This window comes from Notolepis coatsorum, assembly GCF_963971535.1.
Source record: "Notolepis coatsorum genome assembly, chromosome: 6".
NCBI lineage: Eukaryota > Metazoa > Chordata > Actinopteri > Aulopiformes > Paralepididae > Notolepis > Notolepis coatsorum.
The window spans coordinates 180697454-180761604 of NC_140170.1; the positions used below are offsets into that span (position 1 = coordinate 180697454).

The following is a 64151-nucleotide window of genomic DNA, read 5'->3' on the forward strand; positions in this document are numbered from 1 at the left end:
TGGTAGGGCACAAGAAGCCTACACTGCTCTGTCCCTTGAACAAAGCGCTGATTATGAGCTGGTTAAAGCTTCCATATTGAGGGCTTATGAGTTGGTCCCTGAGGCCTATCGTCAGCGTTTTAGAGGTTATCGCAGGCAGGAGGGGCAGTCTTATGTTGAGTTTGGTAGGGAGAAGGAGAACCTGTTTGACAGGTGGTGCACTTCTCAGAAGGCAGAGTCAAGAGAGCAGCTTAGGCAGTTGATTCTCCTAGAGGAATTTAAAAGATGTGTTCCTGATACCGTTTCCACACATCTAAATGAGCGTGGGGTATCGAAGATAGGCGACGCCGCTGTCTTCGCCGATGAGTTTGTGTTGACACACAAGTCCGTGTTTTTGGAGGACTACCGTGTTGAGTCCGGGGATAGGCGTCCTGTTCAGGGGGGCCGTTTCCCAAAGCCTGTGTCTGCTGGTCAGTTAACTTCACCTCCTAGGCGGGGTGGTTCGGCTGGTGCATTCCCAGAAGGGATTATCTGTTTTTACTGTAAAGAACCTGGTCATATCGTTGCTGGATGCCCGGTGCTTGAGCAGAAAAATGTCAGAACCGTGGCTCTGGTAGAAACCATATGCAGGACGCCTATGCCAACGTTAGATGGGGAAAGTATCAAACGTGTGGACAAAGAGCTCGAGGGTTCCTCAAGGTTTATGATGAATGGATTTGTTTCCCTGACTAATGCACTAGAGTCCAAACAGGCTATAACAATTTGGAGAGATACCGGTGCTTTTCAGTCCCTCATTCTGGAGGGGGTTTTGCCGTTTTCAGAAAACTCTTCTTTGCATTCCGGTGTCGTTGTTCGGGGCTTTGGAGGTGGATTTGTGGATGCACCTTTGCATGAGGTCACGCTCAATTCTCCCTTAGTATCAGGCAATGTTGTTGTGGGGGTATGTTCTCACATTCCCATTAAGGGGGTGTCCTTCATTCTAGGGAATGATTTGGCTGGTGACAAAGTGTTGGCTACTCCGGTTGTAACTCCCATTCCTGTGGTTTCTGAGGTCTCTAATGAGCTGGCACAGAAACATCCAGGAGTGTTTCCTGTGTGTGCTGTGGCACGAGAAATGTCAAAGGACAAAAGTGATGTTGTTGATACTTCGACTTGGGACATTACACTTAGTGACACATTCTTTGTTGAATTAGAATGTGTACCTGTTGAGAATTTTGGAAAGCACACTGTGGATGTACCTCTGCATAATGATTCTCTTGATTGTGGTTTTGTGTTAGGCCCGGTGGTGAAACCAGAGTTGACATGCGTGCCGGAGAAGCATGTGACAGGAGATGATATGGCAGCGCAGTGTCTCAAGGTCTTCCCAGCCTGTACGGTGGCTGAGGCCACGAACGAATTGGAGGAGGAGTGTGGGAAGGATGCTATGAGAGGTGCTGTTGTTTCATGTGACACCGTTCTAGTTGGGGAGGCTACTAAGCTTGACTTAGGCTGCCAGCCTTCCCACAATAGCTCTATTGTCCCTAATGTTTCACTTGTGGGCAGGGATGGTCCCAGTATGTCAGTTGATGATTCTGACATTGATCCACATTTCCACACTGATTCTCTGCCATGCACTAGGTGTGATGGTCAACCTAGTTACCTGTGTCCTGTGGAGCAGGAGCCGCCTTCGCGACCTGGTCTGTTGAGTGGCAGCCATTTTGATTTTGATCAGGACAAAGTTATTTTGGGTGACGCCATTTTAGATGGTGCTCCAGACGTTATTGTGACTGTCGTACTGCCATGTTCCCTGTACACTGGGGCTGTACCTGAGGCGGTACAGCCTACTCTGGATGTTCACGGTGTGCAGTATCCTGAACTGCCAGTGCCAGGTGGGATGGATATGGGTGCGGTGGTGGTATCAGTGATCTATGGTTTTGTTGTGCTGTGTTCTGTTCTGTTAAGCGCAGTTCTCAGGTTGATTTTGGTTTGCAGTATAATTTTGACAGATCGGTATCGGTGGTCGTGTTCGACAGGGGCCGACCCGGTTCTTGCCTTGAACCATTTTGATGTTTACGTTGGATCCTCCAGTTTACCCCTTGTTGTGTATACAGACCATAACCCTTTGGTTTTTCTTCGCAGCATGGTGAACTCGAACCATCGTTTGATGCGATGGAGTTTGTTCCGCCAGGCGTATAACTTGGATATTCGCCACATCGTGGGAGGGACAACGTGCTAGCAAACGCCCTCTCACGATCATAGTACCGGTGTTTGTGGTACCCGTTATCGCTGTGACAACTAAGGGGTCACAGTTGGTTTTTGTTTTGTTTATGGGTTGTTGTGTAGTGGTTGCCTCTTGGGCAACCAGTTTGGTGGGGGAGGTGTTATGTACTAGAGGCCTGGTCACTCCTGTGTCACCAGGGCATGCAGGTGAGGGCTGCCAATTAGCCAATTAGTGCTGATTGGTTACCTGCTGGGGAGCTTCAAAGGCAGACCCAGTAACACACATGCACTGTCTGTGCCTAGAGAGAGAGAGCTGTCAGGTTCTTACAGTCCTTGTCCGTTGGGTTACCAGTACATTAGTTTATAGTTATATTAGTCGTTCCTTGGTTTAGTAGCATATTTGAGTTAGAGCACAGGGTTTTGGTGTTGATTACACATAGGTTGCGTACCCATGAGCCAGGGTCGTAACAGTGAGTTTGATGTACAGTCAGCACCGAGGAACAGCACCTGGGGGCCCGGCCTCTGGTACCCACCCAGTACTAACCCACGACCACCCGTACGGGGAGACTCGCCCAGGAGGCCTCTCCCCCTACGCTCATCGGTGTCCCAGCCATCCATGGCGTCTTACCTTGGCACACCGACGTTCCCAGACTTTACGCGCGAGGACAGAGCACAGTACACAGAATTACGCATGTGTTTAGAGACTATAATGTCCGATGTCCACGACGAGTCGTACAAATATGCCATCCTCCTCAAGCATCTCAAGGTGCCCAGAGCGCATAACATAGCGCTGGCATATTCGAACTCAAGCACCCCATACTCCGCTGCTCTGGTGGCCCTCGACGCGCGCTATGGACGCATATGGGATTATGTGATCCAAGAAATACGAGATATCGACCGCCTCCCCCCAGCCAAAGACAATAGAGCACTGGATGACCTCTCTATCAAGGTACAATCCCTCGTGGGGATGCTGGGGTCCCAAAAGGAGAAGGGGAGATATGAACTGTATGCAAATTCTAACGTGGAGCGGATACTGGAGAAGCTCCCTCCAGCCCGCCAAGAGCGTTTTCGGCGGCAGAAAGACCACCGTGACCCCAACGGCCCAGAACCATCCCTCCTAGACCTGGCTGCTTTCCTCGCAAGGGAAGTTAGCAGTCTACGACTGGACACATTCGTGTGGAGTGGCTCTAGCCCAAGAGATGGACCGCGGAGGTTCAATGATAACCGCCGGTCAGTGACAGTTATGCACCAGGCCGAGTCAGTGCCGCAGCACAAGAACCACAGCACCCCCCACGTGAAGGGAAAGTGGAAGATTGCATGCCAGTACTGTGAAAATGAACATTGGCTGTCTCAATGTGACACCTTCAAGAAGCTGACCGCTGACGAGGTGAGTCAGTGGATCAAAGCCAACCGCCGCTGCTTCCGCTGCGCGCACAGCCATATGGCAGCTGAGTGCCGCCTAAAGAAAAGATGCAGCAAGTGCGACGGCGCCCACTTGGAGGTCCTGCACGACAGCAACAAGAGGAGACCCGTACCCCAAAGCAGCTCGAGAATAAATGTCATGTATATAGACCCGGCGAAGAGCGGGAGCTCCCGAGTGCTCTTGAAGGTGGTCCGAGTGCTCCTAAGCTACGAGGACAAGGTCATGGACACTTACGCCGTCCTAGATGATGGGTCAGAAAAGACTCTCCTCCTCGCTTCCGCCGCAGCCCAGCTGGGTCTGCGGGGTACCGAAGAAACAATGACAATCCGTACCATTAGAAGAGACCTAAAGACCATAAAGGGTGAAAATGTCTCCTTCACGATAGCAGCGGTCGAGCAGCCCGAGAAGCGGTATAGCATCACTAACGCCTTCACCAGCCACGACATAGGCCTGTCACGGTACACCTACCCCATCACACAGCTGACGGAGAAATACGTGCACCTACGTCAACTACCTATACCGCTCATCGACGACGCCACCCCGACCCTGCTCATAGGATCCGACCACGCACACCTCATCGTCCCAACGGACCAGGTCCACATCGGGCCCAGAGGCTGTCCAGCAGCGGTCAAGACCCGCCTGGGTTGGACACTACAAGGCCCCCTCTCCGGGTCTTCCAACCGACCGACAGCCACTCGCTGCCTCTACACGAGGATAAACGAAGACGACACCACCCTCTTGCAGCACGTCGAGAGGCTATGGACATTAGACGCGATGCCCTTTAAGAACGAAAAGAAACTAGTTCGTTCAAAGGAAGACACTTATGCCATAGCCCTCCTCGAGCAGAAGACAAAGAGAGTCGAGGTCGACAGAGTGATGAGATACGCAACTCCACTCTTGAGGCGAGAGGGGATGCCCACCCTCCACGCCTCAAAAGAAGCGACAGAACGCTATCTACTGAACACCGAGCGGCGTCTAGCCAAGGACCCCACTCAAGCCACTGTGTACCGCGCTGAGATCGACAAGCTGATCACAGCGGGACTCATAAAGAAAATTGACAATCAAGAGGCCGACCAGACGACTGAATCCTGGTACGTGCCCCACCACAAGGTCCACCACAACGGCAAGAATCGCATTGTATTCAACTGCAGCTACCAGATCGGACTACAGAACCTGAATAAAGAACTCTTGCCCGGCCCGACACTCGGCCCCTCTCTCCTCGGCGTACTACTACGTTTCCGCCAAGACAAGGTGGCCATCAGCAGCGGCATCAAAGGGATGTTCCTGCAGGTGCGACTAGTGGAGGAGGACAAGCCCCTGCTGCGGTTCCTATGGAGAGAGAGGATCAATGATGAGCAACCATCCATCTACCAATGGGAGGTCCTCCCCTTCGGCACCACATGCAGCCCATGCTGTGCTACGTTCGCACTACAAAAACATGTGACAGAAGACCCTGAAGCTGACAAGGAGGTCAGACAAAGCGTAGAGAGGAGTTTCTACGTGGACAACTGTCTACAAAGCGTCTCGACGCCAGAAGCAGCCGAAGCCCTCCTGCTCAAGCTCCGCGCCTCACTGATCAAAGGCGGCTTCAATCTTAGGCAGTGGGCCAGCAGTGACCCTCAAGTACTTCGCAGCCTCTCCCCAGAGACAAAGGCAGCAAGCAGCGAGACCTGGATGGCGACCACCCCAGGTGAAGCACAGGAAATGACATTGGGCCTCGTCTGGCCCAATGTCCATTACAAGCACACACCCCTGACCCCGGAGCAGGGAAGGTCGACCCCTCTACCGACCACTAGACGGAGCGTATACAGAACACTCGCAAGCCAATACGACCCGCTGGGGTGTATCCTACCTTACACCACTCGGGCGAAGATGCTTGTGCGAGAGCTGTGGGACAAGGAACAGGGCTGGGACGACCCCATACCCGACCACCTAGCTTCCACCTGGAGAGAGTGGGAGAGAGAACTCAGCTCGCTCCAAAATGTGAACATACGCCGGAGCTACTTCCCACCCACAGTGCGGCTGGAGACGTGCCAGATGGACCTGCACGTCTTCAAATCAAATCAAATTTAAATCAAATTTATTTATAGGGCCCGACAACACACGTTAATGTCCCCATGGGCCGTACAGGTCTTCTTTAAACAAGTCAAGAAGACAACATAACAATAAGTCAAGAACAGAACAAGAACACCATAGGGTCCAAACATTTTTTAGATGAATGCAAATAAATGAAAGAATGCAAGCACTCCCAGACATACCCCACGCGAAGGTAAGGAAAAACTCACTAAAACCTAACAATAGGGAAAAAAAGCTCCACAGGCAATGTGGAGGAGAGAAACCTTAGAAGGGCCGTTCAAGGGGGGATCTCCCTTCTTAGATGTCGGTGATAGTAGTGTTGCAGACGGACAGTTGGTAAGCATGCACTCATGTGTGTGGTGAAACACAGATGAGTGCATGCAATAGCAACTGTACATTTTGAAAAATTAAAGATCGAGCTAATAGCGATAGCAATTGAACATTTTGAAAGATTAAAGATAGAGTTGATAGCGGATCTATTTGAAGCACAGGGGCGGCGCAAGAGGGTCACGTCCTCCCCGTCTTAGTCACGGGACATTCAACACTCCGGTCGTTGCTCAGGGACAGCCAGAGACAGGGGGAAGGGGGGTGGCGCAGAGAGGGTCGCGAACTCCCCGACATCATCGCGGGACATCCGGCACTCCGGTCACCACTACGAGACCTCCGAAGACAGGGGGGCACGCAGAGGGGGTCGCAATCTCCCGGCCTTCGTCACGGGACGTCCAACACTCCGGTCAACACTCCAGGACAGCAAGTCATAGGAAGACAGGGAGACGGGACAGGCGTTAGACAGCTCATGAGATTGTAGTAGGCGGACATAGCAATAGATACAAGTGGTAGGCATATATGTGAATGGAGTAGATATATGAAGTAAGCGTATTATGTGAATAGAATAGAAGTACTTAACCCAGCAATGAAACCGCGTTGACTGTTAATCTGTTAACAGTCTGTTAATCAGTTGACAGGACCACGGACAGACGGCGGTGAATAACTGATCCAATGCCTCGGAGGTGCATGTAGAGCAGTCACTACAAGCTTGGCCAATACCCCGAGGCATCCATCACCTTGGTCAGCGCCAGGAGACGGGTACTCCGAGAGAAGGGGGAGGGAGGGGGGGGGGGGGGGGGGGAGGGGGGGGGGGGGGGAAGAGTTAGAGAGTTCCCATGTTTGTGGTGCTGCAAAGGAGCAGACATGTAGTACCCTGTAGTGCCATGTAGTACCCTGTAGTGCCATGTAGTACCCTATAGTACCCCTATAGTATAGTACTTCAGTGACGCCTCGGAAGTAGCCTACGGTTCGGTGGCTTACTTGCGGGCCCGAGAGGAGGGAGGAGAAGTACACACCGCCTTCATCCTGGCTCGCTCAAGAATAGCCCCCCGCAAGCAACAATCGATCCCGCGTCTAGAGCTCTGCGCAGCTCTGGTAGGCGCGCAACTCGCCACGTTGATACAACGTGAACTCACCATCACGGTGCAAAGAACAATCTTGTGGTCAGACTCCATGACCGTACTCACATGGATCCAGTCCGATTCTTGTAGATACAAGGTCTTCGTGGGAGTCAGAGTCACAGAGATTCAAGACCTGGTAGGATCAGCATGCTGGAGGTACGTTGACACCAAACAGAACCCAGCCGGAGTCCAAGTCCGAGTCACCAAAGAAGAGCCCGAGTCGAGTTCCCATTACCTTAGTCCGAGTCTGAGTCCAAGTCATCAAGGTTGAGTCCACTCCACTCTGGCAGTCAAAGAGCTGACATACAAATAAAAAAAGGTCTACATAAATGACACAGCGGTCAAGAGTTTATTTACTTTGTACAGTGGCGGTCTAGACCCTTTTTAGGGCGGCTGAAGCCCCCTAAGATTAAAAATAAATAAATGTTTTAATAATTTTTTTGTAATTACATTTTGTAATGTTTTATTCTTGTTTTATTATTATTATTAGAGACATGGATTGCCGGTAGTAGCCTGTTGACCTCATTGGTCAACTATAAAAAAAAATATATATATTCAAAGACGTTGGTAATGTCATGTCAAGTCCTAGTCCGACATTCAACACAAGACGTGGAAGCAGATGTAGCTGCTACCTACTGTAACTAGTTTAGTAATAGATGTAGCTCGCTACCTACTGTAACTAGTTTAGTAATAGATGTAGCTAGCTACCTACTGTAACTAGTTTAGTAATAGATGTAGCTAGCTACCTACTGTAACTAGTTTAGTAATAGATGTAGCTCGCTACCTACTGTAACTAGTTTAGTAATAGATGTAGCTAGCTACCTACTGTAACTAGTTTAGTAATAGTGCATTTGCCAGTGCTGATGGGCAACAAGACAAGTATAAACGTTAGCTAGCACTATATAAAATTACTGACTATTCTGACAGAGAACGTTGTCAAATTGGTCATTAGTTCCATGGTGTTGGTGTAATCAGAGGTGCGTTGCTCATGGGACGGGGTTGCACGCCGGGCAACCAAGCTTTTGTGAGCAGAAGCGTGTGCACGCACATGCACGGGCAGTCGTGCACGCAAGAACGCGCTGCACTCGACTCGTCGCGTGTACCTGGCTACCTTGCATATAAGCATAACAATTCATAGCAATCACATTCACAGGTTTGGTGTGAACGGTGCTCTGCCTGCATGAGTCAGACCATCATTCACACCAAACCTGAGGAATGCGCTGCACTCGACTGATGCGCCAACTCACTAAGTACCCACCTGGCTACCTTGCATAACAATAGCTCAGGTCGTCAAGTGTGTTCAAATACGTTCTCAGATACATTCACACAAAACTTGTGAATGAAATGTGTTACATTCCATTCGTAGAGGCAATTAGGCATTGTCTTTAGTCTGTGCAAACGTGAGGGAAAATGTATGCGCATGCGCGGGAGCGTGCGCACGTGCCCGGGAGCGCGTGTGCACGTGGCATCATTAAAACACTGTGCAGCCAGTCAGCCAATCAGCAACGCATACCTGGGTGTAATAATAGTGTCAAAGAACATTAGCTAATGTTAGCTAGCTGATGCTATTAGCTAGTTAGTTAGCTATCAAGCTAATGTCAGTTCAGCTAATGTTAGCTAGCTATCCCAGCTAATCTGCTTGCTACAAAGGCTTATTGCTGCCACGCAAAATGAAAAAAATATGTTGTGGCCTCAAAATAGTATTTTGTTACCTCAAAATGTATTTAGTTGCCTCAAATTAATCAATTTTGACCCTCAAAATTATATTTTGTGGCTTCAAAATAGAAAAATATTTTGTGGCCTCAAAATAGTTACCTCAAGTATTTTGTTCCCTCATGAGGCCTCAAAATAATATTTTGTGGCCTCAAAATAGTATTTTGTTCCCTCATGATTTGAACAAACCTTCACTCACTGGAAATGTCTTTTTCCCATAGATGGATACAGGGGCGGACTGGGACACAAATTCAGCCCGGGAAAACACTGTGCAGCCAGTCAGCCAATCAGCAACCCATGCCTGGGTGTAATAATAGCGTCAAAGAACATTAGCTAATGTTAGCTAGCTGATGCTATTAGCTAGTTAGTTAGCTATCAAGCTAATGTCAGTTCAGCTAATGTTAGCTAGCTAGCCCAGCTAATCTGCTTGCTACAAAGGCTTATTGCTGCCACGCAAAATGAAAAAAACATGTCGTGGCCTCAAAATAGTATTTTGTTACCTCAAAATGTATTTAGTTGCCTCAAATTAATCAATTTTGACCCTCAAAATTATATTTTGTGGCTTCAAAATAGAAAAATATTTTGTGGCCTCAAAATAGTTACCTCAAGTATAAATAATATTTTGTGGCCTCAAAATAGTATTTTGTTCCCTCATGATTTGAACAAACCTTCACTCACTGGAAATGTCTTTTTCCCATAGATGGATACAGGGGCGGACTGGGACACAAATTCAGCCCGGGACATTCAGACGCACCAGCCCACACACCGGCCCACGCACCGGCCCACGCACCGGCCCACGCACCGGTCCCGAAACCGGCCCACACAACGGCCGTTATGAAACACTCGTCCAGTATTAAACAACCCAAGGCTGTGGCTAAGGAGTCAACATCAGGGAGACCAAATCTACACCCCGCCCCTAGATGTGCACTCGTGCACAGTGCACAGTGCACAGTGCACGCACACACACACACACACACACACACACACACACACACACACACACACACACACACACACACACACACACACACACACACACACATATACCGTTACTTCCTGTCATTGGCATACGTTCTTTTTTTTTACTAACATCTTAGTGCCTCATTAGCCTAGGGATTAAGGATACATGAAGTATTAACTACACCATAATAATATTGAGGTTTTGATCCATAGAAAGGTCTGTGCTACACAATTTCAGTTAGATTAGATTTATTGTCCTTTAATTCTTTTTAATATTTATTTTTAACGAACGTCCGTTCGAAGAACCCTGACGAAGTTTGAATCCCAAAAACAGGCTTCGGGGACAGCCTTACCAAACATTATTTATATTATTCAAATAGAACTCAAACATGTTCCGTTGTGATGTCACAGTATGATTTCATAATAGAACATTCTAGAACATTTGTGATGTCACAGTATGATGTCATAATAGCACATTCTAAAGCATTTGTGATGTCACAGTATGATGTCATAATAGAACATGCTAGAACATTTGTGATGTCACAGTATGATGTCATAACCAAACATTCTAGAACATTTGTGACGTCACAGTATTATGTCATAATAGAACATTCTAGAACATTTCTGATGTCACAGTATGATGTCATAATAGAACATTCTAGAACATTTGTGATGTCACAGTATGTCATAATACAACATTCTAGAACATTTGTGTTCTATATATATTCAACAATTTTCCAATATCTCATTATGCATCTTGAAACAGTACTGAACAGGACTGAACAGATAGACTAAACAACATAGATTGAAGCCTGCATTTCTCAACCAAGGTGCCTTGCCTACCGTTTTGCTGTGGAAAGGTGAGTGTCCACAACGGCTAGCTAGCTGTTCTACTTGAATACTGAATGTTAATATTGAATCAGACAATATTGAATACTGAATGTTAATATCAGACCATATTGAATACTGAATGTTAATTCAGGTTGACAGTTGACATCATTTGACAGTTGACAGGGGGCTGGAAAGTTGATTTAATAAAAGAAAAAATACTAATTTAATCAGATTAACCACTTTATTCAAATTGAGGATTTAGTTTGAGGGTATGAAAAAAAATCATCACACTTCAAGGTTAGCCTGTAGCTCCTACTGGTTTCCATTTACAGTGCAATCCTTCTGGCCTTTCTCACTGCAAAGTCATCAATCACATCATCATATGAAATCTGACCACCAACCTCATGGTTAATGAATGAATGAATGAATGAAAACTTTATTTAACAGATTGCAGAATGGGTACAATACAGTACGGCTCAATACACACAATTGTTAAGGTGCAGCAGCCCAGAGAAAGACGTTTGTCTTGTTTACATCAGGGTCCCCCATTTTCAATTCATAGTGACATTTATGACATACACAACATACATGACATTTATGGCATAGGGACATACATGACATACAGGTATTTATTACTGTTACATTTGTGACATACGATATTCAAATTTACAGTACTGTTACCCATAGATCCTGACAGAGTATATACATATGATGGGGAGGGGACTGTACATTAGGAGGGGGTGGGTGGGTTGGAGAGAAATATACATACGGTGGGGAGAGAATATATACATACGGTGGGGAGGAGACTGTACATTTGGAGGGGGTGGGTGGGTGGGAGAGAAATATACATACGGCTGAAGAGAATATATACATACGGTGGGGAGGAGACTGTCTATTAGGAGGGGGTTGGGGTGGGGGTGTTTGGACATTTACGGTGGCCAGTTTCGAATTGCAGCCTCCCGTAGGTGCTCTTTAAGAGCGGTTTTGAATGTCGGTAGGGATTCACAATCCTTTACAGCTTTGGGTAGGGCGTTCCACATTGATCTGGCATAATTGCGAAACGTGTTTAGTCCCTTGTTTGAGCTGAATCTGGGTTTAACACGATTTGTTGAGCTTCCTCTGGTGTTGTGGTCGTGGTATTCACTGACCTTTGGGAAGTATTTTGACATGTACATGGGTACCTTAGTCGTATAGTGTATCTTGTAGACCAGGCCCAAGTTGCTGTACTCTGTCGTCTACTCTAAGCCATCCTAGGTTGTCAAAGTGGGCAGGGGTGAGGTGGGTTCTAGGGGTAAGGTCAAGTAGAGTAGTGTAATACTGATTACAGCCAGACCACTGAGGCGTTCTTGAGCCATGGTTGACCTCAGGTCAGTGGCGGCTCTACCACTAGGGGCGCTCGGGCGCCGCCCCCCCTCAGCTCCTACCCTGGTTATATGAGAGAACAAGACAAATAAGTTTTTAGTTTTTTTGTTTTATAGCCCTATAAATAATATAAACATGTTTAAAATTAATAATATTTACTCATTTTAAGTATGTTTGTGTTTCCAATGCACAATATACCGTTATTATCGCAATTAAAAAACACTCGTTTTCCAAAGCAGGAAGTGACATCACGTTTTTTTTTTTTTTTTTTTTTTTTCGTATTTCTCGCCCGGGCTAGAAGCGATAGCGCTCTGAGTGCGCGTCACAGTTTGATCGCTGTCTCCGTCACAGCCAATCAGTGCATACGGCGTTGTGCGTTGAAATATGACTATTATGTTGGAATCCGAGCGCGATTTGAAGCGGTCTAGGCAGCCGCGTAAACTTCCGTGAAGAATTTTCCATAGCCGCATTTTCGTGGAGACGCTCTCTGATTGGCCGACGCGATGCCAGTTTTTTTCCATAGCCGCATTTCTCGGGTTGGCTTACAGAGAGAATGCAACAGCAGTTCAGTCGACTCGTCAACAACAACAGCAACTACACTGAGCTTAGGCACTCTTTCAAAGTTGGTTAAGGTTAGAGTTTGTCTTAGAGCATGGCGATAGAACGCCAGGTAGTTTGCAGGCTGTTCGAGGCGGAAATGGACAAAGACACAGCTCTTCACTCACACAGCTTGTTGGCTAACAACAAGCTATATATGGATGCAGTGTGGAGGGACATGTATGGACAATGGATGGACATCAACACAGGCTGGATGGACAATGCCATGGAGTGGATATACTTTATCAACAAGCCAACAACAAGGTAGATTAGCGATCTTAACTCTAGTTTAATACATGATACGTTGTCTACTGATGCCGCATAACGTTGTAACGTTACAGCTACTGCTAGCTGTTAGCTCCGTTAGCTTAGCTGGTCACTTTTATAATTACTGCATGGAAACGGAGTAACGTTAACATTTAAACGTTATGTCGAGGTCATACAATACTACAGTCGACATAAGGTTAACGTTACCCCGTTTCCATGAAGTGTTTAAATAGCAGCAATCTTGTTGAAAATGTAACTTTACTAAAATGCTCTCTCTCTCTCGCTCTCTCTCTCTCTCTCTCTCTCGCTCTCGCTCTCTCTCTCTAATTTCGCTGCATGTGGGACATAACCACTCAGACAATGAATGGTAACTTGTTTAAAATAACGAGCTTTACAAATGTGTTTATTATTGAATGGATCTGACATCATCTGAGAGAGAGTGAGAGAGCGAGAGAGTGAGAGAGCGAGAGAGAGAGAGAGCGAGAGAGAGAGAGAGAGCTGTGCGTGTTTGTGTTGCTGCTGATGCATAATGAATGAATGGTGAGTTGTTTAAAATGACAACATACATGTGTTAATTATTTGATTTGATTGATCTGAGAGACAGAGAGAGATTGCTCCAGAGCATCTCAGAGCATTACATTTTCAACTCGACCTATTAACGAGAACTGCGACCTACAAGGCACCAGCGGCAGCGGCCGCCACTGCCTCAGGTATGTTTTCAAGAGTTTTAATTTGGAAAAACTCCTCTCGGCTGAAGCTACTGTTACTGGTAGTGTTGCACTGATCCGCAGAGCAATACACAAGTTGGGATATATTTCTGTGAGCTGCTTTGTGTGTATGAATTTCAACAACTCAAGAGTTGTCATGCTCTTTGATGGCAAGTCAGGTACATTTTCCAACTCCTGAGCCAGCTCCTTCCCATCCAAATCAGATTGCCCTCCATGGTTTAAGGTGTGTACAAGTGCCTCTGCTTGCTTCATCAGCTCTTGGTGTGGCAGGTCTTGGAAGTTGTACAAAATTGCATACCTTTTACCTTGGCACGTTTCTCTTCTTCTTCTTTTCTTCTCTTTTTATACTGCGACCCGGATGGCTTTTGTCTCTTCATAGTTCTCTAACATTAGTCTTTCTTTCCTTTACGCTCAATTCATTTTTTTATCCACTTTTTCTCCTCCTTTTTCTATTTTTCTCCCATCCCAATTTAGCCGTGCCAATTCTCCCCTCCCCTGTCTTGAACGTTGCTTGCATGTGCCCCCCACTGGCCGATTGTAGGGAGGATAGAAGCCCGTCACATGTTCCCTCCGATACATGTGGAGGCAGCCTGTCACATCTTTTCACCTGCCAGCGCGGACTCTCATTTTGGCGAGGAGTAACGTGTAGGAGGCTCACACTGCCCCCGCCATTTTCCTGTCTCTGCTGTGCAGGCGCCCCAACCGACCTGTAGCAGTCGCTGTTTACAACGTCCAGATTACCACCCATCGACTACCCACCGCTAACTCTGCCAATTGAGTTAGTATGACGGCCGGCCCAAGCCGGAGGCAACGCCGATCGAACCCGGTGTATCTTGCGTTGGTGACGAGCGCAATGTCCGCTGCGCCACCCAGCCGCCCTCGACGCTCAATTCTATAAACACTTGACCGATACCCATCAATGCACAGCGCTCTAGCATGTTCTGACTGTGAACACCTAAAGCTGAGGCTCAGACCGACCGACCGTTTTAGATTTTTGGCTCATTTTCCCTTATGTTAGATTTCTTTTTTAATGTAAACATAATGGTTGCAGATATAGAGGGGGGCGCCAAAACTGGGGCAAGCAACAAAAAAAAGAATATACATTTTTTTTATATGATTTTATATTTTGGCGCCCCCCCCCTATATCGCCTGTAGGAAGCTCCGCCCCCTAGGCATAGTGTAACCCGACACTTCCTCAAACGGGGTTTGACAGGCAGAAAACTAGCGGGGAGAGGGAGAGAGATAGAGAGAGAGAGAGAGCGAGAGAGAGAGAGAGAGAGAGAGAGAGAGAGAGAGAGAGAGAGAGAGATAGAGAGGGGGACGGCGGGAGGGACTGCAGAAGTGTGTGTAATGTCACGAAAATGTGAGTCTCTCTCTCCCTCTCTCTCTCTCTCTCTCTCTCTCTCTCTCTCGAACGCAGTGAGCGCTCCGTAATATGATCATGATCATTATCATAGACTGGAATAAAAAAAATAATAATAATAGGTTTACTACTTGCATACCGCTGCTGGCGGGACAAAACCTCATAACTCCATTTTTTTATATTTTTTTTTATATATAAATCAACTCCGTAGATCATCCTCCATATGTGTGTGTGGGTTTTACAAAGTTTAAACAATGGGAAAGCATTAAACCGATCATCTGTCTAAACCTCCTAACTCTATTCACCCTCAAATCTGTGTTCGTTTTTTTCATCTGCTGAAAAGTTGGGTTTTTGGAGTTATGAGGTTTTGTCCCGCCAGCAGCGATACTGTAGTTGTCTCCTTAATACTGTAGTTGTTCATTAATGTTACCTAAATGTGATAAGTGAATTATATAGAAACAACTCACCAAAATTGACTATTGCACAACTGATTTGACAGAAAAAATCCACCAAGGGGGGGGGGGGGGGGGGGGACCCCCCTTTACCCCCGCCCCCTCCCTTGCCTGACCATGGCATTTAGTGAAATTATGCTACTGCTCTAGGGGCTGAGCCCTCCTAAAGGTCTGATGCTAGAACCGCCCCTGACTTTGTGACACAAGAATATAGGCAAACAAATGCCAAACACTAGCGGCAAGGGGGGACTGTACAATCGCTTTAAAAAAAAAGTGTATTTGGCCAGGCCGTCTTTTCATATAGAGCATCCCACCAATGGAACTCATTACCTCAAACAATTAGAGTGTCCACATCATATCATTCATTCAAATGCAGGGTTAAGGAATGGCTCATTGATAACCAGAATTGTCAAAACTGAGGTGTCTGTGTGTGTGTGGATATGGTGCGTTTGTCTATGTCTGGGTCTTTTAATATGTCATGATGTGCTCTGTCCTTGTGTCCATGACTGTATTGTGACCTGTATCCATATTGTATGTCTATGTGCTTTTGTTGTGTTTTTATTCTAATGTTATTTATCTTGATTTTATTGCTAACCCTTTTTCACACAGGATTTTAGCCTGTACCTTCTGGCAGGGGGACTGCCAATGGAAATTAGCCCTTTGGCTCAAATTGGGTGCATTTACATCTGTAAAATGTTTTATTAATGTACGCTGTCCCCCTTGATCAAATAAAGTAAACCTAAACCTAAACCTAGCCATCAATATTTTATGCCAAATGATTAGGACCTATTACAATTTTTGTTTACAAAATAAAATAACTATTACTAAGTATGTGTCTGTATACTGACTAGTATTGTACTACAGATGTCTATACTGACTATTGTACTACACGTGTCTGTACTGACTAGTATTGTACTACACGTGTCTGTACTGACCAGGGGGGCTGCAGGCCGGTGCGAGGCTGTCTGTTAGGGATGCAGAGTGTGTCTCTGTCCTCTCTCTCCGTCTGTGCTCTCCCGAGTCCGAATGCAGTTAATGCTCGAGTCCAAGTCCAAGTCATCAGTGCTCAAGTCACAAGTCCTGATAATCAGTCTCCGAGTTGACTCGAGTAACACTAGTATGTGATGACTTCAACTTTTATGAATCAGAGCACCTCCACAGTCGGTTCTGCAATATTATCCTTTTCTATATTATTCGTATCATATGTATGCTCTTGCAACATAATTTGTGAAAGTTCAAGCTTTCACAGATTTTTTATCCATAATAGGTATTCAAGCTTTCATATATTTTGAATCTATAGTAATGTATCCCTATGAGAAAATGAATGGTAATTGGAATTTGTATGAATACAACCACTTTCCCTCCCTATGGTGATACTACTACTACTACTACTACTACTACTACTACTACTACTACTACTACTACTACTACTACTACTACTACTACTAATAATAATAATAATAATTATAATTATAATATATATATATATATATAATATAATATAATATAATAATAATAATAATAATAATAATAATAATAATAATAATAATAATAATAATAATAATAATAATAATAATAATAATAACAACAACAAAAATAATAATTGTTATAAATGTATGTCCTACAAAAATGAATATTTAGCAGAGAATAGACAGAAACACAATACAAACGAATGAAAACGTTGGACACCGTCTGTTGGAAAACTCTCATACAGGTAAAGTTATGAAACGGAACGGAAAATTTTACCCAAGTTTTCAGCCCGGGACGGAGAAGGCGTCGGATCAAAACATGCGCTTAGGGAACACTTTTATGAAGCTAGCAACAATATTGCACAATATCATTTCCGATTTGGTGCCAATGGATATTCACAGTTTAAAATAAAGGTATCTTAAATGCGTTTAAAAGGAAGTAGTCGTGCACAACATTAGATGTGCAACTAAGGCAGTAATAACATGTATGTCATGTATGTCCCTATGTCATGAATGATGTCATGTATGTTGTGTATGTCATAAATGTCACTATGAATTGAAAATGGGGGAACCTGATGTAAACAAGACAAACGTTTTTCTCTGGTCTGGATCCCCTTAACAATTGTGTGTATTGAGCCGTACTGTATTGTACCCATTCTGCAATCTGTTAAATAAAGTTGTCATTCATTCATTCAACCCGACCTTGTGATTGGGAGGAGAAAAAAAGTGTAGCAACCCTAGTTAGGATCAATAGAGCTGTTTGCTACCAATGTGTTTTACTGGTGATTGTGATGACTTTCAAGTGGGTACTGACTGAGTGGGTGGTTTAGCTCTCAATCATTCATGGACATAGCTTAGCATAGCCTGATATGGTAATACTGTGACATTTTGGCGTGGGCTATGGCCATACAATAGCCTGTTGGTGTAATCAATAAAGCTGCACTACTACTCTCCCATGAATACCAGTGTTGACAATCTACTTCATAATAGCGATACAATCACTACAATATAAATCATAATTATACATAAAAAAAAGTAATATAACTGCCTTTGGTCCAATTATGTTATCACTTCTAATGAACCACTCCAGGGTTCAAGTGGACCAGGGCTGAACTGAATCAGCTGGCAGCAACTCTGACCTTTTATCATTACTATGAGCCTAGAGAGACACAGAAGAGAGAGATTTACATTTACATTTAGTCATTTAGCTGACACTTTTATCCAAAGCGACTTACAAGTTCTGTACGCCAAGTCATCAGGGCACAACTAATGTTCATCAAAGTGTTGAGTGCTACAGTGTAGGTTAGTATATTAGGACAAGTGCATGACAGTAAGGTTATTTAGGGTTCGAATTTGTTTTACACAGGGAGAGAGATATGGTGTAATTATTAGATAGAGGTGAATAATAAAATAGATAGACAAATAGAGACTCCAACGTTTGATTCAACTGGTTTAAATTAGGACAGAGGCAGGTGTTGCTTCTTGTCAGTATTCTACTGAATAAAGATTCATAACTTAATATAAGATGATGGTTTTCTTTTTCCTCTATCCCCCCCCTCACAGTGAGCTGTGGTGTTCCACAAGGAAGCATACTAGGACCGCTACTGTTCCTAATTTATGCAAATGACATGTCGTCAGCTTGTGACTGCAACTTGTTCCTGTTTGCGGACGACTCAGCCCTGCTGGTCTCTGACAAGAACAAGTTACAGGTTGAAAAAACCCTCAGCTCGGAACTAGGCAAAATCTGCATATGGCTCGCTGATAACAAACTATCATTATACATGGGCAAAACAGAGTCCATTCTCTTCGGTTCAAATAACAAACTCAGCAAGACCGACGGCTTCTCAGTTACAGTGGGTGACAATATTGTCACAAGGAAAGATGAAATTACCTACCTGGGTTCCATCCTAGAGGCAAATCTTTCCTGTGACAAAATGGCATCCAATGTAATAAAAAAAGTCAACCAACAAACTCGATTCTTGTACCTGATCTCCTCTCTGTTAAACAAGAATACCCTGAAGACTCTGGCAGGAGCACTCATTCAAGGGTACTACGACTATGCTTGCACCTCATGGTACCAAAGCACCTCAAAGGCGCTAAAAACAAAATTACAAACATCTCAAAACAAACTGGTCAGACTACTGCTTGACCTTACTCCTAGAACCCACCTCACCCCTGCCCACTTTGACAACCTAGGATGGCTTAGAGTAGACGACAGAGTACAGCAACTTGCAATGGGCCTGGTCTACAAGATACACTACACGACCAAGGTACCCATGTACATGTCAAAATACTTCCCAAAGGTCAGTGAATACCACGATCACAACACCAGAGGGAGCTCCACAAATCATGTTAAACCCAGATTCGGCTCAAACAAGGGACTAAACACGTTTTGCAATTATGCCACATCAATGTGGAACGCCTTACCCAAAGCTGTAAAGGAATGTGAATCACTACCCACTTTCAAAACCACTCTCAAAGAACACCTACGGGAGGCTGCAATTCGAAACGGGCCCCTGTAAATGTCCTAACCCAACCCCCTCCAATGTACAGTAAATTACCAAGTATGGTTTTGTCAATATTCCAATGTACAGTTTTGCTTGTACAGTTGTACAGTGTGTGTCCCCCCACCCACCCCTCCTACCCAACCCCCCCCCCCCCCCCCCACCCACCCAACCACCTCCAATGTACAGTGCCCCCCCCCCACTCAATCCCACCTACCCAACCTCCTCCAATGTACAGTTTCTACGTCAAATGTATATACTCTCTTTTCTGGACTCTTTTTGTATCACAAACAGTACTGTATTTGCAAATCTGGTATGTCATAAATGTATAGATGTAGCAGTAGGCCTACTGTCTATCTGTATGTCGTGTATGTCATATGATGATGAATTGAAAATGGGGGACCCTGATGTAAACAAGATGAAAGTCTTTCTCCGGTCTGCATCCCCTTAACAATTGTATGTATTGAGCTGTACTGTACTGTACTTTACCCATTCTGCAATCTGTTAATAAAGTTTTCAATCAATCAATCAATCAACAGCGTTTGATATGACATTTACTTTGAAAAAACCTAGACAACACAGACCGGAAGTTGCACCGTCGTTACTGCTAACTTGACACACTGATGCGTCATTACTCAGCTCTCTTCTGTTTCGTTTTCATTTCTGGCTAAAAGTGTTGTCTTTTTTTGACTTTTCAGAAAGTATCTTTGGTCGTATCTAAGATGGCGGGCCTGGAGGTGTTGTACACGGTGGTCGCGGACAGCATCACTTGTCCCCAGGACGCTGTCGTTTGTTTGGTTCACTGGGAGCTGATAAAGATTGGATACAAGTGTCTCGGCTCTGGAGACCAAGTCAGTTGCTATTACGGTCATTCTTGTCAGCTAACTACTAGCTTGGAGCTTAGCTAACGTTAGCTGGACTGGAGAGAGATGGTGCTGGTTGCAGAGAGAAACGGAGAGAGGGATAGAGAGAGACGGGGACTTAATATGTCCGTTCGGACACCCATGCCGTCACTGAATGGGACCAGTGCACTTGCACAATTCACGTTCACGACGTTTTGCTCTCTCTCCATCCCTCAATCTTTCTCTATTTGTCTATCTATTTATTATTCACCTATCTAATAATTACACCATATCTCTCTCCCTGTGTAAAACAATTTTCTAACTCTAAATAACCTTACTGTCATGCACTTGTCCTAATATACTAACCTACACTGTAGCACTCAACACTTTGATGACCATTAGTTGTGCTTGTGCCCTTCCTGATGACTTGTCGTACAGATAACTTGTAAGTCGCTTTGGATAAAAGCGTCAGCTAAATTACTAAATGTAAATCTCTCTATCTGTGTCTCTCTCTAGGCTCATAGTAATGATAAAAGGTCAGAGTTGCTGCCAGTTGATTGGAACAGCAACAAGGGGCTGTACACTCTGCGTTACCAAGGCAACAATGTCACCGGCCACCTCCTGCTCAAAGCCCTCACCGTGGACTCCACTCTGATCTTCAACCTCATGGTAGAGCTGCTACAGCTACAGCCAGCTAAGTGTCATCTTCACACACGATCATGAAGGCTAATGCTATTGTGTGTGTGTGTTGGTTCAGGACTCCACCACTAGCCAGATGTCGGACTTGACGGTCAGTGTGGGCGACTACGTGGATGCAACACATCTAAACATGTTTGACAGGTGGGTTCGTGTAACTAACCATAACCCTAGAAACACAGACTAATCACCACACATATTACACTGTCACACTATAGATAACCTAACCCTCAGCAAATATAACATTGACACACCATATATACCATATATACCCTAGTTATATGAATACTGGCTGAGCGTCTTGCTCTGCCTTCTGAGATATCATTATCTCCAGCACCTACTGTGCCACTTGCACATGACCACGCCACTCCCCTGCGTGCCCCTACAACAGGCAGGAAGTGGTCACGCCCTCACCCTTCTAAGTTCGAATTCCATACGCGGGAAAACATCCAAGGGACCTCAGGGCGCTGAAGAGCGAGACGCTCAGCCAGTATTCATATAACTAGGGTTATAGGATAACCATACGTTATATCTCATTACTGGCATCGCGTCTCGCTCTGCCTTCTGAGATAAAGGGCAGGGCGGACGCGTGGCCACGTAAAATGCACCCCCTGAGGGCCGGTAAGCCCCAGCTAGGGAGGAGGGGAGTCCTGTCCACCCGCCCGTCCTAATGAAGCGGGGGAGGCAGTCAACTACAACCAAAGTGCGAAAGAAGGGGAACCAGGCACCCCCGAACGCACAGCGCAAGCGGGACCACATGTGACACAGCACTCCGCGGTTCACACCCACATACTCCTGCTAGCCCACCTGATGGCGGGATGCAGGAGAGGTCCCGGACGCGTGAATACTTTCGGCAGCCCACTTGTCCTTCCGCATTGCTCTGATTGGCCGAGCGCGCGCATGAGCCGCGACACGCTCCTCAGCCAGCTCCTCAGCCAGCTCCTCAGCCAGGCTCCGCTTAAGGCAATTTATACAATGTATTGATTACGCCGTAATGAATCATTAAATTTTTTTTCCCTTAACTGGAATATGTTGTGCCTTTACACATATGTTGGATTATGTAATTGGTTTGTCATGACAAACCAATAAAAAATTGCGAATTAACCGGTGGCTACAACAACACACAGTAACTACTACATGCATCATTGTTTACAACTGGACACGGACGCGTTAAACAGCAATCAATTAATTTAATATAACAGTCCGGTTCTGTGTTTGTTTGTGTCTGTAGATTGTTGGTGAACAACTAACTTTAGGTTAGTTTAACGCGTCCGTGTCCAGTTGTAAACAATGATGCGTGTAGTAGTTACTAGGGATGCACCGAAAGTTTTCGGCCGAAAATGGCAAAAAATTGCCTTTCGGCTTTTGGCCGAAAGAGTTTTTTCACCGAAAATATATCACCGAAACAGAAACAACCCAACAACCTTGCGTGTTGTTGTGATGATGTTGCGCTGTCGGGAGTCGCGCTGTTTCTATGTAAACTGCGTGCAACGCGTCCAATAAATGCGTCTTTAACATGCTTTTATATCCTTATTTACTATAACCCGTTGCGGTTAATCACTGAGTGATCTAATATTAGGGATGCCCCGATCGATCGGCCACCGATCGTTATCGGCCGATATTCAGTATAAATATGCGTTCGGTGATCGGTGATAATGTTTTATTTTCACCGATCGTCAAACCCGATCACTCGCTGTCGCTGAGTTCTGTCTCAGTCACCGGTGGTGCGGCGTCTGCTCTCGAGTCCAGCCCCTCCCGCACGCATGTAAACACGGGTCTAGTCTAGTGAGACACGGGAGGACGGCGTGTCGGGTCTCCCTGAGCTAACGTTAGCTTAGCTACCGTTACAAAATGACCCAGTCAACTATTCACTTTTAGTTTAATACATGATGAGGCATTGTCTAACCGAACGGTATCTAGCCGGCCAGCTACCGATAGCTCCTGACATCAACAAACGCTCTAGCAAGTATAGTAGGTAGGTATGATACCTGTTAGCTGTTAGTTGTTAGCTCACGTTAGCGCAAGTTAGTTCACTGTTAAAAACGAAATGTCCCATTGAACTAAATAATTCACTGAGGCGTTGTATTAACGTTATATATCCGGCTAGCAGTAGCTACAGATAGCTCCTGATATCAATGTCTTATAACACTGATTCGATGCGTATTCGAGCTGAGGGCTTGCTGAGCACAGTTAAGTAACGTTATACCAATAGGGTCCAGGTGCAGCGCCGGAGAATCCTGGCCGTAGCTCAAGGCTACTCGAGTATAGGTCCAGCTGCAGCTCCGGAGAATCCTGGCTGTAGCTGGAGGCTACTAGAGTACACACAGACAGTGGAGCTTGTTGCGTGGTGGCGATGTCTCGCAGATAATACAAGTACAAGTCTAATTATATAATATATATATTTTATAAAAAAAATTTTTTTTGTATAAAATACATTTTAATTTCTTTTAATCAAAAACGATCGGTATCGGATCGGTATCGGCCGATATGGCTCACGACGATCGGTGATCGGTATCGGTGGCAAAAAACTTGATCTGGGCATCCCTATCTAATATGCATATTATTTGCGTGTTGTTGTGATGATGTCGCGCTGTCGGGAGTCGCGCTGTTTCTATGTAAACTGCGCGCAACGCGTCCAATAAATGCGTCTTTAACATGCTTTTATATCCTTATTTACTATATGCCCGTTGCGGTTAATCACTGAGTGACCTAATATGCATATTATTCAGAGCGAGAGGGGGGGGGATTGTGTTTCTCACATTGACGCTGTCTGTCTGTCGCGCGTCTACTGTGCCGAGTCAAGCGAGCGCATTCAGCTGGGGACTAGAAAGGTGCGCTCAGTAGAGCACAGATGTCCGCTGCGCAGCCAGAGAAAAGATGGAATTAATGTACTGTATGCATTCAGAAGTGCTGAATAAATGTTTTATGGACCCATAATAGTGATTATTTATTATTTAAGTTAAGTTTTGCCATAATCATATATTCTATTCTATGAATCATTTTCGGCTTTCGGTTTTCGGCCAACTGTTTTCTATTTTCGGTATCGGTTTCGGCCAAGAATTTCCCATTCGGTGCATCCCTAGTAGTTACTGTGTGTTGTTGTAGCCACCGGTTAATTCGCGATTTTTTATTGGTTTGTCATGACAAACCAATTACATAATCCAACATATGTGTAAAGGCACAACATATTGCAGTTAAGGGTATATTTTTTTAATGATTCGTTATGGCGTAATCAATACTTCCATTTGTATAAATTGCCTTGAGCGGAGCCTGGCTGAGGAACTGGCTGAGGAGCGCGTCGCGGCTCATGCGCATGCGCACGCTCGGCCAATCAGAGCAATGCGGAAGGACAAGTGGGCTGCCGAAAGTATTCACGCATCCCGGACCTCAGGACTGCCTGGGAGACGGAACACCCAGTCATGTCCATGAGGTAAAACCTAACGAAAGGACTCAGGGAGGACCAGGAGGCCGCAGCACAGATGTCCTCCATGAGGCCCCCCCCCCAACAGGGTGCGCCCTGACGCCCCCGGGGGGAACCTGTCCAGCCAACGTGTAGCAAAGGGCAATGCCCTCGCACAACCAATGTGACAGGCGCTGCTTGGACAGCGCCTTACCTGCGCAAGGGACACCGTAACAAACAAACAGTTGATCAGAAGCCCTGAGATCCCGCGTGCGACTAAGGTAAACCTTCAGTGCACGGACAGGACACGACAGGTGAAGGCTCACCTCCAACCCACTAGCGTGAGGAGGAGGGCGAAACGCCTGAAGCAAAATATCCCTGGAGCGACATGAGCTCCGGATATTCTTTAGCACGAAGGCCGGATCAGGCCACAGAGTCGCCTGCTATCAGCCCGAATAGACAGGTACTCTGACCGCACCGAGAGAGCACACGGCCCACCCACGCATTTAGCGGAGGTGATGGCCCAAAAAAAGGAACGCGGTCGTAAGACGGACGATCCAATGGCACCTGCTCAAGAGGCTCAAACGGGGCCCCCAACAGCCTTTCCAGAACAGTTGGAGGTCCCGACTCGGAGACAGAACGTTCCACAGGCTTGAGATGCCGTGCGCCAAGCAAGAAATGTCCCACGAGAGGGTGGCTGAACAGTGTTCTGCCCTCAAAACCCACATGACAAGAAGATATAGCTGCGTCATATACCTTCACTGTCGAGGCCGACCGCCCATCCAGGATAGACTGGAGAAGGACAGAACCGAGTCCAGGGGGCATGACACCGGGTCCAAGCCCCCAACCTCACACCACTCTCGAACCATACGCCACTTCCCTGTGTAAGCCGCGGTAGTGGACGGAGCGTGAGCGTTCCGGATGGCGTTAACCACAGAACAGTTAAGACGCATCCCCACCAGATTCACCCTTTCAGCAACCAAGCCATCAGGGTGTGCCCCAGAACAGGAGGCAGAACAGAGTTCTGCATGCCTGAGAAGAGGGCCCGCGGTGACCACGGAACAGGCCACGGCGGAGCTAAATCAGGGCCGGGAACCACACAGCCGTGCCTTGGCCCGGCGCGACCAGGATCAAAGTCCCGCGCTCCTGACGTACCCGCCCCAACAGCTGAGCTATCAGGTGTATGGGGGGGAATGTGTACAGAATCCCGGGCGGCCACGGACCGAATCGACCGCCGCCCGGTGGAGACGAGGGGAGCCTACTCCTCCCTGCCGACGTCGTGCTGTCCGTCCTGATCAGAACATGCTCGCCCATCACATGATGGCCGAGCCGTCCGAGGACTAGAAGCACTGCTTTCAATTCCAACACATTGATATGTAGTGCATGGTCCTTGCCAGCTGCCCCCTACTGCGTCGGTCCGACACGTCCCCCCCCCCATCCCGTGAGGGAGGCGTCGGGGAAGACCGTGACGTGTGACAGCCTGCTGCCCATGGGGACCCCGCTGGTGAGGGCCCCAGCCCCCCCCCCCCCAGAGGGCGAGGTCCCCCAGTACTGACATGGGAACCTTCAGCAGCTTCCACTTGACTCTCACATGGTCTATTTTCACACTGAAAAACCCACCTCTGTATCCTCCTCATGAAGAGGAGGCCAAGAGGGACCACAGCTTGAGCAGATGCCATAATACCGTGCAGGCGTATCACGGTCAGCGCCATAACTGTCCTGCCAGGACGGAACCTCTTGAGCACGCCAAGAATATCCTCTCGCCGCCGCTCTGAGAGGGATGCCCATATAGACCTTGAGCTTAGAAATAAGCCAAAGTACTCCACCCGTTGACTGGGAGGAGGAGCACTCTTGTTCCAGTCTACAGCAAAACCCAGGCTGGTGAGGAATTCCACCACCTGCCTGGTATGAGACCTGGCGATCTTCTCTGACCGGCCGAGGACCAGAACGTCGTCCAGGGTAGAATAAAATTCGTATCCCCTGACGACGCAGAGGCCCCAGCGCGGTCTCCACGCACTTGGTGAAGATGCGAGGAGCCAGAGAGTAGCCGAACGGCAGCCTCTGGTACTCGTACGCTAAGCCCTGAAAAAAGGAAGCGTAGGTATGTCCTAGGAGGGAAGATCGGGATGCGAATACGCATCCTTCAGGTCTATGGAGGTGAACCAGTGCCCCACCTGACGGCGCTTAACAGGTGGGTGACGGTCAACATTCTGAACCTTCCATGGGACAGGTCCAGTATGGGTCTGACACCCCCCCCCCCCCCCGATTTCTCGGGCACCAGAGAATATCGGGAGGAAACGCAGCTCATCGCGTCCTCTCATGGGACCACGACGATGGCCTGCTCGCCGCCAGATAACCAATGTCCTCGGCCAGGGCTGTCACTGCCGCGGACTCTGATAATAGAGTTCAAGTTCAAGTTCAAGTTCTTTAATAGTTGTCATACAGAAGTACAGAATACTTTCATACAAAATGCTTCTTACTGTTACGCTCCAGAGACTGTGCTAGACAAGATAGTATCAAATAACATAATAACATAATATAGCATGAATTTAGAAGAAGAAAATGAGGTAAAATAGAGTCTGTACCAAACCAAAAAACTGAAGGCGGGGGTGTGTAAACTGTAACACAATCGCCACCCTCAGCGTTCTCTCCATCCACACCGACATATGGCTACTACCGCAGCCATACGTGGTAAAAATTCCAAAAGCACCCCCCCCGCCGCCAACTGCCGCTGGTCTGCTAGGAATCGTAGATAGGTGGCCCGGTCCCTCCCGCTGTGCGTTGTCAACCCTGGTCTCGCCAACCGCGCGAGCAGGGTATCTCGCGGAGCCGGGATATCGCACCCTGACTCGACCAACGAGGCAATCACACCCAAGGGGGGGACCCCGACAGAAGGGGCGGTCTGATACGGGGGGAGCGGCCATCACCCCTGGTGACATAGGCTCCCCCGCTGAGCATCTTCCCGGCTTAGCTTGCTGAGGACAGCCTGCTCTGCAGCTGGACATGCATGGTGTGTGGTCCCCACGCTGCCCGATAGGGTGAGTCCCTACACACCGTAGCCCTGTAGTGATATTACTACCACCCAAATTACGCGTGCCTGCTGACCACCGCGGGATCGGAAGTCCAGACGGGGGAGGCACTAACGTAATACCCGGCCTGGCGAGGGCGGGGCTGGGGGGAACCCACGCTGCGACCTCCTGGGCCTAGAGTTCCCCTCTGACAAAATTTTTTAGATACAGGGAACCCTGCTCCGTCGACAGATGCAACACCAGGCTCACCAAACGCAGACGCAGGACGTGTGGTGTGGGAGCCGCTAGACATCACAGCATTCTCATAGACAGACCCAGGCCTAGCTAGCAACTGGGTGTCAGCCCCTGTCTCCATGAGAAGCGAAATGTGGGGCTGCTTGCGCTTCACTGGAAGAACGCGGCCCACAGCCAAAGGGGACAAATCAGAGCCCTGAGTCCCGTAGTGTAGCGGGGGGGAGTAACCGGAGAGCGTGCTAGACACAGCTAGATGGCAATGGTTTTTTAGGGCGTGCCCATCTAATATAGCCGATCCCTCGGGCCGCCGAGGCTGTCAGCCTTGTGATCAGTGATGCCACAGATTACTTGTAAAAGTAATCCGATTACTGATTACTGATTACTCCTTTAAAAAGTAATCCAAGTTACTTTACTGATTACTTGATTATCAGAGTAACTTAGTTACTTTGAAAGTAACTAGGTTACGAAGTCGTCGTCGTTCCCCCAACAGTTTTTTTTAAACGCTTTATTGAAAGTGCATAAATTGTTTTTAACTTGTTTCTCTGCACATAACGTAAATTGTTAAACTAGTGCTTCAGCTTCTGTACCATCAAGTATGGTAAAGCAACAGTCTATGATGCTCACAGCATTAGAGCAGCCAGCCAGTGGTTGTACAAAACCAGTGTATCTATTCACATCTAACAAATGCAGGCTGAACTATTCAATTATATCAACTGTAACTATTAAATTGTTTTTATAAATGTCTCTCTATAAACATACAATCAGTCTCTCTTTAACATGTAAATTAACTGTAAATCTGGCAAATAAGAGCTTTTGCTCTGCCACCATCAAATATACATTAATCAATAGGGAAAGAAACAATCTCTCTCTTTTGCTGTTTGGCTGGCCTCCGAGTCCTCCTGTACCTAGTCAAAGCGTCGGCTAGTGTTGTGATTCCAGATGCTTTCAATGCAATTGGATGTGCTGTTTTTAGCGGTAGACAGTATTTTGACTGAGGCTACGTTTAAACAAGCGTTTTGGGGTGGAAGTCTGAACAGAAACCGCAAAAGTCTTCTTGCGGTTACACTTCGTTTAGACAAGCGTTTTGGGATGGAATTCTCAGACGAACATAACAACGGAGCCCTGCTGTCACACGATTGGCGCATATGTCACATGACGTGCTGTGAAGACCCGCCCTACTCTGCCTCTGATTCGCAGACTGTGGATGGGGAATGTGATTGGGCCAAAGCAGAGTCACTCACAGACAGAGAGTCCAGTCACGCCGCGGGACACATTCTTGTGTAACCCTTTCACTGCCACACCACGTCACTCCATAATAATAATAAGAAAAACAGCTCAAAATGTATTTTTGACTGTCGAAAACGAAATAAAATACTGCATTCCGCCTGCATTATGAATTTATGATGAGATAGTAACGAAATAGTAACGCACAGCCACTTGGACAAGTAACTGCAATCAGATTACTGGCTTTTAAAGATTAACGCGTTAGATTACTATTTTCGGGGAAAAGTAATCAGATTACAATAACGCGTTACTTAGTAACGCGTTACCGGCATCACTGCTTGTTTTCTTTGTGTCCAGGGTATCTCAGGCGGGGGAAACATGGCCGGGGGCCTCGCCGCAGCCGCTGTTGAGGCCGTGCTCTCACCTCTGGCTGCGCGGTGTGGGGCGGCGTGGAGGCCAGGTCAAATACCGCCCGCGCCTCCGTGGACAGACCAAGGTCCACCCGCGGAGAGGCGAGCCCTGAGGAGGAGACTCCTCCCCTCCTCAAGGGGAGATTGCTCCTACCAAAGATGCCTGTGAACAACCGTTGACAGCATCCTAGCCCTCCCTGCGGTTATAGCTTGCGGCTGGGTCAAAAGCTGAATAACCTCAAAACCTCGCGCGATGGAAGCACTGCACCACTAGTAGTCATGCAATAACCTCCACTGCGGTGTGCACCCGTGAAGGGATAAATGAATGAATGAATGAACGAAAACTTTATTAACATATTGTAGAATGGGCTAGCCCAATACACACAATTGTTAAGGGGATGCAGACCAGAGAAAACATTAGTCCCGTCTACATCAGGGTCCCCCATTTTCAATTCACAAATGCACACCTGCCCTGAGCCCTGTCGTCAGCCCATCCACCCATGTAAAGGGTAAATAAGCCTCAGCTAAACCCCCAACATGAGACACAGATTGACGGTCAGCATGAATGGTTAAGAGGAGGGAAGAGTGAAGACAGCCCCGGCGGGGTACATGGGAAACGGCGCCCCAAACATCTTAGCATTAGCATCAGCTGCGCGCTAGGATACATCCAACAGTGAGTCATGATGACCACGCCAATACATCGCCCGGTCGTCTCACGAGACAACGAGCAGTATTAAACATGCCAGTACCAATGCCTGCCAGCGCAGGTCCTACCTGGGTGCGACGTGGCTTGACTGCCAAGCCAGGGTTACCGTTAGAAAGAATTGTTGCCGGTCTACCGGACAAATGGGATCAATTCCGGTCAGAGTTTATTGAGCTTAAAAACAATTGATAGGCAGGCTATATAAAGAATGACATCCTCAAGGCATTTATAATATAATATATATTAATTATTATTAATTAAGTAAGGGATAATGTATAGCTACAAGGTCATTGTCGCAAAATAATTGACCGACACAGAGTTTAAAATACCGAGCCGCTTCGGCGAGGTGTTTTAAACGTCAGTGAAGGTAAATTATTTTGCGACAATGACCGAGTATAGCTATACATTATCCCGCTTATTACATGGCTAACTTACTAACAATATACCTAATTCATTTTACATCGACTCGCAACACTGGTTCTGGCTGCGTTCTGGCTCCGCTCGTCCCTCCGCCCCCTGTCATCGCCGGCAGCAGAAGACCGGCAGTGTCTAATTGCACTGAAACAGTGTGTGTCAGTGGGCTTGATTGCGAACAGCTGCGCACAGCGGTCATTATTGTCCCACAGCGGTCATTATTGAAAAATAATGACCGCTGTCGGGGGGCTATTGACCAATCACAAGCAAGCATTTCGGCGAATGTGAAAACGCCATGTAATAATAATATATATTCCAAATAAAATAAGTCCCTCGAGACTTCATGCTGCTGCCGACTTGAGGTGTCGGTGGGCAGTCTGCCCGACATTAATAAACAGCAGTCTGTTATAATCACATTTTTATGAGCTAACGAATTCCGTTATATTGGACATTTGTATTAATTATATCAAGCGAAGAACTGAGAAATTTGGCAGAGAGAGACGGCAATATTATCGTGGGTTTGCGTGATGACTATCTCCACCTCCCAACGACTTCAGTGCTGGATTTGCGAGAGCATGCAGCTGCAGAGCCGCAGAGCCAGCTGTGTTTTCAGGTCCGGTCTGGGGACCGCTCAGCAGCGCCCCCCACCCAACAGCTGAATTGCCAATGGCTGAATTGGAGTACTGCACTGTGCGGGCACAGCTCTGAGGGTTCTGCGGCTCTGCAGCTGCATGCTCTCGCAAATCCAGCACCAAGCTTGGTGAAGCATTGGTGAAGCATCAATGAAACAAATGTAATGATTGTTTCGTTCATCCCATAGGCTATTTAATTTTAGCCTATTTTAATACAATTCAAATAATCAAATTGTGCTTAGAGGGAATTATTTTCACCGGACATTATGACCGGAGAGATTTAAATATTCGGACTTCAACAGATTTTGCCGGTAAAATACCCTGTGCCAAGCGCCGTGCGAAGTCCATCGGTCCGCTGTCAAACGACGAGGAAAACGCAGGATAGGACCGCCTTGCTGTCTGGACGTGCCGAGAAGGTGCCGGGGGCTGGCGTACTTCTGGCAAAAACGCAACATTGTGGAATTTCTCCCTATGCTTCATAACAAAGTTCCACCTGTTCGCAAGCGCATATGAGCATATTTGCCCTTTGCAAGCTCAGACCCATTCCCAATGATAACGTCAGGCTGGATGGATGAAACATTTATGGATATCGCTAATAAAAGAAATATCGATTAAAACCCGAGATTTCTCGGGTTTGGCGCCCAGAGCATGGCGAGTTAACCCGCACTATCTCGGGTCTGGTCTCCAGTGAGTTAATCAGGATATTAGCTAGTATCTGGAATAGTTTAGTTTAATTTTGTTTATTTATTTAGCACATTATTTAAAAACAGTGCTAGGAGGGAACAAATCCCAAAGGGCTTATACAAAGTTACACTCCCCGTCCCATCAATGTAATAGTAACTTACATATTAACACCCTATCCTGAATAATACCTTAAGAATAAGGCCATAACCAGGATATTAGCTAGTATGAGGAATACTGTGTGAAAACCATCCAATGAACTGTTTGTATATATTTACGCTGTCTGTTTAAAGATGGTACTGGAGGTCTGCGTGTAACCTTCCCAGTGGTGGTTGTCAGTGTGTTTAAGGACGTGGCGTGTCTGGCAGAGAAGGTGAGGACTCAGCTACTGCCCTCACAGGACCGACCCTCTGCACGCAAGAAGGAGAGGAAGAGCAGGAGAGACGCCCAGGAGGAGGAAGAGGAGGAGGGGAGAGCACAGACGGAGAGAGAGGACAGAGACCCTAACAGACAGCCTCGCACCGGCCTGCAGCCTCCCTGGTCAGTACAGACACGTGTAGTACAATACTAGTCAGTACAGACACGTGTAGTACAATACTAGTCAGTACAGACACGTGTAGTACAATACTAGTCAGTACAGACACCTGTAGTACAATACTAGTCAGTACAGACACGTGTAGTACAATACTAGTCAGTACAGACACGTGTAGTACAATACTAGTCAGTACAGACACGTGTAGTACAATACTAGTCAGTACAGACACCTGTAGTACAATACTAGTCAGTACAGACAGACGCATGTAGTACAATACTAGTCAGTACAGACAGACGCATGTAGTACAATACTAGTCAGTACAGACACATGTAGTACAATACTAGTCAGTACAGACACATGTAGTACAATACTAGTCAGTACAGACAGACGCATGTAGTACAATACTAGTCAGTACAGACACATGTAGTACAATACTAGTCAGTACAGACAGACGCATGTAGTACAATACTAGTCAGTACAGACATGTAGTACAACACTAGTCAGTACAGACACATATAGTACAATACTATAGACATGTAGTAGTGCAATACTATTCAGTATAGACAAGTATATTACAATACTAGTCAGTATAGCTTGGGCGGTATGACGGTATACCAGGGTATTTAGAAATCCCGACGGTATTGAAAATCAATACCGTCCGTCACCGTCAAAATCACAGATGCGCTTCAGTTTCTATAACAGTGAAACGGAGTTTTGAGTGTAGTGCACACACGCGCCAGCAGAGGGCGAGACCGCTCTAGTGGAGCGAGTGGGTCACAACGGTGTTCACGTTTTACGGTAATGTTGCGACAGTGCTGTGAAAATACCGTAAAGCGTTGTGACGAGAGTTGGTGTGTGTTGTTGTGGAGCAACTGGTGGAGCAAGCAAATAATCCATCTCTTATTATATGTGAACTAAAGAGTACAAGGTTTACACAACAGCCCCCACCCGCCTTTTATTGTATTTGTACCGTCCTGTACTATCCGCTGTCAGCTGTTTATCTCTCTCTGTGAGCTACTGAGCTTGAATAACTAGCGTTAGCTCACGTTAACTAGCGTTAGCTCTGCGGCTAATCTTAGATTACCCTGAACTAAATCAATGACTAGGTTATAAAGCATTCGAGTAGTTTTCACTGCACATAGAAGTAGCCAAACAGCGCGAGCATTTCGGGAGCCCTTAAGGAATCAAATAGTCTGCCATGGCTAGATGCTAACGCTAAAACGGTGCAGGCTTCTACCGGTGCGGGACTACCATTCTGAGAGCTGACGATGATTTGTTTACTTGGTAACACGGGTTGCCCCCCCCCCCCCCCCCCCCCCCCCCGCTGATGAAAATGAAAGTCATACCGTCAAATACCGTGCACCGGGGTATTATGTCATAAAGGTTTGACGTGTGGAAAAAAAGGATACCGCCCAAGCCTAACATGTACAGTACAATACTAGTCAGTATAGACATGTATAGTACAATACTAGTCAGTACTCAGTATAGACATTTATGTAGTAGTGCAATACTAGTCAGTATAGACATGTAGTAGTACAGTACTAGTCAGTATAGACATGTAGTAGTGCAGTACTAGTCAGTAGACACATATAGTAAAATACTAGTCAGTACTCACTCAGTATAGACACTTATAGTACAATACTAGCCAGTATAGACAAGTATATTATAATACTAGTCAGTATAGACAAGTACAGTACAATACTAGTCAGTATAGACACATGCAGTGCAATACTAGTCAGTATATACATGTGGTAGTGCATTACTAGTCAGTATAGACACACAGTACAACACTAGTCAGTATAGACATGTGTAATAATAATAATACACTTTATTTGTATTGCACCTTTCATACAGAAACTGCAGCTCAAAGTGCTTCACAGCAGAAAAACATAAAATGAGCACATACAATTCAGACATAAAATCACAGTTTTTCACATTAGGATCTAACATCCCAACAGGCCACATTTTTTATTGTTTGATTAAGTTTTATATAGACAATAATAAAAAGAGTAAGATCAAATAGACAGGGTAAAATAGTGCAATAGTGCAGTGCAATAAAATAGTAGAATAGAATAGACATAAAATGAGTACATAAAGTGCAGACATATAAAATATTTTTTTTACAGTGCAATAAAATAGTTCTGGATTACTGTTCAACAGTTCAAAGTTGTCTTTACCTTCTTTGTTTGGTATTCACAGTTTAAAACAGTCTTCCCTCCTGTTTGATACCCACTTTGACCCTTCGAACCTCCCACTCAGGGCAAACCTCCCTCTCAGGGTGCAGTTCCCTCTCTCAGGGTGCAGTTCTAGGTCTGGGTCCTACACAGTTTTAAAGCCTGACAGTCTTTCTTGTTTGATACCCACACAGTTTAATACCTGACAGTTTTGAACCTGTAATAGACAGAGTAAAATAATACAGTGCAATAAAATATTAGAATAGAATAGATAGTAAAATTATGCAACAGTGCAGTGCAATACAATAGAATGGACAGAGTACAATAGCGCTACAGTACAATCAACAGCGGAGTCTATTAGAAGGCTATGGTGAAGAGGTACGTTACTTTTTAGCTTATTTATTTTAAATTTTTTTATTATCTTTTTCCCCCTCCTTTTTCCGATTTTTCTCCCATCCCACTGTTAGTCGTTATGCCAATTCCCAACCCCCTTCCTGGTTGTTGCGCACTCCCCCCTACTGTTGGTCCGGGAGGCCGGAGACTGTCACATGCTTTCCTCCGACGCATGTGCAGCCAGCCTGGCAGCGCAGATTCTCACCGGGAGAGTGTAACGACACTACCTCCCTCCAGATCCTACCCTCGCTGTGCAGGCGCCCCGACCGAACTGTAGGGGTCGCTGTCCACAACGCCCAGGACCCACCCATCAGCTTTCCCACCCCTAACACTGCCAATTGTGTTAGTATGAACGACCAGCCAAGCTGATAGCAACGCCGAGAGCTGGACTCGAACCCAGCGTCTCCAGCGTTGATGGCGAGCGCCTTGCCCACTACACCACCTAGCCGCCCCTATTTATTTTTAAATATTAACACTTTGATCGCCGGGGTTAAATTCATAATTTACCATCCCTCGCCAGCCCTATTTAACATGGAGAAGTTCCCCTTCTTTGCAGGGCTATAACCTTTAAAATGTTATTGCTAAATTGACATTACTATGGCCCATTCAACGTCCTATATCTATTGTTCAGGGTGTAGCAACGTTATACTTTTTCATTCACATATTCATACTAAAATACGGTCTAAAGTATAAGTGTTTTTATCGTTTTCTGCAGCTTTCTCCAGAACTTGATTTATAGCCCTAAATGCATTATATTGATGATCAAATACAGTTTGGTAGGAATCTGTGCGAGATAAAAAATGTCAACTGTACGTGCTTCTAGGAGTTACTACGTATGATCTGATGTTGACCGGATGGGGGGGGGGGGGGGGTCGTTTATAATTCCGTGGGCAACGTTATATCATTCATCTAGTGTGGGTGATATGATCATTAGAGCAGTTAGTATCGAAGACGTTAACAAATAACGCTGAAACTCACCGTAGCTTCCTCGTAGCGTTGGGAGATGGGCGTGGAACAGAATTTTTTCTATTATGGGATGTCGAAATATCCGATCCATTTCCAGGTTGTATAATAGTATATACGTCCAAATCATGTTGTTTATCGAGTTATTGGTAACGGATCACTATCTGTTGTGATCAGCTCGAGTCCTGGGACTATTAGCGAGTGATCGGACCGAATTGAAATGAGCACCAGCTTCCACTCCCTGTTTCTTCCCTGGGCGATCCGCCGATCGGCCACCAGATGGCGCTCTTGAACCGTTAGAGAGTTGAGAGGGGCTCACCAGTACATCTCATGTCTCCGGGGGAGAAATATGATTTCGATCACAGATTTTTGAAATATTGATATCAAAGACGCTGTCCAGCGTCTTCGGCAGAATAAGCATGGCGGGGAAAGACACTGACAGCGTCTTCGGCGATTAAAGTGTTAAGAGATCTACCTTCCCTAATGTCCATAGGTAGTGTGTTCCATACATTTGGTGCATAGTTTGCAAAGGCTGCATCCCTGATTCTCCTTAGACTGTGGCTTGGAACCTTCAATAGACCAGTGGTAGATGATCGCAATGTTCTAGGAGGCACATAGTTGACTAGAGAATTTGCAATGTAGCTTGGCCCTGTTCCATTTAGTGCTTTGTATATAAGGAGGAGGACCTTGAAATCAATTCTAAATGTTTCCGGAAGCCAGTGTAGGTTAGCTAATACTGGACTGATGTGGTCTCTCCTCTTGGTTCTAGTCAGTAGCCTAGCTGCCGAGTTTTTAATGAGTTGGTTCTGTGTTTTTTTTCGGGAGGCTGGTGAGGAGTGCATTGCAGTAGTCAAGTCGGCTTGAGATAAAGGCATGGATCCGTTTTTCAGCGTCTTTTTGATTTATAAACGGCTGTACCTTAGCTATGTTTCTAAGGTGAAAAAATTATGTTTTTGTCACCTTGTTGCACGAACAATAATAGACTATTGTAGTACAATACTAGTCAGTATAGATACGTATAGTACAATACTAGTCATTATAGACATGAAGTATGTCTGGAATGGATATGGTTTAGTCTGCGGTTTGTTCTACAGAGGTTAGTGATGTCATCTGTATTGTAGCTTGTGTTTGTTCGACAGAGGTTAGAGCGATGTCATCTGTATTGTAGCTTGTGTTGTTTGTTCTACAGAGGTTAGAGCGATGTCATCTGTATTGTAGCTTGTGTTGTTTGTTCTACAGAGGCTAGAGTGATGTCATCTGTATTGTAGCTTGTGTTGTTTGTTCCACAGAGGTTAGAGTGATGTCATCTGTATTGTAGCCTGTGTTGTTTGTTCTACAGTGGTTAGAGCGATGTCATCTGTATTAGCTTGTGTTGTTTTGGGTGAGAAAGGCCACTATCATAATGGAGAACCTGGTGTGTGTGTGTGTGTGTGTGTGTGTGTGTGTGTGTGTGTGTGTGTGTGTGTGTGTGTGTGTGTGTGTGTGTGTGTGTGTGTGTGTGTGTGTGTGTGTGTGTGTGTGTGTGTGTGTGTGTGTGTGTGTGTGTGTGTGTGTGTGTGTGTGTGTGTGTGTGTGTGTGTGTGTGTGTGTGTGTGTGTGTGTGTGTGTGTGTGTGTGTGTGTGTGTGTGTGTGTGTGTGTGTGTGTGTGTGTGTGTGTGTGTGTGTGTGTGTGTGTGTGTGTGTGTGTGTGTGTGTGTGTGTGTGTGTGTGTGTGTGTGTGTGTGTGTGTGTGTGTGTGTGTGTGTGTGTGTGTGTGTGTGTGTGTGTGTGTGTGTGTGTGTGTGTGTGTGTGTGTGTGTGTGTGTGTGTGTGTGTGTTTTTTTTTTTTTTTGCAGGTCAGACCCCATGGCTCCATTTGCAGGTGGTGGAGCAGACTTGGATCCATTTGGGATCCCCTTGGATCCATTTGGGTGAGTCTTCTTCCTGGTATGTCTCGGGAAATCTTGTTCCGGGTGGAATCAACCCTACCTCTGGGTGGAGGAATCAACCCTACCTCTGCCAATGTCAAAAACGAACAATATATAAAGTTTCTATTTGCATTTCAGAATTATAATCCGTTCATGACGTGTCCTCTCTCTATCTCTGCCTCTATCTCTGCCTCTATCTCTCTGCCTCTCTCTGCCTCTCTCTCTCTATCTCTGCCTCTCTCTGCCTCTATCTCTCTCTGCCTCTCTATATGCCTATAGGCCCTGTTCCATTTAGTGCTTTGTATATAAGGAGGAGGACCTTGAAATCAATTCTAAATGTTTCCGGAAGCCAGTGTAGGTTAGCTAATACTGGACTGATGTGGTCTCTCCTCTTGGTTTCAAGTTTCAAGTTTCAAGTTTCTTTAATAGTTGTCATACAGAAGTACAGAATACTTTTGTACAAAATGCTTCTTACTGTTGCGCTCCAGAGACTGTGCATGACAAGATAAATATGAAATAAAAACATAGTAAAAATTAGAAGAAAAAAAAAAGAGGTCACAGTGTTCAGTTTAGACATATGTACAATGTTCGTAGACGTAGTTACCATACAATATACAATACTGTGCAGTGTACTAATATACAATACTATATAGTGCAAGGCATAAATGGACGAGGTGCAGTTTAGGTACAATTCACAGTAGGTGTACGAGTTGTAGTGCAAATCCTTTATCAATAAATATAAAGTGTAAGTGTGTTTGTGTGATCTAAACTGCAGTGTGTTGTTTGTTTGAGTGAGTGTGTGTGTGCGTGTGGGTGTGTGTGCTGTGTGCATTTGATGGTTGTTGCATAGTGATTATTGTTAGTTTAGCGATTATTGTTCGTTTAGCAGCCTGATGGCCTGCTAAATGGTTCTAGTCAGTAGCCTAGCTGCCAAGTTTTTAAATGAGTTGGTTCTGTGTTTTTTTTGGGAGGCCGGTGAGGAGTGCATTGCAGTAGTCAAGTCGGCTTGAGATAAAGGCATGGATCTGTTTTTTCAGCGTCTTTTTGATTTATAAACGGCCGTACCTTAGCTATGTTTCTAAGGTGAACAAATTATGTTTTTGTCACCTTGTTGCACAAACAATAATAGACTATTGTAGTACAATACTAGTCAGTACTAGGTCCGCTACTGTTCCTAATTTATGCAAATGACATGTCGTCAGCTTGTGACTGCAACTTGTTCCTGTTTGCGGACGACTCAGCCCTGCTGGTCTCTGACGAGAACAAGTTACAGGTTGAAAAAACCCTCAGCTCAGAACTAGGCAAAATCTGCATATGGCTCGCTGATAACAAACTATCATTACACATGGGCAAAACAGAGTCCATTCTCTTCGGTTCAAATAACAAACTCAGCAAGACTGACGGTTTCTCAGTTACAGTGGGTGACAATATTGTCACAAGGAAAGAAGATATTACCTACCTGGGTTCCATCCTAGAGGCAAATCTTTCCTGTGACAAAATGGCATCCAATGTAATAAAAAAAAGTCAACCAACGAACACGATTCTTGTACCGGATCTCCTCACTGGTAAACAAGAATACCCTGAAGACTCTGGCAGGAGCACTCATTCAAGGGTACTACGACTATGCTTGCACCTCATGGTACCAAAGCACCTCAAAGGCGCTAAAAACAAAATTACAAACATCTCAAAACTAACTGGTCAGACTACTGCTTGACCTTACTCCTAGAACCCACCTCACCCCTGCCCACTTTGACAACCTAGGATGGCTTAGAGTAGACGACAGAGTACAGCAACTTGCAATGGGCCTGGTCTTCAAGATACACTACACGACCAAGGTACCCATGTACATGTCAAAATACTTCCCAAAGGTCAGTGAATACCACGATCACAACACCAGAGGGAGTTTCACAAATCATGTTAAACCCAGATTCGGCTCAAACAAGGGACTAAACACATTTCGCAATTATGCCACATCAATGTGGAACGCCCTACCCAAAGCTGTAAAGGAATGTGAATCACTACCCACTTTCAAAAACACTCTCAAAAAACACCTACGGGAGACTGCAATTCGAAACTGGCCCCTGTAAATGTCCTAACACAACCCCCCTACAACCCCCCTACAATGTACAGTAAATTACCAAGTATGGTCTTGTCAATATTCCAATTTACCAATTTACAGTTTTGCTTGTTCAGTTGTACAGTGTCCCCCCCCCACCCCTCCTACCCAACCTCCCCCCCCCCCCCCCCCCCCCCCCCCCCCCCCCAACCACCACAAGTGTGTGTGTGTGTGTGTGTGTGTTATTTTTTATAATATTTTTTTTAATTTTTTTGCAGGTTAGACCCCATGTCTCCATTTGCAGGTGGTGGAGCAGACTTGGATCCATTTCGGTGAGTCTTCTTCCTGGTATGTCTCAGGAAATCTGGTTCCGGGTGGAATCAACCCTACCTCTGGGTGGAGGAATCAACCCTACCTCTGGGTGGAGGAATCAACCCTACCTCTGCCAATGTCAAAAACGAACACTATATAAAGTTTCTATTTGCATTTCAGAATTATAATCCGTTCATGACGTGTCCTCTCTCTGCCTCTCTCTCTCTCTATCTCTCTATCTCTCTGCCTCCATCTCTGCCTCTATCTCTCTCTCTGCCTCTCTCTCTCTCTCTCTCTCTCTCTCTCTCTCTCTCTCTCTCTCTCTCTCTCTCTCTATCTGCCTCTATCTATCTGCCTCTCTCTCTCTCTGCCTCTATCTCTCTGATTCTATCTCTCTCTGCCTCTCTCTCTCTCTGCCTATCTCTCTCTTCTCTGCCTTCTCTCTCTCTGCCTATCTCTCTCTCTGCCCCTCTCTCTCTCTCTCTCTCTCTCTCTCTCTCTCTGCCTATCTCTCTCTGCCCCCCCCCCTCTCTCTCTCTCTCTCTCTAGGTACGGTAGGGGTGGTATGATAGTGGATCCACGGTCAGGGTTCGACCCGTCAGGAGGGGTCCCTGACATCCTGCCCCCTGGAGCCGTTCCCCCAGGGGCCCGCTTCGACCCGTTTGGCCCCGTGGGCCGCCCAGGGTGAGGGAGGCACACACACACACACACACACACACACACACACACACACACACACACACACACACACACACAGACACAGATAATTAATGTTAATAATGTTATCGTGTGTGTGTTGCAGGCCTGACCCAGACCACCTGCCTCCACCAGGGTATGATGACATGTTCATGTAAAGACTTCCTGTTTTCCTGCTCACATCGCTGACATCATCAAGTCTCGTGGCCAATAAGCAGGGATGTGATTTTTTCCGTTTTTAACCGGATTTCCGGTTTTTCTGACCTAAAATCACGATAAAAAGATATTCATAATTTTTTTTTATTTTTTTTTATTATTTTCCCATCTGGTCTAAGTGAAACGCGAAAGCAACATTTATCAGACCTGCTATTCTTGCATAACAGATTTTCATTGGCATGAGGTACAGAAGCCAATCTAGACATAACCAAGAAGCTGAGATGGAGAAATGTCACCACCTTCATTCTCAAAATCGACCGGAGAGCAAAAGAAAAGCAAGAGTCCATTAGTCCAACTGCAGCCCTTCGCAGTCGGCAAGACTTTGAGAGGAGGCAGTTACAGGTGTTGCACAATCTGGTTGCAAAGAAGAAAAGATAAGGTCCTAACGTTAGTTTTTTAGGGGGACACTGATATATTTGATTCAATTTCTTTGTCCCTTTCCTCTCCCACCTTCCTCTTCCCTGTGAACAGTTCAATATATACAAATAAAATGTGTTCATTCATTCAAGTGTTTATAAAAAAAATATATAGTTTAGAAAATGTTCAGTTTTTTTTTTAAGGCGCAATCAAGAGCCAGAGGGAGGGACCTTTTCCCAGAGATCGATGACCGTTCACTTCAAAGTGGTTTATTATAAGAAATAAGCAATAAAACAAGTATAACAGGTTAGAACACTGTGTCCTGCAGATCTTCGATCTCCAGCTCAAGGTTAACCCTTTCGCTACCACGCTACAGACGGTTAAAGCTCTTGTTCAGTCATAAACTTTGGTTTGTTTTTCTTATTTACTTCTATAGCAGAGAACCACGTGGATAGATCTCGGCCCTGCTCCTTGTACTGATAACTGAGTTAGCTGGATGTCATTATTGACAGTTTGACATAAACCCAGGATTTTTCAGTTCCTCGAAGCAAGTAAGGAAACTATAAAAGAAGGAAGCGTCATCACATCAGAATACCTGCGTTCTATAACGAGGAAACTACAAGAAGGAAGGGTCATCACGTCAGAATACCAGCGTTCTATGCCAGTTCTATTGAAGCCTTTGGGAGATTGTTAACAATGCAACAGATTGCTGATGATTCTGACATCTGGTAATAACCTGTTTAAATGACAAATGGTCATAAACATGGAGACTGCTGATCCCATTCAACTCGATGTCGGCTGAACAGAAAGTTTCCACACTTGACAGACACCAATGTGCGTTCACACGCTACACAGTGACGCAATGACCCATCCTTTTATAGTTTCCTCGGAAGCGAGCTGACGTTTTAGCCTACCATGTTACCAGAGCAACAACTCCTTCAACTCAAACCTGCAAAAAGGCAGGTTTATTCACTGGATTAGATTTGATCCTTGCCTGGATTCAGACCCTGAGTCGTGAATCGTTAGTCTTGCCTCCTTTCTAATGACTTGACTTTGTCTGATTATCAGGTGAATTTGATCCCACCCCAGCCACGAAGACAAATGTCTGTTTAGATAAGTGCCAATAGATCAAATCACTATTATAATCGGGAAACCTTTTAGAAGCCAACATGTTGAGAAGTCGCTATGATCCTTTGGTTCATTTTTAACTGAAAAAGAGTATTACTTATAATGAGGGAACCGGATCCACATGCCTACATTTATAAACTCTACCTGTTGGAACAACGACCAGCCTACTAACGGAGACAAAATCTAAATATTATGCTACAGTACTAGTGTTGCGACTAGTTTACTTGGATGGGATTTTATTTACGCATTTAGATTATCTGCAAATGTCTGTCAGACTGGTTCTCTCAATTCAGATGCTTTGCCAGTTTTATATTTCACAATATAGAATAATTAGTTCCTCATATCTTTCCCATTGATACTTGCTCAACTGAAGGGGAAAAAAAAACCTAAAGAGGGTCTTTCTAAAGTATTTCATTTAACTGCTTTTGCCATAATGCGGCCATCAGCCAACCGTATGTTTCCTTGTCATGGTTTCGTCTTATCTGCTTGTGTTCATTGTCAAGACGGGAGCATGTCATCCTGGATGATTGAATCCACACTTGCCTGATCAACCCTGCATTTGTGTTCGCGGAACTGAATGAACCAGGTGTAGAATTAGCAGGATACTCTTGATACCGCAGATGTCATATTATCCAGGACTAGTTGAGTGACATGCGAGGAACGGGCTCTGGCCGCCGACCTCTTTCAACTAAATATCAATTACCATGAAATCCATGAAAGTCTTACAGATCTTAGAAATATTCTAACATTCCCAATGTCGTCTTTTTTTTTTTTTTCACCAGAGGCTTTTTACACTAGAAGAAAAAAAAACCCCATTTGTGTGCAGTTTGTCATGAGTGACTAACGATAACAGAGTAACGTTCTGTCGTCCACCAGCTCCATGGACTGCAGTCTGGTGTTTAGTGACGAGTGATATTTTTCCTGACATTGCTGTTTTTATTTGTTTTGTTTTTTAAACCGGAAGCCAAGCTATCTTTAGAGAAAGTTCAGTTGGTGGGTAGTTAATTAAAAAGAGTTTGGTTGGTGGGTAGCTTATTAAAAAGTTCAGTTGGTGGGTAGTTAATTAAAAAGATTTGGTTGGTGGGTAGTTTATTAAAAAGTTCAGTTGATGGGTAGTTTATCAAAAAGAGAGTTCAGTTTGTGGGTCGTTTATTAAGTTAAAAAGTTCAGTTGGTGGGTAGTTTATTCAAAAGAGTTCAGTTGGTGGGTAGTTTATTCAAAAGAGTTCAGTTGGTGGGTAGTTTATTAAAAATAGTTCAGTTGGTGGGTAGTTTATTAAAGAGTTCAGTTGGGTAATTTATATTTTCCTTTACTTTGGTTACATTTTGATTGATATTGTTTGGTAAACATGACTGCTGATATATCTCGTTGTCTAAATCCTCTAATAAAACCTTGGATTTATGGACCGGCTTCATGGACAATCTTATTTTACTGTCCGCAGTGATCAGTGTTAAGCATGTGTAATAATAATGCATCCAACATCTCTCAACAATCGGTTTATTTTCTATTGTACTTGTATTTTCTCGTTTACACTCAATGCATGTGTAGAGAATGATTTACAATGAATACATATACTTGAAAAGAGAAGTTACTATGTGAAAAAAACAATGAAAACATTTTCTTTTATACTAAATAATTACAGCAACTATTGAAATGTCCTTTTCTGGAGCCCAGTAGACTCTGGAAATAAAGGAATAGAGGGTGTGGTTACATCTGATTGCAGGCTAATTCAAGTGTTAAGTTACATCTGATTACAGGCTAATTCATGTGTTTGGTTGCATCTGATTACAGGCTAATTCAAGTGTTAGGTTGCATCTGATTACAGGCTAATTCAAGTGTTAGGTTACATGATGACAGGTTAATTCAAATGTTAGGTTACATCTGATTACAGGCTCATTCAAGTGTTTAGTTACATCTGATTACAGGCCAATTCAAGTGTTTGCATCTGATTAAAGGCTAATTCAAGTGTTTGGTCAAATTAATTACAACAAATTAATGAATTACAACAATGACCAGAAAATAAGGTCATTGACTGTTTCACTGGAATTCTGTTGCTGGGAAACAGTTTGTACCCAAATGTATTTCCTGTCAGCTATTCCATTAGTTGACATTGCAACATGAAATAAACGTGGGTCCTTTGTGAGAAGGTTATTGTCACTCTGAAACGTCTATAGATTTGATCCAAACATCTTTGAATGAATGAAAACTTTATTTAACAGATTGCAGAATCGGTACAATACAGTACGGCTCAATACATACAATTGTTAAGGGGATGCAGACCTGAGAAAGACGTTTGTCTTGTTTCCATCATTGTTTCCATCATTTTCAATTCATATATTCATTTTTTTTTTTTTTTTTTTTTTTTATTATTGCAAAACAAAAATTATTAAAAGTCAGTACTCAACACATAATGCATAATGAAATTAACAGTCAAGGTGGTTAAAATTACATGCAAGTACAGAAACAAGACGAAAAAAAAGTATAATAACATTTTAGCCGTATACAGTGTATATCCAGCGAAATTAACAATTATATAAATGTTATATAGGACATACCCCTAATACCTATTTTCTAAAACCCTACACACATATGCTCTAGCTCGAACCCCCCCCTCCCGGACCCCTCCTTGGATAGTACCTCCATTATCCCTCACTCCTAACCAGACACTACCATTATAAGCTAGCTTTTATTCTCTCCACCACTTCTACCCACATTGACATTTTGGATTCGTTGAGACCCAGAATTCTTGCTGTAGATATTTCTTGATATATCACATCGAGATATGTAAGAGACCAAACTTTCCGGTACATTTTTTCCGGTTGAAACCAGCGTGATGCGATCAGTTTTTTAGCTACTGTGATACCCGATAAGACCAATCTCTTTAGCTGTGGATTTACTGCAAACTCAAAAACATCATTTAAAAGCAATACAGAGGGGTGTACTGGTATATTCCAAGATACGAGTTTTGATAATTGATGGGTCACATCTTTCCAGAATGCCTTAACTGGTGGGCAGTCCCAATACATGTGCATAAATGTCCCTTCGTCTCCGTTTGTACATTGGGAGCATTTTGAGTCCTGTTTCAGGCCCATTCTGTTCAGTCTTATAGGAGTCAAGTATGTCCTGTGAATATAGTTAAGATTGATTTGTTGATGGTCCGGGTTCCTTGATGTAAGACGGACATTTGCCCATACTTCTTGCCAATCAAAGTCACTTTCCAGGTCTGGAATATCCCTCCTCCAGACAGTGTCTAGTTGAAGGGTTTCATACGAGGACGTTAGTAATTGATAATAAAAACCTGATACAAAACCTCCCAATGTTTCTCTTTCATAGAAAAATGTGTGGTATCTGTGGTGTTCAACTGGTATGTGTAATGGAACACCGTGAGACCTCAAACATAGGCGTAACTGTATGTAAAAAAGCCATGTGGACTCGGTGAGGTTAAACTTTGTGCATATTTCTCCATAACTACAGAAGCCCTGGTTATTAAAAATATCCCCTAATGAGTGTATGCCTTGCTCTTCCCATATAGGGAATCTTATAGGACGTTTTCCCATTAAGAGTGCATTATTATTGAATATGGAAGTGTGATTATGCCATTTTTGAGGGTTAGGATATTTTTTGTGTGTTTCCCGCCATGTTCTGATTGCATGGGTAATTATGGGGCCAAATTTCCGCTCACATTGCTTGATTGGAAGTTTAGTGTGTGCTATGTCCTTCAGTCTCTGTGGGGCTACTATGTTTTCTTCCAATTCTCTCCAAGATACCAAAGCCTGGGGATCAAACCATATTGTCAATGGTCTTAATGTGAAAGCCTTAAAATATTGTAAAAAATCTGGAACTGCCATGCCACCGTCTGCTTTATTTCTCTGTGCGGTGGATCTTTTTATGCGAGGTGGTTTGTTATTCCAAATAAATTTGTATGTGGAGGAGTGTAATCTTTTCCAGTAGCCCTCTGGAGGGGGTAACGGTAGCATTGAGCTGATGCAGTTGATTCTTGGTAATACATCCATCTTAACTATTGATACCCTTGCCTGTACTGAGTTTTTAAGTTTTGCCCACCTGTCCAGGTCGTCTTTGATTTTGTTCTGTATTTTTGTGTAATTGTGCTTCACCGTTTGTCTTATGGTGGAAAATATTTCCACACCCAAGCATCTAAAATGTTTTACCATGGGTATCGCACCTGGGAGGGTTGTGTCTTTTTTTGCATGGATGTTAAGTGGAAGGAAAGCCGACTTCGGCCAATTTATTTTAAATCCCGATAAATCACCAAAGTTCTCTATCAGCTTGAGTAGATGCGGCAATGTGGTGTTGGGGTTTTGCATGAACAATATTACGTCGTCCGCATATAAACTAATTTTATGTTGTGTGCCCTTGATTACGATTGGTTCTATGTATTGGGATTGTCTTATATATTGTGCTAAAGGCTCTAATGATAGATCGAATAGTCCGGGACTAAGAGGGCAACCCTGTCTGGCTGAGCGTGATACCGGAAAGATTTCGGAGATGAATGTGCCTGTTGTAATCATGGCCGATGGGTCCTTGTATAATACTTTGATCATATCAATGAATCCTTTTCCTAACCCCATCCTTTCTAATACTGCCCATAGAAACGACCATTCCAGCCTGTCAAATGCTTTCATAGCATCCAGGGATAGCATCGCCTTAGGTGTGGTGTCCTCTTTGTCTGCATCTAGTACGTGCAGTATTCGTCTTATGTTATCATTGATCAGGCGACCTTTTATGAAGCCAGTTTGGTCCGGATGAACTAAAGACGTCATATGCTTTTGCAATCTGATGGCTAATACCTTAGAGTACAGCTTGACATCGGTTCCGAGGAGGCTTAAAGGTCTGTAACTACCGCACTCGGTGGGGTCTTTGTCTTTTTTGAGAAGGACTGAAATGAGTGCGATATTGTGGTGTTTATGGAAGCTCCCCTCCTTGACTGAGTATAAGATCATATTTAGTAATAAGGGTCCAAATATGTCCCAACAAGAAAGGTACATTTCTGATGGGATACCGTCTCTTCCCGGAGCCTTACCATTTTTCATTCCGGATATGGCCTTCTTGAGTTCTTCTAATGTGATCGGTGCTTCTAACTGTTTAGCGTCATCCTCCGAAAGTTTAGGGAGAATAATTTGATTGAGATATGTGTCCAATTTGTTTTGATCAAAGGTCGTTTCTGAATTATACAAGTCGGAGTAGAATTCTTTGAATGTATCGTTTATTATTTTGGGGTCTGTTACAAGTACTTGTTGTTTTCTAATGGCAGTTATATCTGCAAATTTTGTATTAATTCTTAATCGCATGGCTAATAGGTGACTAGGTTTAGAACCTTGGAAATACTGCTGTTGTCTTGTGCTGCGTATTTGCATTTCCGATTTTTGTCTGTATATTGCATTGATCTCTGTTTTTAGAACGTTACCTTGATTTTCTAGTCTAGTTGAGTTGTTGTATTTTAAAGAATTAAATAACGTTGAGTAAAGCGTTTCCATTTCAGACAGTTTTGTGCATTGATTTTTGCGCAATATGTAGGAAAATCTATCCGTGAAATCCTTGATCATACCCTTTACCGACATCCATATTATTCTGGGGTCTTGCACCGCGTTCGCATTCTCCCGTAGGAATACTGTGAGAGCTTCTTTGAGTTGTGTAATGAATTCCTTGTTGTTAAGCAGCATAGTATTAAAACGCCATCTTGGGGCCCGGGAAGATAGTATACCAAATGTTGCTTTTAGGATTAAATAACAGTGATCTGAAAGCGCATTGGGTATCATTTCCACTTCATATTTATCAAATAGTCTTGGGGATGCAAAGACGTAATCAATTCTGGATAATGTGTTGTGTCTCGCCGATCGACAGGAGTACTTTCGGGTCGTGGGATTAAGTGAACGCCATAAATCAATTACCCCTGTAGTCTTTGACCAATCTTTTAATGCTTTGGATGAATTTTTTTGTTCGCTGGAAAAGGCAAGGTAAGATTTGTCCATCCTTGGATTCCAAATGGCATTAAAATCCGCACCTATTATAAATGAGTACTCGGGATGGTTTAACATTTCACCGGTTAGTGAAGTGAAGAAGCCCACTTCGTACAAATTTGGGGCATATACCGCTGCCAACGCTATTTTCCTGTTATTATGTACAATCCTAGCTATAGTTATACGCCCCTCAGCATCCGACCATACCCCTTTTAATTCGATATTTAATTTACGTCTGACGACTATGGCTACACCTCGAGTTCTCGTACCAAAAGAAGAGTGACTAATGTTATGGTATATGTTATCCGCTAACGTATCTATGTCTTCCTCTAAAATGTGCGTTTCGCTTAGAAGAGCCACGTCCACGTGTTCTTTTTTCATCAGTGTGAGCACGCTTTTGCGTTTGTGTTGTTTGTTTATCCCACCGGTTTAATGTTAGAGTTGCAGGCCTACGTTGTCATGGTGCATTATATTCTAGAAGGTTGTAGAATACACTAGTACTAATATACTGCTGTTGTGTTCCAGAATGATCTAAGAGATCCAGGGCAGTCGGGCGATAAACCCAGAATATTCCAGATTGATCTTATTGCCAATGATATGATCTTGTCTCCCTGGAGACCAGAGGTCTGAAATTATGATGTATTACGAATCGTATTATACACAGTACGCATTGGTATAGACGGCCTGCATATCATCTGCTACTTTGATGAACACAATAAAAGTCATTCTAATACTGATATACACAGAGAATCGGCTTATCTGTTTTCAGACAATGTCGTCCTGCCTTGGGGTATCCGCTCCATATCGATTCCAATAATCCTCAGCATCTTTAGGTGTGTGTAATCCAAACCTGCGGCCGTCCCTGCCCACGATCGATAACAGCGCCGGGTATGCTAGCCTTGGCTTGTAACCAGACTTGAACAATTTTTGCATCACCTCCTTGTATGGTAGACGTCGAGCGATATATTAATTTCTTAAAGGAACACGCCAACATTTTGTGAAATTAGCTTACGGTCTTCTCCAGAGAGACAAGGAGATAGATACCAGTTTCCTCTCTGTGCCTTCAGTAGAAAGTTAGCTAGGCATGTTAGCCTAGCTTAGCACAATGAATGGAAGCGGACATGGCCGGTTAGCCTTCGGGAGAGGTGTTAGTTGGACAATGCCACAGTACATGGACATTCACAATGACAACATGGTGGGCATAATACAGAGAAAGGGAGACAGCTTAGAGACAAAACAGAGAGAAAACTAAAATAAATAGTATAATAGTGTTTACAGATGTGTGAATGGGATCAGCCATCTCCTTGTTCATGACCCATAATTTAAACAGGTTATAACCTCATGCAGATGTCAGAATCATCTGTAATATGTTGCCTTGTTATTAACTAGCTAACGTTTTTTTTTTTAATTATTATTCACATCGCCCAAAGGCTTCAATAGAACGGACTCCAAGCCATGCATAGAACGCTGGCATTCTGACATGATGACCCTTCCTTCCTATAGTGTCCTTGGTGTTAGGCTATAGAAACACTAAAGGAAATGTCAAGTATAGACCAGCTTTTGAAGGTAAATTACTTAAACTGTCAACTGCAGAACTCTACAGTGCTTTCAGACTGCAGCCAAAAGTGTCCCAAATTATTTTGCTCATGTGACTCATCAGTTTTTTTCCCACAACAGTGTGAACAGCATAAATCACATGCAATATGGTCTTTTGAATTCATATTTGGGCCACTTTCATATGTGGTCCTAAATCAGATACATACAGGTCTGATTTGTTTTAATTAGGTGACCTCTACTGCATTCAACATGTAAATTAAACCATAAAAACCATAAACTGTGACTTCAGTGTCCTCCATATTTACGTCCATCTTCAGTTATTGTTCATTTGTGCATGCGGGTCGGTTCAGGAGCGTGCCCAGTTCACACTTAAATATAATATCGGCCACATTAAAAAAAAAATATATATATATATATATATATATATATATATATATATATATATATATATATATATATATATATATATATATATATATGGGCAATACATCAGAATTGAACACTAAGGCTTGCAGTGTGGATGTAGCCTCTCTCTCTGACATATAAAAATGTATATGTATTACAATAACACATCTGATATGCATAATATTATACATACTATACAATACACATAGGGGCGACAGTGGCTCGGGAGGCTCCTGGGTTCGATTCCCGCTCCTCCCGGCCGGCAGCGTGCCGATGTGTCCTTGAGCAAGACACTTAACCCCTAACTGCTCCCGATGAGCAGGTTGGCACCTTGAGTGTGTGAGTGAATGGGTCAAATTAGCCCCTTCCGTGTGATCACAGCGCAGGCGCACCAGGCAGCCAAATACGTTAATACACGGCTCGCTCCGAGTACCACTCGTTGTATAAAAATGATTTAAAATGTTTATTAGCAACTCCGAGCTTGCACATCGCAGTCACGGAAGGGAAATGTGAGGAATTGTACAGCGCTTTGGATAAAAGCCCTATATAAAAAAGCAGCCATTTATCATTTACCACATGTATATTATGCTAGTTATTTATATACACAATGGATACGACGCTGACAGTTTATGCACTTGAGTATTTATTGTTAGCAGCACTTAGTACCATACTCCTGTATATGCTTAGCTTGCTTCATGTCACAGCCAGGTCAATTAGAGTGTTTTATTACATTATTCATTTGTGGTAAACCAGATTTAGCAAGAAATCCACCCTCCCTCGGCCTCTACCCACATTACAATAAAAACACAACATATCAACACATCATATCAAATGCATTTAAAGAATACAATAAAACAAATGAACGACTGGTTAGCAATTTCGCGGTGTTAATCTAAAGCGAAACATGCTAGATACAAATCATTGTAGGAATTATAGATCACAGTATTCGACATCTAGTCAAATGCCACTGCCAAAGGTATGTCGTTGTACTGTATAATATATTTGAATCGTAATGTATTCAGGCTAATTACCATGTTATCGTTTATACGTAGCAGAAGTATTGCTTTCTCGGTAATAGGTGGGTGGCTCTGAAAAGAGCCTTTGTGGGGTTTGTCGAAGAGGCTAAATAATCTACTTCTTGGCAGCCTTCTCGGTCTTCTTGGGCAGAAGGACAGCCTGGATGTTGGGCAGCACACCACCCTGAGCGATAGTCACTCCTCCCAGGAGTTTGTTGAGCTCCTCGTCGTTACGCACGGCCAGCTGCAGATGGCGGGGGATGATACGACTCTTCTTGTTGTCACGGGCAGCGTTTCCAGCCAACTCCAGGATCTCAGCGGTCAGATATTCCAGAACAGCGGCCAGATAAACCGGGGCACCGGCTCCAACACGATGAGCATAGTTGCCTTTACGCAGCAGTCTGTGGACACGACCCACGGGGAACTGAAGCCCGGCACGAGAGGAGCGAGTCTTGGCCTTAGCTCTGGCCTTTCCTCCGGTCTTGCCTCTTCCAGACATGTTTATTGTTGTCTTTGGTAAAAAGAGTTAGAAAATGAATGCGGTGAGTCTGGGAGTCGCCTTTTATATTCAGGCTTGTGTTTTCTCACCCAATCAGGAAAGACGTTTTGTGGGCGGACTTTCCAAAAGAGCAGTCCTCCAATAGTCTTGATGTAGTAGAGATGTGGGCGGAGTAACTAACTCACCGAGTGTAGACCAATCACCACGCGACTCTCATAACACACCACCCTTGCAAAATAAACATCCACAATCAAAATGATAACCAAAAGCGTTATACCCTGACACTCAAAATGCAAAGTATTTACAGCACAACTGAACAGATTGGTGATTAGTGAAATATTGTTGGTCAGTTGTCTTGATGCTGTGATTGTGAACACAGTGAGAAGTTGAATAGTGAGTTGGTCAGTTCTCTTAATTCTGTGAATGCAGTGAGAAGTGAAATAGTGAGTTGGTCAGTTCTCTTAATTCTGTGAATGCAGTGAGAAGTGAAATAGTGTGTTGGTCAGTTGTCTTAATGCTGTGAACACTGTTAAGTCCCAATATAAATGCATCCAAGAGTGAATGAATGAATGAATGAATGACAACTTTATTTAACAGATTGCAGAATGGGTACAATACAGTACGGCTCAATACACACAATTGTTAAGGGGATGCAGATCAGAGAAAGACGTTTGTCTTGTTTACATCAGGGTCCCCCATTTTCAATTCATAGTGACATTTATGAGATACACAACATACATGACATTTATGGCATAGGGACATACAGGTATATAGTACTGTTACATTTGTGACATATATGATATGCAAATATACAGTACTGTTACCCATAGATCCCATGATGGGGATGAGACTGTACATTAGGAGGGGGTGGGTGGGTGGGAGAGAAATATACATACGGTGGGGAGAGAATATATACATATGGTGGGGAGGAGACTGTACATTAGGAGGGGGTGGGTGGGTGGGAGATAAATATACATACGGTGGGGAGAGAATACATACGGAGGGGAGGAGACTGTCTATTAGGAGGGGGTGGGGGGGGGGGGGGTTGGACATTTAAGAGATGTTTGATACAGCAACATATATTCTTGCTGAACACTGTCACTGTCTAGTCTTTATCTGGTTGGAATGGGATCGATACTTAAGAATCAGACTTGTTTTGAGAATAGATAGGATTAACCTTTAAACCAATCCAGAGACATGCACATTGCATTGGACAGAATGTGATATATTAATGAAGATTGGTTACCTGCTCATATGTCGGGCAGAGCAATGTGGTCTGTCATTTATACTGATATTCCAGCTTTATTACCAGTTGTCTGAAATAGATTTGAATCAGAACTGAGAACATCTGTTTCGCTGGAACGAAAGATAAGCTTTTCTATCACAAGAAGCCAAACCTGCTGAGGAACCTGACACCCCCCGACCCTTTGTCCCGCCGCGCTGTCTGCGCGCTCCGTGGCCTCAACCACGTCCTCAGCCTGGGTTCAAATCTGCACGCTTTTGGAATGTTGAGACACTGAGACACTGAGTACACTGCCCCTGCCTCGTGCAATGTTGGAAACTCACTCCAAAAAAACAGTCTAAACAAAACAAATTTAGCAATGAAACTATTGTTTAATGTTAGAGGTTCTAAATACATTCTAATAAGTCTGATATTTAATGTTAGAGTTTCTGAATACATTCTAATAAGCCTGATATTTAATGTTAGAGGCAGTGTTGTAGTACTCGAGTCCAGGACTGATTTTCAGGACTCGTGACTCGACTCAGACTCAAAATTTAGTGACTCGACTACAACACTGCAGAGGTTCTAAATACATTCTAATAAGCCTGTTATTTAAAGTTAGAGGTTCTAAATACATTCTAATATGCCTGTTATTTAAAATTATATGTTATAAAAACATTATAAACATGTATATTTACTGTAAAATCCTGAAGAGCCATGACAGCAGAGTATTACACCCAGGCACCAAGTGCTCTCAAGGTACCCAGACTAAGTGCTGCACACGTCTGGGCGGAACACAGTATTTACCTTCTCTAAGGAATTACACTCATACTGTTCCCGGTTGATAATATGGGGAAGGAAGGGGGAGCATAGGGAAGGAGAATAAAAAGGATTCACTGAACGGGAAATATTATGAAATACACACCTTATCACGCTCAAAGAAAAGGAATGAAATAAAAGAGTGAGCCCACAAAATACCGGTAAAGTCCTATCTTAATGCCGGCATATATTGTTCGGGGTACCCCTATGAACTGGTAGTAGCAACGTTACTTTCGCCCGCGGGCTGCACCACACTGTGTATTGTATAAGGCAGGGGTTCCCAAACTTTTCAGGCCGGGGCCCAGAAAATAAGGCGTCAGAGAGCCGCGGCCCAATGGCGTGTAGCTTTATGCCAAGCAAGCAGTGCAAAAATTTACCGTAGTGGCATGCAGTAATGCGCCTTTCATTTTCGCGGAAATAGGCTGTCTATTGCCATTCTCTTTGACAAACTCTAACCTTAACCAGCTCCTTAACAGCGCCTAAACTTAACCGTTCTAACCTTAACCAACTCCGAAACAATGCCTAACCTTAACCTTAACCATAGAAATTATATTGCCATTCTCTTTGACAAACTCTAACCTTAACCAGCTCCTTAACAGCGCCTAAACTTAACCGTTCTAACCTTAACCAACTCCGAAACAATGCCTAACCTTAATCGGCGAAAGAATACACGTTAAAAAAAAATCACGTTAAAAAATATTTTCGATGGGATTCGAACTCGCCAGCAAACAAGCCATAGGATCCACAGCCATGTGTCCTTGCCAATTGAGCTATTTGTTGGATACTGAATAAGGGGCGGTGACTTATATATATTGAGCTCCGCTCGTGTCGCATGCGCGGGCACCTCGCGCGAGCACGCCGGCGCACGCACGCACCTGAGCGAGCACGCCGCCGCCGGTGCACGCACGGTAGCATTTGTCTGAAAAGAAGGGCGCTTTACCGCACTAGCGTGCGGTGACGAATGCGGAAGCATTTTTGCACTGCTTGCTTGGCATTAACGTACAGGCGGCCCAATGCACATCGTCTGGCTTTTTTTTTTTTTTTTTTTTTGCCAGGCGATTGATTTTTTAAGCCAAATATCACTTCAATCCTATTAAGTTAGTTCAAGTTAGTTATTCATTTATATGTGCTATTTATGAGAGGGCTAACTTGTTGCAAAATAATAATGATAATAATAATAGCCTCATTAAAATACTATTGTTGCTTTGGTTGTTTTCAGCGTTTTATGTGCATAATCTGTTATTTAGTTTGAAATGTTCGTTGAAATAAGTAGATTTTTCGTTTTTGTTTATTTATTAAGTTAATATAAAACCATATAGTCACATTTTAGAATACAATAGAATAGAATTTTAGAATACAACTAGAAACACTGTCCTGGCCTGCTTCTAAGTTCAGTAAAAAAAAAAAAAAAAAAAAAAAAAAAAGTATTTTTTTTTATTTTTTTTAAATCATCTCGCGGCCCACCCGTGGCTGCTCGCGGCCCACCTTTGGGTCGCGACCCCGACTTTGGGAACCACTGGTATAAGGAATCGGGAGCATCAACGCTCATTTGTACTCATCCGAAATGGCCGCCTCGCCACTCCACTGTTGTCCGGGAGGCAATATGGCGTCGAACGCTCTCGGCGAGGACGTTAGCAGGCGGAGCTAGGCAGAGAGGCAGCGCCGGCTGAGAGCATGTACTGAGTGATGACGACCCCTGCTGGATGGGCGGAACTCCCGTCGGCCGCAGGCAGCCTGGTGCAGGTCTGAGTGAAGTCCTCCGGAGCAGGCTGAATGCAGGCAGCCGGTTGCAGGTCTGGTCGAAGTCAGCCGGAGCAGAATGGTTGTTGGCCCACGCTCGTCCTGGTGCGCGCACTCTATACCGCACACTGTAACTACTATAACTCGGTAGTTAAAAACTTGGATAATTGTTTAACCGCACGTTACCTATACAGCACACTGTAACTACTATAACTCGATTGCTAGTGCCTGGCTCTGCACTTATTGTTCATATACCACCGCTGGTACTGCTAGGATATCATGTCCACTAGCCAGTACTCGTTATCACCCGTTGTCCTCTCTCACGGGGCCCTCTGGCATAACGTCAGCAACAGGGCTATCCAGAGCCCCCGTTAGCTGCGACTACTCGTTGTCAAGTTCACTGCCGAAGAGAACGACTTCCGCTGGTCTCTTCCATATATCACTTCCCAGCTCTCTCCGCCACTCTCTGCCTGCTACTGCCCCCTGCTGGTCCCGCCTGCCAGTCACAAGGGGAGACGCATTGTAGAATATGATTCAGTACTGTCATTTATAATCCATGTTCCAGTGCTCTTCGGATTGGGACGCTTGTGTCATTGTTCGTGTGAATATCAAGGACACTAGTTAGAATGTCTTTGTGTACAAGAGGGATATAAAACACAGTCAGCAGTTCTGAATAATATACCATATTTTCCAGACTGCTACACAAGGATGGAACTCTAAAGGGGAAACAAAGAAATGTGTGAAGAATGTATTTTGCACATTATCTCACTAACGTCCCAAAACTGCTTTGCACACGGTCCATTTATAGTTTGAGTTATTGGGAGTAAATTAGTTTGAATACCATTGGGGACATTGAATCCTTGTGTTGTTAATTACAGCTCAATGAAATTAAAAGGCAGCAGTCCCTATAAAACAAGGTTACATTAATTATGTACACAATACATCCGATTTTATTTTGGTTAAGTGCCTCTTAATTAATATTTTCTGGGAATATATGTATAGCAGTATCTTCTAGACTGATATTAAACTTAAAACAGAGGAACATCATTACATTCAATGTAAACAAAATATTTAGAATAATTAAGTGTATCTAAATGCTGGAATCGATTCATCGATAATCTAATGATTTCAGGAATGGAACAGCTCTACTGGTGCTGCTGCAATTTATCCAGGACACAAAACAAGAACCATAGTAGATTTGCTTCTATCCACTATTAAACAATGCATTAGGAGAGAATGTGCCATTTCAGGGATAGTAGTGGTTGGCTCTAAAAAGAGCCTTTTGTGTGTTTTAGACAAACACAGTCATTGTAAACACAGTCATTGCTGGCGTCTGCATGATATGTGTTACCTTGTCTTCTGTGGAAGATTACCACTTCTGTGGAAGGCTTTATGTAGCTCATGATGAATTAAATATACAATTACTTTTATGAAGATTAAAAAAAAATACACAAGGAAGGTACAATGTAACTTTCCTTTTGGGAGAGACTCGCCTATATTGTCAAACTGCTGCATGCTGTCGATTAAAGCTCAGACGGAAAGCTTAACAATGAAAAAAATCTGTTTCAATTACATGTCAATAGTAATAATAGGCACAAGTTAGTTAGTAATAAAGCATACAAGTCATAATAATAACAGCTGGCACAACAGGGGGAATAAAACAAGCATGCAGCAGTCTAAAGTACACAGCAAACTAGTCCCCCACCCCCAAAAGGAAAATGTAGCTACGTTTCTCGTGTGAGTTATGAAATGTTTTGCAACATTAATTAAATGTTAGTTGTAATTAATATAGGCCACGTGAAACCTTCCACTGATCTAAGGTGGTGATCATCCCTCATACGAAGTCGAGTGTACATAATGTACAGTTTCTACATCAAATGTATATACTCCCTTTTCCTGACTCCTTCTGTATCACAAACAGTACTGTATTTGCAAATCTGGTATGTCATAAATGTATAGATGTAGCAGTACTGACTATCTGTATGTCATGTATGTCATATATGTCCTGATGAATTGAAAATGGGGGACCCTGATGTAAACAAGACGAAAGTCTTTCTCTGGTCTGCATCCCCTTAACAATTGTGTGTATTGAGCTGTACTGTATTGTACCCATTTTGCAATCTGTTAATAAAGTTTTCAATCAATCAATCAATCAAACCCACGCTACAGGCCACCAGCAACAGTGTGTTTACCAACACCGGAAAAGCATCAATTTAAAACAAAACGCGTCACCCCAGATTACTATTCTTGCTCCCAGTCTCTAGTCAGGTAGCTCGGCTCGCTGGAAAACGAGATTATGTCGGATTATAATGCAATGTAAAGAATTGTGAGACATAAATAACAGAGAAAGGTATAGCTGCGCACCATGGTGAAGGCGCAAATTGGTGGTTTGAAGCGTCCACAAACACACCAGGGGTCTCCAAATGGTTTAATTCTGATGGCACATATGTCTGCTTGCTGACCCATTTGGCGTTAAATTCCTGCAATATTCATAGTTGTGTATTTGAGCTCTTTTCTGGCGAGGAGAAAACACAAGCGGCAGAGCATTTTGGCAGCACAGAGGAGGACAGGGTGGGTTGAGTCTACATGGCTCTCATGTAGTGTTTAAGACCAGCCCTCTGACTGAGCTTCAAGCCAACTGAGACATTCGATCATCATCTATTCGTGAAAATGAGTGGCAGAGGTAAAGGAGGAAAGGGACTGGGAAAAGGAGGCGCTAAGCGTCACCGCAAAGTGCTCCGTGATAACATCCAGGGAATCACCAAACCCGCTATCCGCCGTCTGGCGCGCCGCGGAGGAGTGAAGCGTATCTCTGGTCTGATCTACGAGGAGACCCGCGGTGTGTTGAAGGTCTTCCTGGAGAACGTGATCCGTGATGCCGTCACCTACACCGAACACGCCAAGAGGAAGACCGTCACAGCCATGGATGTGGTCTATGCTCTGAAGAGACAGGGACGCACTCTGTACGGCTTCGGCGGCTAAACTGCTCACTGCGTTGTATCAAAAACCTAAAGGCTCTTTTAAGAGCCACCCACATGATTCATAGAACGAGCAGATTCTGTTTCCTCATACGTGCCTGGGCCTTTAGATTATTTTGTACTTTATTTAATCAATATAGTGTGAGACGCAAGTGAGGCGTATAAAGATAAAAAAAAAAACTATATATATATACACAATACTAAAACCACCCACTAGGAAAGATTACCAATTTGGAATGGGTGAGATTATAAAAATATCCAGTACGAGTTAGATCATTTGATGCATCATTATTTTAGATGCGCAAATGGTTTTAATGTTGTGTATAACACCTGATTAACACAGGGCATCATTGTAGTCCTGTATGATTATTATGCTGATGCTTTGTATGTATTTTTTTTAATGTATTTGGTTATTAGAATTACCCCCCCCCCCCCTTCGTGAAAACAGGAGGAGGGCTGATGGCGGTGTGGACTGTGTGCGCGGGGAAAGTCTCCAGCGCCTCTGTGTAGGAAGTCACTGCTATAGAATTTAAATAGATAGAAAGGACACTTGTTTCATTTTGTCCCTCGTTCGGAAACAGTTTAACCTCAATCTGACAAGCTGTGTCAACATGCAATGTATATCTTTATAATGAAACGCTGTTTGTTGAAAATAAAGTTACATTTATATTTAATGTATTATACACGTGCAATGTATGCTGGGGATTATTACAAACAGGAACACCTCCGACCGCGTCTATACTTTCCACAAGCAAGTTGTCCTTCCGCTAGTTTTTTGCCCCCACGCCGGTATGAACGTAATATTGAGCAGCGTAGAAATAATAATGCCAGAGCGAGCCTCGTAGAAATTATAATAATGCACGCTGAAATGGGTATCGTAGAACATGACATATTAGCATGACATCTGATTTATTAATACCTACGCGCATCAATATACTACTAACTATCAACTAACTCTAACTATCAACTAACTCGCTACCGCTCGTGCATCAATATACGCCGCGCTACCGCCCGTGCATCAATATGCATACTGCTACCGCCGCCCTAACTAGCAACTAACTATCAACTAACTCTAACTAACGCCTAACTCGCTACCGCCGTGCATCGCTATACTAACTAAGATGGACGATCACTGCTGTTCAGCCAAGCCAAAGCAGAGGTACATTTTAGTACATAGTTATAACAGCTAAGGGTGTTGTTAATGTGTTGATGGAATCACGTTAATATAGAGAGATGAAAACAATACAATACGTTATTTCAATTGAAAAAAATTAACTAAGAGTGATTTGAGCTTGTGACCATAGGCTCCACAGCCAGCTGACGAACGAGTTGAGCTACGCGGGCCGATGTTAAAACTGAGTGACTAATCCATGATTTACACTTGTGCCAATAGACCTGTCGCTAAGCCACGCCCCCTTTGAAAACTCGGACACAGAGCCGACCGTGAATGACTCTCGTTGACGATGGCTCCAGGCAGCCCCTTTCCTGACTGTGATACAAGCCTTGCTTCACAGTCACGAAAGGGGCTAGGCCGCTGGAGATTTACCACAGCAGGTAATTTAAAGATAACACAAATATTTCATCTAGAAGCAGACAGAGAGGGTTACAATATGCAGTGGAAAAGTACGTTCATGAGATACACATTTACCTTAGACCTCCATGGTGATGCAAGCATTTAGCTATAGGTAACGTCTCAAGCATTACTTACAGTTGACTTGATTGAAGATTACAAGAACTATGACGATAATCCATGATTACTATTGCTGATACATTTAGTTTAGTGGTCCAACGCAGTATACAAGCTAGAACCGACAGTTGTCACTAGAATGAGGAAAAAAGTGAGAGCTGTCATTCTGCAACCAGAATAATCCACCTCTTTTGTAAACATGCTATGTTGGTTCTTTTGTGACCCAGGTAAATATGCCAACAATCCTCCATAAAGGGGTGAGACGTCAGAGAATGGTATGCTGCACATTCTAGTGTACATCAGGTCAAATGATTGATTACACTAACTATAAATGTATAGTGATAGAGACCAAAGTAAAAAGACCTAATAATAAAATAGACCTAATATAGGGGGCGACAGTGGTTTGGGAGTAGAGCAGTTGTCTGGTAATCCGGACGTTCCTTGTTTGATTCTCGCTCCTCCCGGGCAGCGTGTCGAAGTGTCCTTGAGCAAGACACTGATGAGCAGGTTGGCACCTTGCATGGTTGCCTCCACCGTCGGTGTGTGAATGAATGGGTAAGATGTGAGAAACAAATTGTAAAGCGCTTTGGATAAAAGCGCTATATAAATACAGCCATTTACCATTTACCAAAATACCTGTAAATCACAGTAAATGGGTATACAGGTCAGGACATAGCTTTTCTTATAACACTAAGTATACGTTATACTATATATTTATATAAATATAAATACATGCATATACAACACATTCTCAAGATAGATCACTCTGATTAGAAAAGAAACCCCACAACTAAAGTGTACATAAATAGCCACTATTTTTAATATATACAATAAATATACATGGATTTACAGTTACACAAATGGATGTACGATATAAACTGGAATAGCGAACAATATCATGTGTTGTTGTGATACATCTATGGTAATTTAACATTATATTCTTCTAGTACCTCCATTATGGATTAATAGCCTGGTCTGTTGACATTTGCAATATCAGCAATTTTTGATGAAGATTAAGTACTTTAACATTGTAAACCAGCAATCTGAGGGACACAGAGCAGCATAACTGGACCACTTTAACAACCTTCAGGTCAATCGAGGGTTGAATGCACTGAAATACAAGAACACCCTATAGAATATGTACTGTAGTTTTACTTTTGAAACTTAATACAGTACTGTAGTTGTAATGGTACATAATTCACCCACAGACCTATTGTTAGGAACATTCTAGAAAATTAGTGCCGCCCGAACATTCTGGAACGTGTGTGATGATGTCATGGCAGTACATTCTAGAACCTTAGTTCCGCCCGATCATTCTGGAACGTTGGTGATGATGTCATAGTAGAACCTTCTAGAACCTCTAACATTCCTATTAAGCATTCTGTTTAGCGTTCTAGTAATGTCCACCTTCCATTGGGGGAGAGCCTGGTGCCCACAGGCCGGCACTCCTCATCTGGAGTAAGAGGGGAGGAGAGAGGGGTGATGGATAAGGGGAGAGGGATGAGGGGGAGGTGAATGAGGAGAGAGGTGAATGAGGAGAGAGAAATATTATTCAGTTAATGACATGATTGTAAAGCACACCTTTACATGATCTCCAGCACACCTCATTCTGTGAAAAAAAACACAAAAGCTGAGTATTAGCTAAGCATAGACAGATAATAATAATAGTTAATTTATGGAGCATCTTTCAAAGTGGATTTTATTGACAACAAACATAACAACTTTGACAGATCAACATTTGTGTTTGCCTTGTCAGGGATAAAACAAAAAGTCCAGGACTTATTTACTGTTTACATCGTTGTCCCTGTTGTTACTGGTTTCAAGTGGCACTATGGCATCTGAAGTGCATCGAGCATTCTTAGTGCATGTAGTAGTATTCATGTTATTAGTATTCTGTTGTCTGTTAGCCAGTTCTTTATACTATCAATGGTGGTCACTACATTACATCTATAACTGTCCTTGTTGGTCATCATTTCCACTGTTATGCACCTGGCTTGCGGTAACGTTGCTGACGTTATGATGCAGAAAGCTATACAGAAGGCTCACGTTATGATGCAGAAAGCTAACCTTATGATACAGAAGGCTCACGTTATGATGCAGAAATATCTGCGGTATCGTTACATGTTGGCAGCTAACGTTAGCTAGCTGCTAACGTTAGCTAACTGGGCTGGATATACGAGAGCTAGTTCGCAGTCAAAGTCAAACGTTAGCAAACTAATAGTTTGGTCTACGTTTCTAATACATGCCATCAAATATTATATCTTTATGAATTGACCTTACCTTTGAGCAAACATAAGTGTCCTTGGTAATAGTCTTCACATTCACTTGTGTATGTGGTCGACGACACAACATAATCCATCGCTTGCATTTCTCTAGTTTTCATTTGGGCTTCGGGAAAGGTATGAAATATACTCCTCCATCCAGTCTTTCAGGGTACCTGGTGTCCGAATTACAGTTACCCCACGCACAGCATTTCACCATCGGATATTAGGTCGATAATAACATATAAACTGAACTCTTACACAGTGGTTTTGATCACAGCCGTCTGGTTTGATGCAGCCCACAAATGGCTTTTCTGGTGTTGACCGAGTTTTCTGCAGCGAAGTTTTTGCTGTGATATGATTGGACAAATTCTATTTTGGGGCGTGGTTTAGCGACAGGTCTATTGCGTGTGTTTGTCCCTAATCTTTAGTATTGGCATTAATAAATCAGATGTCATGCTAATATGTCATGTTCTATGATACCCATTTCAGCGTGCGTGTGTGCGAGGCTTGCTCTCGCATTATTATTATTTCTACGAGGCTCGCTCTCGCATTATTAACGCTGCTCATTATTATTACACTCATACCGGCGTGGGGACAAAACTAGCGTAGGCAGGGGCGGTCAGTGGCCTATCAGAGCAACGCGGAAGGACAACTTGCTTGTGGAAAGTATAGACGCCCTCCGACCACACGCTTGGATTCTTACAACCTTTAACGGCACGGTGGTCTTCTTACGACAGGGCTGTGAAATACCGTCAAGTGTTGTGGTAACGTCAGTTGGGTTGGTGTGTTGTTGTGCACTGGTTGAGCATGCAATAAAAACGTCTAACGTTATGTCGTAGTCTGGTACGTTTTTGGATACATAATAAGCCTCTTATAAGTCTCTGGGTAACATAATAAGTCTCTAAATAACTAATAAGTCTCTGGGTAATAGTACTGTATATTTGCATATCGTATATGTCACAAATGTAACAGCAATATATACCTGTATGTCATGTATGTCCCTATGTCATAAAGTCATGTATGTTGTAAAAAGAAAAAAAAAGAAAAACTCAGCCCGGAACTAGGCAAAATCTGCACCTGGCTTGCTGACAAACAAACTATCATTACACCTGGGTAAAACAGTCCATTCTCTTCTGTTCAAATAACAAACTCAGCAAGGCCGACGGCTTCTCAGTTACAGTGGGTGACAATATTGTCACAAGGAAAGATGAAATTACATACCTAGGTTCCATCCTAGAGGCAAATCTCTCCTGTGACAAAATGGCATCCAATGTAATAAAAAAAAAAGTCAACCAATGAACTAGATTCTTGTACCGGATCTGCTCTCTGGTAAACAAGAATACCCTGAAGACTCTGGCAGGAGCACTCATTCAAGGGTACTACGACTATGCTTGCACCTCATGGTACCAAAGCACCTCAAAGGCGCTAAAAACAAAATTACAAACATCACAAAACAAACTGGTCAGACTACTGCTTGACCTTACTCCTAGAACCCACCTCACCCCTGCCCACTTTGACAACCTAGGATGGCTTAGAGTAGACGACAGAGTACAGCAACTTGCAATGGGCCTGGTCTACAAGATACACTACACGACCAAGGTACCCATGTACA

General features: G+C 44.1%; 3 protein-coding genes across 3 annotated transcripts; 2 read left to right on the top strand and 1 right to left on the bottom strand.

The window, feature by feature from the left end:
* The first annotated feature begins 19995 nt into the window (after positions 1-19995).
* On the top strand, positions 19996-43777 carry psmf1 (proteasome inhibitor subunit 1). Its single transcript, XM_084317231.1, has 8 exons — positions 19996-20222; positions 20730-20882; positions 20971-21053; positions 31976-32176; positions 37538-37612; positions 39944-39997; positions 40527-40661; positions 40780-43777. Exons 1-8 carry the CDS (start codon positions 20094-20096, stop codon positions 40829-40831), a joined length of 882 nt encoding a protein of 293 aa, XP_084173357.1. The 5' UTR covers positions 19996-20093; the 3' UTR covers positions 40832-43777.
* Positions 43778-50937: 7160 nt separating this feature from the next.
* Positions 50938-51838, bottom strand: LOC311230389 (histone H2A). The gene has a single exon (XM_084316656.1). It carries the CDS (start codon positions 51827-51829, stop codon positions 51446-51448), a length of 384 nt encoding a protein of 127 aa, XP_084172782.1. The 5' UTR covers positions 51830-51838; the 3' UTR covers positions 50938-51445.
* A 6442-nt stretch (positions 51839-58280) lies between these two features.
* LOC311231203 (histone H4) lies at positions 58281-58592 on the top strand (the record flags this gene model as incomplete). The annotated part of the gene is made up of 1 exon (XM_084317743.1): positions 58281-58592. One exon carries the CDS (start codon positions 58281-58283, stop codon positions 58590-58592), a length of 312 nt encoding a protein of 103 aa, XP_084173869.1.
* Between the last annotated feature and the right edge of the window lie 5559 nt (positions 58593-64151).

Bases quoted from the DNA above. Each gene is read 5' to 3' on its own strand.
- psmf1 (XM_084317231.1), top strand. From the start codon at position 20,094: ATGGCGGGCCTGGAGGTGTTGTACACGGTGGTCGCGGACAGCATCACT. The intron at 20,883-20,970 runs GTAGAGCTGCTA...GTGTTGGTTCAG, and splicing joins CTCTGATCTTCAACCTCATG to GACTCCACCACTAGCCAGAT. The intron at 21,054-31,975 runs GTGGGTTCGTGT...GGTGGTTGTCAG, and splicing joins CATCTAAACATGTTTGACAG to TGTGTTTAAGGACGTGGCGT.
- LOC311230389 (XM_084316656.1), bottom strand. From the start codon at position 51,829: ATGTCTGGAAGAGGCAAGACCGGAGGAAAGGCCAGAGCTAAGGCCAAG.